Source organism: Dama dama, chromosome 18, assembly GCF_033118175.1.
Source record: "Dama dama isolate Ldn47 chromosome 18, ASM3311817v1, whole genome shotgun sequence".
NCBI classification, from domain to species: Eukaryota; Metazoa; Chordata; class Mammalia; order Artiodactyla; family Cervidae; genus Dama; species Dama dama.
In genome coordinates, this window is record NC_083698.1 from 58,974,026 (window position 1) to 59,046,114 (window position 72,089).

Below are 72,089 nucleotides of genomic sequence, written 5' to 3' on the forward strand. Positions count from 1 at the left end.
ATTAATAGTTCTGCAACCTGCCCAACACTTCCCCGCAGGCTTTAAATGGAACATTTACTTCCACCCTCCTCTCCATCCCCCCATCTCCTATCAAGCTCCCACAAGAAGCAGACAGTACTGACAGGCCTGGCTTATATGACCAAGTGCACAGATTGAATTAGGAAGCTGATTTTGGGTCATTAGCAAGTATAAAAGGAAGAAAACGAACAGTGCTTTTCCACTCATGTGACCACAGTGTCATGAATGCTGTTTGAACAGTGTCTGACACATCACACATCACAACACAGATTCCCCACTCAATTTAGGGGTGAGAGTGTTCTACTTTCATAGGTTCTCAGTCTCCACCCTTCAGGGCTCTCAGGTTGGCTGCTCCTAGTTGTCCTCACATTCTGAAAGCCCCAAATCCCAAGTCTGGTAAAGATTCTCCATTATCCCCCTTTTTTCTTAGCTCTAATATAAAAGCTGCATGTTTTTTGATTGTTAATGCTTGAGAAGTTTACTGAAGTTGGAAATAAATGAAGATGATGGCCACCAAGAAAAGGAAAGAATGGAGGGAAGAAAGAAGGAGAAAGTCAACAAAGAAAGGATTTAATGGGGTTTTACTGAAAATTTACCTTACTACTACATAAAGAACAGATAAAAACCCAAGCCTTACTCTTTAAACCTATCTGTACATTAATTGGGGCTTCCCAGGTGGTGCAGTGGTAAAGAATCTGCCTGCCAATTCAGGAGATGCAGAAGTGCATTCAATCCCTGGGTCAGTAAGGCCCCCCTGGAGAAGGAAATGGCAACCTGCTCCAGAATTCTTGCCTGGAAAATTCCATGGACAGAGAAGCCTGGCAGGCTACAGTCCACGGGGTCGCAAAGAGTTGGACACAACTGAGCATGCACATAAACATACGTTAGCAGATATGGCAGATCATAAATGTATAACTAAAATGGGGAAAATGTGGTGTATGTGCCAGTCAACCAGCAATCAGTATACCTAAATCACTGTCTCCACAGGAAATTAAGATAGTATAAGCAGCGTTCATTCCTTGGAGACTAACCAACAAATAAACAACCTGTGTGCTATAATAAATAAATTTTTAAAAATATAGTATTAATCCTTGGCTGAACAAATGTCACCAAAATCTCACCAGCTCTGAAGTGTCCTAATCCTGTCCTCGGTGAATTTGTTACTGAATTTTCATTAAAGCATTTAGATTAATCCTTCTCAAAAAGAACCACAGAGTTAAAATCTGTTTATGTAATATGCAGATCCCTAGCCTTCTGAAAAAATGATTTTAATTCAACAAGTGGGTGTGGAGTGAGAGAAGAGTTCCTCTCAGCTTTCTTTTATAGGAGGCCCCAAGAAGGATTGGAAAAATCCTCCAAATGTGGGCCATCTCAGAACTTGCTGAAATGCAGACTGACCCAAACTTGCAGAATCAGAATCTGTATTTTAACAAGACCCCCAAATGCTCTGTATGTAAATTAAAGTGTGAAAAGTATCATTCTAGAGTAAGCAGCAGTAAAGTTTTTTAATACAAGGCCAACTGGTAAATATTTTAAGCTTCCGAGGCAATGTGGTCTCTGTCATAGCTACTCAGCTCTGCTGTTGGCCTACAAAGGCAGCCAGTAAAATGGGCCTGCAAAGTATGGCCCATGGGCCAAATCTGACCAATCACCTGTTTTTATATAGCCCGCTAGCCAAGAATACCACTTTCCCAGGTGGTGCTAGTGGTAAAAAACCTGCCTGCTAATACTGGAGATGTTAAGAGATGCGGATTCAATCCCTGGGTCAGGAAGATCCCCTGGAAGAGGGCATGGTAGCCCATTCCAAAATTCTTGCCTGGAGAATCCCATGGACAGAGGAGCCTGGCAGGCTACAGTCCAGGGGTCACAAAAAGATGGACACAACTGAAACAACTTAGCACAGTGCAGCCAAGAATGATCTTTACATTTTAACGTGGTTGAAAATATCAATTTAAGAAAAATTTTCGTGACAAGTGACAATTATATGACTTTCAAATTTCAGTGTCCATAAAAATAATTTTTATCAGAACACAGCCACTTTGTTTGTTTACATATTGCCTATGACTGCAATTATTTTATAATGGCAGAGTTGAATAATTGTAGCAGAGACCATATGGCCTGCAAGCCAAAATATTTTCTAGATGACCCTTTACAGAAAATGTTTGCTAACCCCTGCAAACAGGGGTTATTTGTGGACATTGAAATTTGAGTTTTGTATAATTTTCATATGTTACAAAATACTATTATTCTTTTGATTTTTTAAATACCATTTGAAAATGACAAAATTTTTGTTGTTGTTAGAAAGATGTACAAATATAGGTAACATCTGAAGCAACCTGGGTTCTCATAAGCTTCCTTTGGGAAACCATTCCCAAGTCTCCTGAAAAGCAAAAAAAAAAGAAAACTTTCTTAAGCAAGGTTTCCCAAGCTCATGTTGGCCAATAGTAACCTCATTTCTCTTTAATGAAGTCACCCCTTTCCTGGTCTCAGTCACATGGTTTGGGAGGACTTCCACTACCCTGAAACTTTATGGGCTACAAACTCCCAAACAAGCCAATCAGTGAACCCCAATCCTTTGGATCATGGTTTGAAGGGTTCAAGGCACATTATCCTAAACCAGGGCCAATGAGATATAAATGACATTTTCTGGACTACTTTGATGACTATTTCCTAATATGTAGGTACAAGAAGGAAGAACATAGCTAGGAGACCAGCAGACAGCTATCTTGTGATCTCAAAAAAAAAAGCCTAAGAAAATTTACCACCAACACCAAGAAGCCAGAAATGAGAAAAAGATTTCCTTTGTGCCTTGAATCACACTTTACCTATTTAAATAGATAGGCTGACAAATTCCTTTTATTGTTAAACTAAGTTGAAAAAATTTGCCACTAGCAGTCCATGGGGACTGCAAAGAGTCAGATAAGACTGAGCGACTGAACTGAACTGAGCAACATAGAATCCTAACCAGTGTACACATTATCTCAACCCCTCTCCCTTCCTTAAAATTGTGTTTCATATACTTGCGTTTTATCTGGTCATATGTAAATCCCTCTCTTCTTCTCCCACCCTCCCACCACCCCCAGCAAAATGAGCAAATCAATCCTGTAGGCCTGGCAATCTTAAATCCAAAGATGACTGCTCTACAATACAATCCAGATGACGAGGAACTGCTCTAGAAGTCAAACCCGGATGCCAAGAGCAGGATTCTGAGTTTTCTTCTGTGCTCATGCCCAGATGAAGCCTTGCTGCAGAATTCAGATTGGGTTCTTTGGACTTCATGAGCATCACCAAAACCCAATATGTGTGAGCCTTGAATGAGAGAGTGTAGCTACATAAATTAGGAAACAATGACAGATAACAAGAAGGCTTTCTTGCCCCTAAGCAGAGTCCCTGTCAAAGAATCAACATTAATTTGAAATCAAGCAACCTGGTTCAAGGATATGACCAGCAGAATAAGTGACTTTGGGTGTGTCACTTTATGATCTAGGCTTCAATTTTCCATTTCCTCATCCACAAGATGGGACAGGCTGAATTTTGTTGACCCTGCTGGCCTTTTCAAACATTCCACAATGTCCTGATCCCTGCTGTATAGTAATCCAACCTAACGACCTCACAGCCCTCTAAGTAACGTGTTTGTGTGTGGTGGGGTGGGCTGGGATAGGGGGTAATTGCGGGTGGTTCTTTTTTTCTCAACTTGTGCAGAGTCAGCCATGCTTTTTCTAGTATTTACTCTTGACAGAAACAACAGACATATCAGAATAAGAAGCCACCCTTTCCTGTTAAAGGTGTGGTGGGAAATTATGAAAGTTGTAAGTTTCAGTGTGGGATATCTTGATTAATCACAGATGGCTTCTCAGAAGTGCTGGGAATTTCTTGTTTCTCACTGGCTCTGGTCAAATACAAAGCTAAATGTGGTCAATAGGAAGACTGTAGTGCCAGGAAAAAGACTAGGAATTCAGGAGTCTCTTGGGGTGCTCTGTTAGGCACCAGGGGACCTGAGTCTAGTCACTCTGAGTAGAAGAAAGAAATACACAAAATTCTTAGGTGCTTTGGATTCAGGTAGACTTTGAGCCTCACAGTGAAAGATCACTGTTCAAAAAAAGTATTTTTTTCAGAATTTTTAAAGAATAGCCATTTATAATAATGTCTTATTTTTTAATACTTCCTAATAATGTGATCTATACAAAAGCCCTGTGATGCACAAAATATTTCCTATCAAATAAAATCTATGAAACGTATTTTACAATGAAATGATGTATATAAAAGCACTTACCACAGACTTTGATATACATTAGGTCTAGGTAAATGTTATTTAGGGCTTTCCTGGTGGCTCAGATGGTAAAGAATCCGCCTTGCAATTTGGGATACCTGGGTTCAATCCCTGGGTAGGGAAGATCCCCTGGAGAAGGGAACAGTTACCCACTCCAGTATTCTGGCCTGGAGAATTTCATGGACAAAGGAGCCTGGCAGGCTACAGTCCATGGGGTCACAAAGAGTGGGACACAACTGAACGACTTTCACACACACACAAATGTTACTTATACACTATAACTAGCAGTTATATAAGAAGCATTCAATCATCTTCCAGAAGAATGTACTGTGGCACAAAGGATAAGTGACTGACAAGAAGTCATCCTGACTAGTAAAGGCCTTCAGAACCCTGCCACGAATGGTAGCTTCTATCCCTAGGTGCCTCCTTAGAAGCACAGAACTTTCTGAGGTATTTTGTTTGCTTGATTTCTTCCAGACACATTGGTTTAAAAGTGTTTTTGGAGTTGCGAAAGAGAAGGGGCTGTAAGTGCTGGGAGATGGGGGCACAAGAGAAAGGAAAATAAGAATTTAAACCTATACTCCACCAACTATTAGCTGTGTGATTTATAGTAAGTTAAATAACCTCTCTGTGCCTTTGTCCATGAAATTCTATAGTCTCCTCATCTGTAAAGTGGGGGAAATGAGATAATACAGGTAAAGTGCTTAGGATATTGCTAAGCACATATAAGCACTTGAAATAACCATTACATGGGCCATTTACTTCATGTCAGATGAAGAAAGTCAATTCAAAAGCACCTCTAGGATTTTGGGGAGACCGATGAGGTGAGACCAGTGCTGACTGAAGCTGAGCACAGTCCTTAAGGATTGGGCTCTGTGCCTGGCACATCCCACTTAAGAATATTCACAAACATTCACTACTTAGAAGGTCACTTTAATAATTAGTCTTGCTTTGTTAATTATATTTTGCTGATTAGAAACTACTGCCGAGAATACTGGGGTTGCCGAGAGTGCTAATTTTTTAGCAGCCATCTGAAAATAACAGTGACTGATTGTGCTGTTGAGACTTTTATCTTTAAATGGATGACGTCAATAGGGCATTGTGATGGGAATGCAAAGAGGAAACCTGAAAGGCTAGAAGACACAGTTGTATGATTCTCTTTCCTGGCATTTCCAGACCTGACATTCAGCCCTAAACCTGACACCCCAACCCCAACATGAATATTCCTTAACATCAGGAGACAGTTGCTTGCTTGTAGGAAGATTAAAAACAAACCTAAAGAATGTGGTTTGTAAAAACACTTTGCTAATAACTAGTAACCTGTGCTTAAGGAGACCCTACTCAGCATTCTACACGTGCATGTGTTAGTTGGTCGTGTCCAAATTTTTGCGAACCCATGGACTGTAGCCAGCCAGGCTCCTCTATCCATGGGATTCTCCAGGTGAGAATATGAGAGTGAGTAGCCATTTCCATTTCCAGAGGATCTTCCGCACCCAGGGATCAAACCTGGGTCTCCTGCATTGCAGGTGGATTCTTTACCATCTGTGCCATCGGGGAAGACCCATGCATCATCTTATTTAATGTGCCCAACAGTCTAATAACGCAGGCGGTGGTATTCCATCCATTTTACAGCTAAGGCAAAAAGGCACAAAGAGACATGAAGTCCCCAAAGTCACACGGAGAGCAAGTGGCAGAGGAGAAATTAGATCCCAGCAAGTCATGAACAAATCCAGCAAGTCTTTAAGTAGTCTTTGGACTTCTTTGGTCCCTCTACACTTTTTTTTTTTTTTTTTTTAATTAAACGGGCCAGGGTGGGGGTGGGGAATGCTTTAAAAAAAAAAAACAGATAAAATTCTAGTGTAATAATAGTATTAACACCATTTGTGGTCTGAACCTTCTTAGTTTATCTTAGATGCATCATCTGAGTTTATCTTCAAGAGGACCTTGAGCAAAGTATCTAAGCAGATCCATTTTACAGATGAGAAACTGAGTCTCAAAAAAGTTCAGTGATTTGCTCCAACGCCAAAGAGCTAGTAAAGGTCGAGTTTGGAGGTAGGAAATAAAAGTCTAATAAACTGTCAGCTTGAGAAGAAGTGGTTTGAGACAGCACTAGCCGCCACCAGACCCTGCGGCTCGGCCTTTCTCAAAGCGCCCCAGAAGCGCTGCAGCTGCGTTGGGACAGACGGCGGTCTGGGGACCCAGCCCCCACACTGCCCTACGCTAATGGGGGTAAAGCTCGGCCGGCGCCATCCTGCAAGCCCAGTCTGATAATAGCCCTGATTAAATGGCGGGGCAGCCAAGGGAAGGCCCCCGCCGCCGCCAGCGCCACCGTCACCGCGCCGACTAGGCAGGGACTGGCAGTGGCGGGAGCTCTAACTTTAATGTCTGCGTCCCGGCCGCACGGACCGCGGCGGTTGGAGCTGAGGGTACTGTCTTGGGCCTCCGGTCCTGGGTTGGAACCGCGTGTGCGGAAGGGTGGCCCGAGGACCGCTAACAGAAAAGTGGGTTAGGGTCTGCTTCTCCTCCGTTCGGTCGTTCGCAGGGACCCCTACGGCGTCGTTTTAGGAAGCATCTTTAGGAATCTGATTCCATCTCTAGCGTCACCAAGTGATGAAACTTGGTGGAGTCTGGCATACAGTGCTGTTGTCCCCTTCACTCTGGTCTGTCGTGGTCTCTCCAACGTGGAGGTCTGACCCTAGGACAGCCGCAAAGGAGAGGGTGGATTGGAGGGAGAGAACCAGCGGATCCGCGAGGCGACAGTGAGCCTTGCAAGCCCGAGGGCTCGGTGAGTCTGAGCCTCTCGGTTGCGGAGTGTCGGCTTCCTGCCATCGCATCTGCCTTACTGGGGCCGCGGCTCCCAGTGTGCTCAGCCGGCGCCGGGCACGGTGCGAGCCTCTCGCTTCGCGCTAGGGAAACTAAGGCTTAGAGCAGTCCAGATAACCCAGGGTCATTTGACTAGCAAAGGACAAAGCTGGCTTCTTATCTCCAACGCTTGCAAGTCTTCCTCCCATACTTGCAGGGTACGCAGAGGCCAGTCAAGCTGTGAACGATCTCCAAGGCCGCCCCGCCTCCATCCCCCTCGCCGCCTCCTCGAAACCTGTAGATTAATGGGTAATTAACCCCAGAAAAGAAGAAAATAGTGACAAAGCGCCTGGACTCGCGGTCTACGTGCGACAATGAAAGACCTTAACTTGGCCCTCCTTCTGCTTTGCGCGAGGGGAGAGTGGACCATGGGCAAGCAAGTTATATCTGCTCATATTTGAAGGATCAACGTTCTCGAGCAGGTGGACCAACAACAAAGGCAGATGTTTACGGGTTTCTGGGGCTGTTATTTACAAACGGACTGAGAAAATTTAGCCCTTTCCTCCGAACTGCCTCTGTTTCCAGAACTGGAAACTAACCAGGTTAACGACAGCATTCGATGTGGGTTAGAGGTTAAGATTGTGGAGCCGAAAGACTCGGCTCACACAGTCCAAGATCAACTGCTCTTCCCCATGAAACTATCTATTTCTGTGCCCAGATCAAGTGAGTTACTTCGCGTTCAGCGTTCGGAGCCTCATTTTCTGCAACTTTAAAATGCACATGATAATGCTACGCGACTGTTATTATTATCAACATTACTTATTTCTTGGAAAGCCTACTGCAGAGACTAGCACATATTAGTACGCAATAGCTCTTTGTAATGCGTTGAAAAACTAGCAGCCAGGCTTGAAATGTACATAGAACGCCTTCCAATCACGTGAGTTAATGGAAGGAAATGCAGTCCAGAGGCCAACTATGGACCTCTAAGCCTTTCCAAGGAGGGCATTCAGGACAGAGAGGCCAAGTGTCTTGAGCATCCCCAGGGACCTGGCCCCTTCCTAGTGGCAACCTATGGGTTTCTCTTACACCACAGAAATTGAATAAGACCCAGACACTTTCACAGACCCCAGAGAGAAAGCTTTTTCTTACATTCCTTACAATTCCAAGGTGGAAACTGGGGCTCTTGAACACAGTTCTCCATCAGATCTAATCTGTATCCATTACAAATGTGTAATATGTATCAAACTGAAAAGGGGCCTTGCCCAAGTTCCAGAGTTGGGTAATACTAATATCTGTGAAGTCCTTTACCCTCATGAAGACATTTATCTTCACAACACACTTGATGTAGTTTGTTTTTACAGATATGGAAATAGAGGCATTTTCTCCAAACTGGTGTTTCTAATGTTTCTAATGCCAGGCCCCATACCTTCTTCTGCAAGCTTTTTAAATTAAAGTTGTTTAGTCTGCCTTTATGCCCCTACATCCTAAGAGTTCTTTCAGTTCAATGTTGAGAGGACTGTGATGTATACTTTTCACATTGATGCTCTTTTATAATCTCCAGCTAGGTTTTGAATCCTTGATAGGCAGGAATCATATGCAAATTATCCAACACCATCCCTGCCCCCCCCCCCCCCCCCAAGGAAGGAATGCCTTGTCCGGAAGGAGGGAATGTCCATAACCATAGATAGGTTTAATCGGCAATGATCGCTGCTCCTTGTTTCCTCAAGTCTTTATCACAAGTTCTACTGTGTGTGTGTGTGTGTGTGTGTGTGTGTTGTGAGCAGTTTTATGTGCTTATTATTGTTGTCTCCCACCAGACTATGAGTTGCACAAGGCAGAAATATTAGGGTTCTGATCAGGGGTTTATTCATCCAACTAAGCACAGTACCCAGCCCAGGGTAAGTACCAGGTAATATCAGATAAATGAACAATACTCTGCACTCTATCTTTTGTGAGATACATACATCTTTGTTCCCTTACATTAACACATGCTTCAAGTCGTCTAGAACATGTTGACATTTGAGAACAGGCACCCAAGTCGTTACTGAGTGTATTTTGCCCTCCACAGGGAAGAGACTAAGATGAGCTTCAATCAAATTGCTTCTGGGTAGACTTGCAATGGGAGCAGGCTGCAGAGACCCTGCAGGACTACTTCCTGCCTGGGTCTTCCCTGCCTTGAGCTCCCAAAAATCTTGATAAGGACCTGGACAAGTTGTCACCAAATAGCAGGTTCCAGCTCCTGAAAAGCAAAGGCAGAACCTCCTCCAGCAATCACTTAGTTGCTGGAAAGCTGGATCACCTTCCAAAATGCAGTAAACGCTGTAAGTTTCATTAGGTGATATCTGATATCTGCAAAACTGACACTGCTTTGCGGGAGGAGTAGCGCTCACAAGAGAGCTGTGGTTGCTCTTTTATGGAAGTTGCCTCATTTACTTTTGAGTTTGTTTTTAAACACCTAAGAAACCACAGCTCAGGAAGCATGCTCAGTCGTGTCCTGTCTGGCTACTGCCTTCGCTATCCACGCAAGCCTCATGCTTGCACACTGCTGGACCAGGGCACCTGGGACCTGGCCAAGAAGACCTTCATCCTGAAGCAGGGCACCATCCTCTGCCCGCTTTCCTCCTCCTAGCGGGAGTTCCCATTGAGTCAGTCCCATGTGCGTGATAATAGTGATGGGGGAGGGGATGCTTTCAAAACTAGAGATTTGCCTGGGAACCTCCGCTCTACTGCTTATTATCAGTATAATTTCGATCAAATTCTTAACCTCCCTAAGTCGGCCGAGATTATGATGAAGCCTAAAATTTAAGGCTAACAAAAAATATTTTAATGCAGTAAGTTAAAGAATAAAAATTCATGCAAAAATTCATGGTGTACGAAATGTCTAAGTGTTAAACACATGATGTTCAGCAGCCAGGCCTTGAGAGACAGAAGGTGAGGATGTCCCAAAAGGATTGGGAAGGCGGGCGGGAGCACGTGTGGAGGAAGAGCAGGGACGGTGGAGAAGGGGTGAAAGAGAACAGATCTGGATTCCTAGCTCACAGGCTCAGAAGAGATCTTTCTTTGCTGTTCTTGGGATCACGCTTCGAGTTGTGCACCCAGTTCTAGCGCACAAGTTCTTCCCTGCTCAGGAGGAGACCTGCGGTGCTTAGGTCTTGCAGCCTCGAGCTCCTGGGGTATATACAAGCATGCGGGTGGTCAAGGGAAGGAGTTGGAGGGTCGCAGCCCTGAGGGAACAGTCTTTGAGGAGGCTCTGGGGCTCCGCACCTGATCTCCGCGTTTAGGCTTGGTGGCGCCACACCATGGGAAGCCGAGAAGGCCCCGGGAGTGCAAGTTCCAGTAGCTGGTGGTGGCGCGCACCCACAGTCGAAGGCCTCCTTGAGCCTGAGGAGTGTCCGGGGCTCTGGCCCCCGAAGAATTTTTCCCTTCACTATCTGAGGACGTAGGCCCTGGAGATGCGTGCGACCTGCCTTAGGCCCACACGGCATCTCTTTTCTCGGTTCCACAGCTCGGCGCCAGAGTGAAGTCCCGGCCGCGTGTAACCGCGCGTGCGAACACCCACCCACCTATCCACCCATCCCCACACAGGGACAGTCAGATGACACACTCTGGCCGCGCCTCTTGAAAAACTTAACTTTGCCTCGCCCTTAGAAACGGAATTGGGTGGGGTGCCTTGCTTCGCCCGTTCCTGGGGCCTCCGGGGTGGACCGGAGCTCCGGCGGACCGGCCCGTTCTTGCAGCCAAAGCTGGACGGGGAGCTTCTCGCAGACACTTGGATTCAAGAAAACTTAACTCCATCAGGATGTGCACTTGTAACTCCAGAGGAACTCCGCGGTTCCTCTGAGGAAAGGTTTGGACCAAACCATTCCTCGCACAATGAAATCCGAGGCCGCAATGCGCGCTCCCTACGCGGCACGACGATGCGCGCTACTCTCGGCGCGCCCCCGGGACGTGTAGCAGCTGCTTTCAAGGGATTGCGGCCGCGCTCCCCACACTACTTCGGGTGGGTTTCCCGTTCGGTAAACCGAATTGAGGAATCCAAAGGCACCGAAGCCCATTTCTTTTGCTTTTAAGGCGTTTACCAAAAAGAGCGGAGGACAGGATGGGGACGGGATCTCGAGAGTAAAGCTGCCCGGGTGTTGAGAAACCGGTCTCCTTTCTCGCCCTCGGGTACCCGGCGGAGCTCTCGGTCTGGCACCGGGTCCCGCGGCTCCGGCACACCTCTCGTCTCCTTGGCCGGTGGAGGGTTCCTACCGCTGTCAGCGGAGGGTTCTGCGTTAGCTTCAACATTCATTGAAGCGAGAAGCCATTGGCCGAAATCGTGAAACCGTTTCTTCCTGCACAGTTCTGAAGTCGACCAACTTTTGAGTTTCGGGGGTTACAGAGGAAAATCTGAAGCGACGCTGTGTGTAAGGAGACATCTTCTGGTCCTCCATATAATCAAACTCCGTATAACCAATTTCAGGCATATAACCTCAAATTTTAATTCCTGAGTTCCAAAGTTTAGCAAGTTGTAAATAATCGTCCATTATCAACATGAGACCCCAATCCATACACTCCAAAACTGTCTGCACAGCTACCTGCATGTGAGCATGCGAAAGAAACATTTCTGAGATCGCAAAATTGCAGTTCAAAAATTAAATACAATAAAATTCTGTATTTATAGTTCATTTATACTGGGGTAACTGTTCAGGCGCTTTATGAACTTTATCTAGTTTAACCTACAGCAATATTCCAGGTAGGAATAAATTAATTTAGATGATGAAACTAAGGCTTTAAGAAATTGAGGTAACTTATACCGAGTCTCAGGGGGGGCTAAAGCGGGTTAAAGTCAAGATTCAAAGTCTTCTCCAAGTGCAATGGACTATCCGGACCCCTCTCTCCCCAGTCTCACCCCTACCCCCACCCCCGCCTGACGTCAGCCTAAGAAGGACCTTCTGGAAAGTGTTAATGTGATTACTTAGTTTCAACCCCCTCGGTGGCTTTACCTATTAACCCGCGCTAACACGAAGGGACCTCAGAACCCGGCGATCTTCTCTTCGGGTGGGCTTTTAATCACTCTATGATGGCACCTTCCTGCCAAGTACCGGTTCCCGGCTTTTACAGCACAGTATTGATTTGCAAAGGCAATAAATCTAAGAGCAGGGACAGTGCGCCGCAGATAATTATGTTGCAGTATACATTTTATTGCTGCGGTTTCAACACCAACAAGATGCATTGCTTTTTAGGGATCCCCAAAAGGCTCACCTCTCGAGCCCCGAGTTTGTTTAAAGTGGACTTTTCAGTTTCTCTGATTTGGCGCCTGCCTCTGCGCACTAGCTTAGCTATTTTAGCTTCCTATTTTGTCTTTAGAAGGATGAACAGTCCAAGTTCGCTGCCCACCAAAGACCCAGAACCGGACTGAGTGCGTGGGCAATTGGAAAAGTGGAAACTGACTGGGGGCAAAGCATTTTCCCCCTTGCTCTGCCAAATTTTCTAAAAATGTCCCTGTCATGAAATTATTCAAATTCCAGCTTCAACCACTAAGATAATTAAGAAAAGATAGGATGCTTCCTCTGTGTAGAAATGCATTGTTTTTTTTAATCGAGGTATAATTTCACAATAAGTTTTTGAAAACTAAAACCAGCAAATAAGATTTTCGATGCTCAATTGAAGCGTGAAATTCTAGACTCACTATGCCATCTCTCATCCCAACAAACAACGCCCCCCCCCGCCCCGCAAAGACACCCGCTCTTGACAGCATTCTTCCTTCCTGGCCAAACCCTAAGCATTTGAGACAGGACAGGAACAAGCTTGTGTGCCTTACATTTAAACAAGGGAAATGTCACTGTTGCATTGATTGAGGTGGAGTGTGTTTGCCTGCTGGGGGGAATATTTGTTAATCCAAGGGTCTGGGTTGTCCAAAAGCAGCAAAGGACCGGAGACTCAAGAATAGAAACGAACCTTCAGGCACATGAAGTGGTGCTGCTTCTATCTTACTAAGGTTTAAGCTGAAAGCATTCTCAACCAGCGTTACTTTACTATGGATCTCCGGTGTGAAGAGACCAGGCACAGCGGCAGGGCTGGGGTGTGATCAAGATTTCTGCCTGGAGTGCAGGTCCTGTGCTTCTAGCCGGTTGGGGCGATTTAAGGGGAGATGCATCACCCTGCTAGCCAGACTCGGTTTCTCACTGTCAAAGCAAATGGACATGGGCTAGACAGTATAAATCGTTTCCAGCACAAAAATCTATAGTTTTACGAATTTCCCCCAAATGTACACATACGTTCTGTGTACACAGAGGTATTTCAAAATTATTCCTTAGTCACTGTTATGCAGAATGTTGTTAGAAACTATTGACATATTGACAAGACAGTCTTAACTCACAAGTCCCCCACCTGTCATCATGTTACTTACATGCCTGATTTCAACTTTTGAGTTTCAGCTTTTTCCCCTCATAAGTTTATTTCAAGGGGTGGAGAATGTCTGTGCATGGAGAGAGGAAAATGTGGGGGTGAGAAATGGGGGGCTGTTTTCCTTCTTCTTTTTAAAGACCTACCAAGAGGCTCCTAATCGCCAGACCGACTGGAAAGGGGAGCAAATATTTACATGTACAGCTTGAGTGTGTGTGTCAGCCTGAGTTTACACGGCTCCGAGTGAAGCGGATTACCCCGCGAATTTGGAGAATTTGAGTTATTCAAGCTGAGCAAGGCCAACAAGACGACCCCCACAAGGCCGTGGGAAGTCCGAGTTTGTGAAGACTGAAGGCTCGGCGTCCGCCAAGCGCGGGCGCGGCGGGGCTCGCACTCTCCCACTGCGCGTCGCATGGTCCCCGCAGGGTGCCGCGCCACCAGCACATCGATCTCCCCTCACCTTCCCTTCCGTCAAGGCCTGATTTTCCAGTCCCTTTTGGGAATAGGAACCCCGAACGAGAGGCGCACCAGTGTGCAGAAGCAGCCGTGGTTCTGAGAGCATCCTTGGCCAAATGCTTACAGCCCACCCTTAGCGCATCGTTCTCAAGGTTGCTTCTCTCCAGACCCATTGTCTAGCAGTCCGATTCTAAAGCCCATCGGGTTCTGGGATCCAGCCCTTCACGCTGCCGGGCAAATGGGATCTATCCGGTAGGCGCCGACTCTACGGCGCCAGTTTCTGTCCCACTTCTAGCACTTTCCAACTTTCTTTTGGAACTTTGATTACCAGTAAGAAAAAGAATGGGAGAATCAAGAACTCCCCGAGGCTTCCTCTGGTCTAGATTCCCGCAGTGGGCCACTCCTAGGATCCCACGTCTTAAGACGAGACAAAAATGCCCCCTCCCGACAGCGAGCACCTCCCTCCCACTCCGGAATTGCGAGACCTGACGGGCTGCATCTGCGGTCGCTGCACTAGCCTGGTGGTGGCACCCCATTCCCCGAACGGATGCCAGGTTCCACCGGGCTGTGCGTGAGGCCACACGGACAACGCGCCCTGGGCGCACCCTCCCTACCCGGCCCGCAGCCCCGCCCCCGGCGGCGGAATCAGGAAGCGGTGACGTGTGGCAGCGCTGACTGGCTGCAGGCCGCCGGGATCGCCGCTGCCAGCAAATTAAGGCGCAGGGCTTCGAGCGCCCGGGCGCAGTGTCCTCCGCGCCCCGCCGCGCTCGCACGGCCGCGCTCAGGCTCCCAGGCATCCGCCCCCTTTCAGCGACTCTGAGCCGCTCTGACTGTCCCCAGAGTGGGGAGGGAGGAAAGACGTGGAGCGGGTGCTGCAGGACCTCTGGGCTTAGCGCAGCTCATGCTAGTCTTCAGCTTCCGGCGGCGCAGCCTGTGCCCCTGCGGAGCGTCCCGGTACTTGCACACTCGGTTGAGCCCGCAATTGGTACTCTCTGGCTAGTTCGAAGTCTCAGCGGCTAAATTAGGCTCTTGCGGTGGGGGAAAGGAGACACCGGTGTGGAGCTCTTGGGAGGTTGGGGCTGACTCATCTAGAGTCTCTGGCTCCCCTCTGGCTGCACTTGGAAACTTTGCGCTGTGTTTCGGTCTTTGTCACTTTTGGGGAAGCTGGACAGCAGTTCGGCAGGCCCGGTCCCTGGCCAGGACCGCACACTGGGGGCCATGGAGTTCACGGCATCGCCCAAGCCCCAGCTTTCTTCCAGGGCCAACGCCTTCTCCATCGCCGCGCTGATGTCCAGCGGCGGCTCCAAAGAGAAGGAAGCAACGGAGAACACTATAAAACCACTGGGTAAGTCGGGCTGCTAGACTGTCCGGGATGGGCAGGCATGGGGTTGGGGGGGGGGGGGCGGGCGGCACATTTGTTTGTCCTTCTGTCCCCTAGCTGCACGACGTTCTTGAGGGTGGCCACCTTTTCCGGTTCGCGCGGCAGCTCTGACCATAGATTATGTTGCGGGTGGGAATTTTTTTTTTTTTTCCCCCTCTTAGGCCCAGATTCTTTGGGGACTTCACAGTGTTGCTATATGCAACCAGTTTCATACCTCATACATCGCTTTCCTTACCGATTTGTCTAGAATGCTTTTGTCAAGTCGAACATCCGGGGTGTGTGTGTGTAACATTTTTGGGATAAAAGATTTAGGGATGAATAATGATAAAAGCCCCTTTTTAAGACTCGACAGAATTTATGATGCATCTAACACCTGCTTGTGCATTTGCAACCAAGGAGACTGTCACTTCACAAGAAACTAGTTTAATTTTGTTTTTTCCTGACTTGAATAGATTACACAAAGTCAGCTCCTTAAGACCCCTGTCAGGTGCTGTAGAATAAGCCAGATCTACCGGAATGAACCATTTTCTTCAGAGAAGCTCCAGATATATCAGTAAGGCATCATTTCATAGCTGCTGTCACTTTCAGTGGAGGTTGGCAAAAACATTAGCCAGTAACCATTTCCTAAATTCCTCAACTTTTAGCTATACTGTTTATTTAACAAACTTTACCATTTATAGAAGACACTATGCTCAGAGCAAAGGGAGAAAAGTGACTATACTACCCTTAGCATGAGTGAATTGTGTGAGAAAGAAACTGCTGGAGATGTGTTTCAAGTCCCTTCACAACTGGAAGAAAGAAGTGTTCTCATCATCACCTTTTGGGTCCCTGGGTAATAATTAGTTCACATTCTGATCATCTGGTAGTCCTAAAATAGTGAAAAGCATCAAGTAAACTTAGGGTAATTTTTTAAAACTTCTTAACTTCAATTTTTTTCTTCTTCTCCCTGTCCTTTCTCAACATTTTAACATCTCACACCTTGAAACACAATAATAATATGGAAGATGAAATGTTAGAGAAGAAAAATAAGGGGCCTCAGCAGAGAGAAGAGAGAGCTAGAATCCCTGCAGAAACTTAGAACCAAGGCAAAGGAAACAGGAAGATCTGCAGAAAACATGTCAAAAAGTCTCTCCTCCGGGGTTTTCACTCTCTTTCTCTGGTTCTTCCTATCTAACCTCCCGTGTAAATCTAAACCTGCCAAAGAAATGGAAATAACCAATCAGATAAACTCCAACTGTTTAGGAAAAAATTCACCACCAATTTCAAAGTTAACTTTGTGGCCCTTCCCGACAGTATCCACTCCTGTTTAGGAGGCCTCCAAATTCTTTATAAATAAATGCCCCCACTACTGTTTGGCAGCTAGCAAGAAAAGAGAATTTCAGGTTAAAATTTCTGACAGGTGTACAGTAGACTGGGAAACATGCTAGCTTCAGCTCTACTGTCATTTCAATGTTGCTTCCTTCTCTACTTTCCTGAGGGGGGAAAAATACCTTCCTCTGAATTGTAAACTATAAAACCATTCACAGCTCAAAGTACCCCCACCTCATTCCAGTCTGTAAAATGAGCATCCTTCCTCCCCTGGGGCTTTTGAGACAGACTCTGAGAGAACCTGAAGGCATCTTAGTCCCTTTCTAGGGCCAGTTCAACAGAGCACTATTATTGACTATAAGCCGAGGACTCCAGCACGTGAAATACCTGTTAAGAGAGAACGAAACACTAGCGAGATGCTAAAGAAAGTATAGGGTGGGAGTCAGAGGTGTCTCATGATTGCTTATTTAAACACATTAGGTCTATTCAAAAGAACCACCTCAGACAACTAAGTCATTAAATTTTTTTAAATTGAGATACAACTGACATAAAACATTGTGTTAGAACATTTCTGTATCATTTTCTTCTTCCATTTCCCAACCCTCACACACTGGTTAGTTTGGAGCTTGGGGAATTTGCCTTTTTCAATTGTCAGAAAAATTTTAAGGCTACTTATTAATTCCCTATAAAGATGTTATGTGAATGTGTTTCTGAAAATATTAGTAGAAAATATAATTTTGTGATCGCATGGTTCTCTTTGAATTTGAAAACAAGGATATGATAATTAATTTGATTATTCTTATTTAAAAATTTTTTCATGAGTTGGATTATTATTGTAAGAGAAGGTTAAAATTCTCTACCTCCTGCTTGCCTGCCCCAAGTCAAAGAGAAATAAAACATTGTGTGTGTGTGTGTGTGTGTGTGTGTGTGTGTGTACTTAGAACTTATTTCAATTCCTTGAGGGCACTTAGAACAGAGTTGTTTTGGAGTTCAGTTTCACATTGTCGATTCAAGTAGTTTCTTTTTTAAGGGACGCAAGATAATTGGGCCAATTACAAAACTCCCCCTGTATTCCATCAAAGTGACTGGTGTAGTCCCAGGCCCTTATCAGCTGTGGAGGAGAATGTTTGGTTCATAGGCAGTGGTATTCTAGCCTGATGGTTGATGGAAAACTGTTCTTCCTACTTTAACACTCTGCTAGTCTGGGTTTGGGGTTCTTTTCCTCACAGAACATTTTTTGAGAGAGAGAAAATACACACATTGTCCCTCAAGTAATTGTTTCAAGCCAAGTCCAAAAAATTGGAGAGCATACTCCTGTGATTTAACAAGCAATATGTTAGTCTTTCATAAGATCTCAGACTGAGAGGGAAATTATAAAAATGTTCCAATCTAACATCTGAAAGTCTGGGAGACTGAGAACCGGGCAAAGAAGTGAAGTGACTTAATTTTTTTTTTTAAAAAACCACATCCCCAACACCACACCCCCTTTTCATTTTCTCTTATGGGGAGAGGGCTCCAGGAGGGAAGGGAGGTTCCTCTCAAAGTGAGGAAGGAGCTGATATTTTCGCTGCTTTGATCTCCGTGGAAAAAGTGTCTCCTCTTTGTCAGAGAGGAAGAACTGGTACCAGGGCCCACAAACTGAGAAGAATGTGGAGGGATAACAACAGGAATATTTGTTTTTAATTCTTTATGATCATTGTCGTCCCCAGTATCCACTCCTCACATTTTTTCTTCTCCAAAGTGGGTTTCAAGTAATGGTAACAAGCCATGGTTCTAGAACTCACTCATTTGGTTCAGTAAGCAAGCAAGCAGGAGCCATGCCCCTCCACAGGACTCTCAGGCTTGGTTTATGTAGTGAACGGTTTTCACTGCCCTCCTGGAGATCCTGAGCATAACTTTTCCAAAGTCAAATCTAGGTACCTATTTTAGTTGTGCTGCTGTCCTCCTTATATCTCTGATTGACAGAATGAGCTGTCATTCTCAATTCTTTTTGCCTGCAGAACAATTTGTTGAGAAGTCTTCCTGCGCTCAGCCCCTGGGAGAGCTGACCAGCCTAGATGCTCACGGGGAGTTTGGTGGCAGCGGTGCGGGCAGCAGCAGCCCCTCCTCCTCCTCTCTGTGCACTGAGCCACTGATCCCCACCACCCCCATCATCCCCAGCGAGGAAATGGCCAAAATTGCCTGCAGCCTGGAGACCAAGGAGCTCTGGGACAAATTCCATGAGCTAGGCACGGAGATGATCATCACCAAGTCTGGCAGGTAGCAGGAGGGCCTTGTCGGCTGAGCAGTGGGGAGGAGGGAACGGTGCCCTGAGTGGCATAGGGAGTCTCCAGGAACTGGGTGAAACTGCTAGTACTGAGCTTGAAGGGGATGCTTTGCCCAAGGAGGGTTTCCTTCCACTGACTTGCTTTTGGAAAGATCTACTGAGACAGATGTCCAGGCATTTGCTTTCTTGGGATCTGGCTATAGGAAGCCCTGCCCCCACCCTAAAGGCAAGAGACTGGGCTCTCTTGCTCCCTGCAGTCTGTTGTCTTTTGGGTGCTAAGTTTGCATATGGAGGGAAGCGGGAACTTGACTTGTGCCTGCTGCGGTTGAGGGCGGGCTGCTCCGTGTTGTGAGGGAGGCAGGTGGCTTCCTTTTTATCACCTTTTTATCTTCCTTTTATTTGCAGAAGCTCCCATTAAAAACTAAAATTAAAATCAGGGAGGTAGAATGAAATTTGAAATGACCACACTCCTGGTAGGAAGGAGCTCTGGTGCAGGGCCCCTAGACGCCGAAGTCCGGGCTGACTCAGGGAAGGCAGGAAGGCAGCTCCTGGGACTGGGGCTAAGGCTCTAGGGATCGGTGGCCCCTTGGCGCCCGAATGCTCCAGCTCTCAGGTCTCTGGGACGCACCTCTCAGAGTCTGCTGAAAAGAAAACCAACCTGAGAACTCCGCTCTGGCTTTCTACTAAGACAGGGGTGAGTTTTCTCCCTGCAACACAAGGAGGTTACAGGACTCTGTCTGCTCTGGAGACATCGGTTCAGAGCCTAATGGGCTTGATGATATAGCACAGGATTTCCCCTAATTGCAGACCTTTGGGTATTAATGAGGACTCCTGTAGAGATGACACTTAAGATTATCTAGGCTTGGGAGAAGGTCAGTCTCTGTATTCACATCTCTGTGGCTTTACAGGAAACAAAGAGTTTGGGGGCTGGGTAGAGAGGGAAAGGACCTCTCTTCCTCTCTAATTCTGGCGATTCTCTTTGTCTCACTGTGTCAGGAGGATGTTTCCTACCATCCGTGTGTCCTTTTCCGGTGTGGATTCTGAGGCCAAGTACATAGTCCTGATGGACATCGTCCCTGTGGACAACAAGAGGTACCGCTATGCCTACCATCGGTCCTCCTGGCTGGTGGCTGGCAAAGCGGACCCTCCACTGCCAGCCAGGTTTGTGTCTCCAGATTTTCAGCCAAGCAAAATGTCTCCTGCCCTGGCTCTTTGAATTTTCAGCAGGTCTGTTTCTAAAGCCATGAGTTCTGGTAAGAAAGCATTCCGAGCCCAGGCACTCCAGGATTAACTATACAAAATATGGATTAATCTCTGAGAAAGGCAGAGTTTGTACTCAGAACATTGCCTTTAATATTATCTTTCTTCATAATTCATTTCAAAGCTTTTCTTAAATTTCAATTGGAATATTTGTTAGAAATCTGGACCCATTTCATATGACACCCCTCATTTCTATTTGGCTAACACCCAACAGAATAAACCTACTGATGAAGTGACTGCCCTAAAATTCTTTTTAAAAGTGTGCATTTTAGTGTATTTGTAGCTTTTAGTAGATATTTATTATAGTGTGGTTATAACTTCACATAGTAAACATCATTTTGGTAAATGTGGGTTTTTTTTTTTTGACTAGTAAAAGGCTCAGAGATTTTTAAGTATGAACAACAAACTTCCCCCCCTCCATAATTAGTGGATAAATGTAATTCAACATCAGGTTAATATACTTTTACTGAAAAATTATTCAATTAATATGTTAGGTAATGACCCAAACAAAACATGTCCATTTTTGTGCTAGTCGTTGGTAATGTTTTTCCAGGAGAACCCTGTTTAATAAATCACATGCAAACCTTTATGGCTGCTGCTTTGCCCAAATGAGTATTCTGGAGGGAAGAAAACGGCATTTTTACTTTATGTTACTATGACTAGCTGAAGAACAGAAATCTAACAGGCACTGTTTAATACAAACAGTGAATCTTTACATTTTACACTTTACATTTACATAGCTGATTATACATTTAGGGCTCTAAAACCAAAACTTACAGCTTTAAAGTTGTTTTATGACTGTAATTTTTATAATTGATAGGCAGTTCATATTAAGGCTAAGGATTTATTTAAATGTACGGGTTAAGGAACTTTGATGTTATGGTTCAAAGTATGGTTTTTTAAGTATATAGTTTGGAGTCTTAAGTCAAGGCACAGAATCAACACAGATAATTTACACATACAGTTCAAATGGAATATTAAGCTTACTTAGTAGTCAATCACATTATTAAGCTTACAGTCTGTTAAGTACACTAGAGACAAGATTAAAAGTTTCCCATTCCCACAAGAGACTAGGAAGGATCCCAGCCTTTCCAAATCGATATATTAAATAACAATCAGGACTAAAAACAAATTTTAATGACACTCATTTTGAGTGACTGTAAATGACAAATTTACAATAGATATTTAAATATAATTAGTGTTCTCTACTATTTACTATTAACTAGCCAGTTCACATTAATCTAGAGCTTCTTTCCAATATTTACAATTTTTTTTTAAAGGGGAAAGAGAGAAAGAAGAGAGACAGAGAGTGGAGTATTTTAGCAGATTCCTAACCATTTTTACAAGCAGCCTCCCCCACCCCTTTTCTTTTTTCTCTAAGTCCTTCCTCTAAGAAGTTAATCACTCTTATTTAGCATACATTTTCCTCCTATCTAAAGGTATGGGGAACTGGTTTAGGCCAGTTGGAAATATGACATGCCTTGTTTATGTTACTAATCTGTTCTGGCTGGAAAAAGAAAGCATGTACCAATACACTATCTTAACTGAAGCATGTTTAAGCTATTGCTGGAATTTTAAGTCCCACGAGACTTGAGAGAAGCGGGGCTTCCTGTATGCTTTTTCATTCATCCTAGTTCAGTTTATTTATATTGATATTAGATTAAAATGTTACAGGATAGAAATATTCTAGATTATACAAGCAACTATTTTTTATTGCTATTAAAAGACACTGCTATAATTTCTAGCTACATATGGGAAAGGTAAAGAATTTGGGAGGTGATCATTTTTGCACTTACGGTAGAAATTCCTTGCAATTCTAGCTCTTTGAAAGACTTTATTTTAGACTAAAATTCATCAGTCACTTGTTTCTAATCAGAAGAAATGATGCTTGACAGTATCATTTGATCATAGTAATGGGCAAGACATTATACATAACCTAAATAATGTTTTTTTCATATAGGACATTTCCTTTTTTAAAAAAAGTTGATATTTAAATTAATATTTATTAATCTTATTATATGTGGTAAATTGATACATAAAGAGGGACTGTCTCATCAACTTTTAGGACTAAATATTTTTAGTCCTCTTTGGAGGAGTGGGTAGGATGTGGTTGTTGTTGCTCAGGCCCTCAGTCCTGTCTGGCTCTTTGTGACCCTATGGACTGCAGCATGCCAGGCTTCCCTGTCCTTCATCATCTTCCAGAGCTTGCTCAAACTCATGTCTATTCAGTCAGCGATGCCATCCAACCATCTCGTCGTCCTCTGTCGTCTCCTTCTCTTCCTACCTTCAATTTTTCCCAGCATCAGTGTCTTTTCTAATCAGGATGTGGTGCTTATTAGTAAAACAACTGTGTCTATAGAGTAACAGCCTTGGAAGGGTGATACTTGAAAAGCGATTTAATATTATGGTGTGTCATTGAAGAATACTTCAACTGAAAGGCAATTCTGAGCACTCCTTTAAAAAATTATTCAGGCAGACAAATACCTAAAACCTTTAAAGTTCTTGTATGGGTTTGGTAAGACTCTTTAGTACTGTTAGCCTGTTTTTTGCTTAGATTCTGGTGGGCTTTGTGAGTTGCAGCCTATGATTCCAATTCTTCTATTGTTAGTCCTCTGTGTGACAAACCAGGGCATAGACTTATTCTTTACATGAATATTGTTAGGAAAGGCTTTTTTTTTTTTTTTAACTTTTTTCCTTTCCTTTATTCCCTCCATAATATGTATGTTTAATGGTAGTTACAAAGATCCTCTACAAAATATAAATAACCTGTGGCATGGATAAAGGAATTTATCCCGTTAAATTAAGGACATTTCCTTCTCCTGTTATTAGTTCTATGATCTCCCATGACTTCAGAAAAGCTTCTGTTGAGTGGATATTAGGATTGTGATTTACAAAGGGTTGTACTTAGTTTAAAGCTTTGCAGGTAAAGCAAATGACTTGCATTTAACTGTCAGTAGGTAAAAGCTAGCCAAAAACATAGCAGCTGATCAATAAATGACAAACACCTGATAAGTACATTTCCCCTCCCCATCAAAGCTTTTTTTGGGAGGGGGGAGTGCTTAGTCTACTTACAGATAAATACACTAAATAATTTGAAGCTTACCCAGCTTGTTTTCACTCTCATTAGTGAGCACTTAACGAGGTAATGATGAAAGAAATAATATTAAGGTACCAGGAGAAGCAAATAGACTATGTGAGCTATTAAAAGTTCCCTGGGTCACTGTATTAAAATTACTCTGTCATGCTTATAAAGAAAACAAACTTTAAACTGAGCCACCTTTGAGTTTAAATGGATAGATTCTCTAGAATTGTTTCCTCTTAAATTATTTGTCTTCACTGCTTTTTAGCAATGTTTATACTAGGAGCTCATTATGCAATTAGTATAACCTAGACCTTCTTTTGAAAATACCGACAATTGAATTTTATATTTGACAGAAGCAGACCAGTAGTTGATTAATTAGATGGAAAAAAAAAAAAAACCACCTTTAAAAAAACAACTTGCTCAGCAAATAATAGAAAATGTATTAAGTATTACCCGTTTAAAATCATTGGTACACAAAGAAACACATCTGTATGTTTTAGCATTATTTTGGCATTGCTGTATTATTAAATTTGAGATTAAATGAGGCAAATAAAAATTCACCATTTATATGAGATTTTTGTGTTCCTTTAGAATCAGGATATTTTAAAACCCACAGAGAGATTTTTTTTAAATGTCTCAATAAAATTCTGTCATAATTTTCTTAGGTTGTATGTACATCCAGACTCCCCTTTTACTGGCGAGCAGCTACTCAAACAGATGGTGTCTTTTGAAAAGGTGAAACTCACCAACAATGAACTGGATCAGCATGGCCATGTAAGTACAGTGCTTGGACTACATGGATTCCCTGGGGTAGAATGGAGAAGCCACATGAAACTCTCTCTCTTGAAGTCTCTTCCTTTTCTCCCTTTTCCCTTCCAACCTTCCGGCTCTGAGCCATTCTGTGAGAACATTCTTGTGTTCTTTGGGGAACCCTTACACATACAGAGATGCTGCATGCCATTTCTATGTAAGAGGGTCAGGGACCTTTGGCGCCTTGGAATCCCACTTCTGCAAATGCTTTACCACCTGTGCCAACTAAACACAGGGCGTGTGCATTTTGGAGGTTACTATGGCCCATTCTGGGATTAAATATTTAATTTCTATCAGTGATAGATAACACAGCATAAAGGGAATGGGGCTGAGACCTCCTATGGAGGTTTCCCAAAGTGTGTTCTGCAGAATACATTCTTGTGAGATACAATGGGACCAAAGGGTTTTATGTACAAATAAATTTGGAAAAGTGCTGTTCGCTTATTACATGTCTCCTCTGTAGTGAATCTTATGAATATTTAGAACACAGAGAAGTCTTGCAGTTAAAAACAAAATGATTTGATTTTATATATCAATAAGGAATTCATCAAAATGTGGAGAAAAGAGAAACTGGAATTCTGAGCTCCTATCAACATTTAATAGAACAGCCATTGACACAGGCTTTTACACATGCTAAGACTGCTTTTTAAGGAACTATCTGTGATGTTATTTCATGCCCTTAAGTAAAGATTTACATTTTAAAAAGTGTTTTAGATTTTATGCTAAGGAAACTTCAGACAGACATGCATGCTTCTTTGTGATGAGGAGAATACTGTTTCTTTTTTTTTTGTTTTCCCTTTGCCCTGTATGCCATAAAGCATGTTGGTATTTTCATAATTTCTCTCCTTGGCTTAGATATTCTGATATGATTATTCTCTCTCTTATCCCTTTTATTAAGGCTCTTGTTACTTAAGATTTTAACTTTTATTGGATCTATGCAATTTAGAAGAAGAGTTTCAAAACTTTTCAAAAAAAAAATGGTTACATATACATAGATAATAAATTAGAGAGCTCTAGACATGGTTTCTAAAAATTGGATTGAACCTAAAACCAAGTAAATCACTTCAGGCACTGCCACCATTCACATGCCCACAGGAGACTTTGTTTTTCCTGACCAAGTCAGAGTAACCAGGTTAACCTACAACTCGGTTGCCCAGAATTGGTGTGTTTTCCTTTCAGCATCAGTTTCATGAAGAGGAACAGCACTAAGCCATACTTCAGGAGCTCTGGGTTCTAGTCTGATTATGCCAAGATCAGATCGTGACAAATTGTTTGCCTAAATCTTAGATGATTGCTAATATCCACTTTGGCTTTAAAATTTTATTATTTAATATAATGCTTTTTCACTAGAAACAGTATGTTCTGAAAACTACAAGGAAATTTTTTAGATCTTGTGTTGCTTAGACAAGTTCTCTGAATCAGCCCTGAAGAAGCCCCTCTTTACAGATACATTTTTGGTTTTATAATAGGAAAATTTCTTATTTCCAGGAATTTATTTCTCCAATGAATTAAAGTCTACATTTCTATCAGTATTTCTTAGATCCATGAAAGCCTGAGCAGAGGTTCAAGAAGCCCTGGGGTCTGAGACTCAGTCTCAGGTCTGAGTCTGTCCGATACCCTTTCCTAAAGGAAATTAACCTAGGGCTGGTATATATAAGGAATAGGGGGCCTTATTTAAAGCTTAGGGCTTTTTCCAGTGTGTATGTATGTGTGTGCATGTGTGATTTGAAAACTCTTTATCTTCTTAGTAGAACATATAGTGAATGCTCAGGTTTTTCTTATACCAGTTTCAGGAGGCAAATGTTTGGCTGTGTCACTTCAAGTTTATTCCAGTTTTAGGACTGAGCACAGATTCTTGAATTCCTTGGAATAAATGCATTATACAAAGAGATAACTTTTTAAAGTTTATTTTGATTCATTTGAAGCTCTCATTTGCTTCAGTAATTCCTATTCAGATTTGGGATCATAAAAAGATGGCATGTTCAAAATTCAATGCCAGTTAATGCCCTGTAACTTTGTTGGTGTATATCTCAGTACAGAAATAGATTGATTCTATACCAGTTATCTCACAGTGACTAGTATTTAACTCTCCTAAAGTCAACCAGCATTAACATTCACCCACACCCAAGTTAGCCAAGGAAACAAGAGAGCGACAATACTGCATGCTGTTGACCCTGGTCCTGCCACAACATGTATCAAACACCTCCTCTGAGAACCATGCTCTCTGCTAGGCTCCTGAGGTGAAGGGCATACAATGTGAGCCCTGTTATCCCAAGAAAAACATACTCAATTTTGTATACTTAGGTAGCTGTCTTGGTGTGGCATTGGGGGAGATGTAGAAAATCTTTAATATCTGAAAGTAAATTTTGTTGTTCAAATTTCATAATGGCAATTGTATTTTATTTAAATGATACATGAAAAATAGTGCCTTTGTAAACAAGGGTATGTTTCTAAGTACTGGGCAACTTTTATTAGCTATAGAATGGAAGACAGCTTTCATTATCATTCCTATTTAGTTTGTAACTGGAAGTTGAATTCAATGAAGCTATCAGACATGATGATGATGATGATAATACAGTTATGTTTACTGAGCACTTCGTATTAGCTATGTGATTTACAAGAGTCACATCATCTGATTCTCAGCACAACTCCTCTAAGTTTAAAACTTAAATGCTTTTGCATTTAAGAAAATGGGGTGAGAAAGGTAGGATCACTTGACCCAAGATTAAAAGAGTGAGAAAGTATCGGATTCAGTATTCCAACCAAAGTCTATGTCACACCTCACTGCCTTTTAAGTTTTATTTCCCTGCCATCCGCCACCCACCCCAACCCCCAAACCCCCACTGTCCCAAGTAACAATCTGCTTCCTCAAATATGTAATTTTTACTTTAGAAAATTTAGAGACATACTGCCTTTGGTCTAACCAGACTAAAAAACAAAAACTTTTTTTTTTTTTTTTTTTTTCAAAATAAACCTATCCTCCAGATGACTTTTTCCTCTACTATAATTTTAGAAAGAACACTTGAAACAACCTGTGTTATTTGCAGTTGTTTTGGTAAAATGTGATTCACAATGATGACTCTGCAGTATTATGTACAAATTACTTGCCTGAAGAATGGAAAGGGTCGGTTTTAATCTTAAAACTGCATTTGAAACTGTAGATTTTATGATTCTTTGCCTCATTGTAATTGGTCCTGTTTAGCAATATAAAAACCTAAATTTCAGTACTGTGCTTGCCATTCTTTGTTGTAGATAATTTTGAACTCAATGCATAAGTACCAGCCACGGGTGCACATCATTAAGAAGAAAGACCACACAGCCTCATTACTCAATCTGAAGTCTGAAGAATTCAGAACATTCATCTTTCCAGAAACAGTTTTTACAGCAGTCACTGCCTACCAGAATCAACTGGTGAGTGTACCCTTCACAATTTTTTTGTCAAAAAAGATGAGGTTTTAGGAGATGCTTTTATCTTCTTGGAGAGAAGGGCTATCCCAGTACTCAAAATGGAAGTTTACTTTGAAGAAAGCTATGGAGACTCAGCCCCGGGACCTCCAAGTATGTTGAGTGACTGCAGCTCAGTGTTATAAAGGTCTGTGTTTCTCAGAACCGTTACTTTCCCAGTCAAGCTGTTTACGGCCCATTCTCCTGCCAAAACCTATCCCAAACTGACTTCTTACCAGCTTCCTTTACCTCCTCTTGGTAGGGCCTCATGATGTACATAACCATATACTCATGAATTCATAAAATTTTAAAGTTCAGTTTTTCTACTAAATTAGCACACACAGTCTAGCCAACTATCCAAACTATTGATTTGTTAGATATTTTGTGAAACTTATTCAGCTGAAATTCAGGCTAATTATAGTAGAATGATTTTAAATACCTCTTTAGATAATAAACTGTATTATGTAAACATCAAGATATCTAATTTATAATATTGAGTTTTATATTTTCTACTCTTAGTAAATCATATTTAAAATTTATGCATTTCTAAGGCTTAGACTAAGTTGGTAAATAATTATCAAAGTGTTGCTAAGGACTGGGTGCTATTAAGATTCTTCCCCATTTATTCTTCTTTCATGGTCAGCATAAACGTGAAGGCTTTCTATATGACTTTGAGTAGACTTGAGTTCATCACTGTGGCTGCCATTTTCTTTGCCTGTAAACTGGGACTAAGAACTGGCCCATCTTAGGGAATTCCTGTAAGGCTCAAATGAGATGCTGTGCATAAACATGCCTTTGGAAACTCTAAGGCACTCTATCAAAAAGGCATGTTGTGACTATTAGACTGTCTCTGGAATGTCCAAAGAGGATTTGTCACCATATGGATTTTTCAAAATTAGTGGCATTTTAAAAAATGAAATAATGCATAAATAATGAAGTCAATGTACAAATGTTATCATACTATTTATCTTTAAGTGAAAGCAAAATACTATAACTTTTTTGTTATCCCTAAAATAACATAAGAGTGGCAACTTTCAGAGAATGCCCAAGTTAAAAATTTGGATATAGACTGAAGCCCACAGAGGCCTAAAACACTAATCTTACTTTTCTTAGAATCTAGAACACTGACATCAACAATCCCATTTTCAATTTATTTGAGGACACATGTATATATATGTCACAGGTTCAGAAAAGATTCCTGAAACATTCATTCAACTTATATTAACTGAATTAGTAGCTTTTATACTGTAAACATTGAAAAAAGAAAGTATTAGTCACTCAGTTGTGTCCGACACTTTGCGACCCCATGGACTGCAACCTGCCAGGCTCCTCTCTATACATAGGATTTTCCAGGCAAGGATACTGGAGTGGTTTGTCATTTCCTTCTTCAGGGGATCTTCCCAACCCAGGGATCGAACCCACATCTCCTGCACTGCAGGCACATTCTTTACCTACTGAGCTACCAGGGAAAGTCTCATGTAACATTGTGTGTGTGTGTGTGTGTGTGTGTGTGTAGGCATGATGGAGACTGGGCATTACCAGGTGTGTGTGTGTGTGTGTGTGTGTGTGTGTGTGTGTGTGTGTGTTTTAGTTGCTCAGTTGTGTTCAACTCTTTGCAACTGCATGGACTGTAGCCTGCCAGGCTCCTCTGTTCATGGAATTGTCCAGGCAAGAATATTGGAGTGGGTTGCCATTTCCTTCTCCAAGGGATTTTCCCAACCCAAGGATCGAACCCAGAATTCTTGCATTGCTGGTGGATGCTTTACCATCTGAGCTATTAGGGAAATACAAGAGACCCTGTTGATGTTTGAGAATGAAACAAAAATTTGTCATGTGAAAACTTCATTGCTTTTATGAAAATCATCTGTGAAAATTATGGACAGAACAAAATTAAGGGAATTTTAAGTATAACATCTGAGATTTGCTCTAATTGGCAAAAGCGCAATCCTGAATAAATATTGGCAGGATCTCTTATATCACATAAAATGGAACAGGAGGCTATTATCTACATGATTATAATAATAGCTAATATTTGGGTACTTACCATGTGCAAAGCACCATTTAAAGTACATTGTCTTATTTAATCCTCACAATAATATTTTGAGGTAGGAACAACAGTATTTTTATGTTGCATTTCATAGCCAAAAGAATTGAGGCATGGAGTTAAATAACTTATCCAATGAGACCTTGCTGCTTCTATCAGAGATTTAAATCCAGGTGGTTAGGTGTTAAATGTCAGTGTTCTTAACCTCTAAGCTTTAGGTACTTGGTGTCCCCAAGAAAGCAAAACTCACCTCCTCTTAGCTTGTGACCCTGATGGATTCAAGACATCCTATTTTAAAGGGTTTTAGTTCTTTACGTTAATTTCTTTTCTTCTCAGCATGTGCTCACTGCTTACCTGCTCTGTGCAGGGAGCTCCTCACACTGACAGCAGTCAGTGTAACAAGATGGTCATCATTCTAAACTGACAGAATATCTGCTGGCATTAGCTGTTTCTAATAGGAGCTGTATGCTTTAGTGACATTATCTCATTGAATTCTTTTGTTCCCACTCAACATTTATTTGGAAGATTTTCAAAATCCAAAAGTTAAACAAATAGTAAAATGAAGCACATGTATGCTCTACCCAGATTCAACAATTAACATTTTTCCAGTTTTTTACCTTTCCTGCTCCATTTCTCAACCTCTCTTTAGGTACATACTTTCCCCCTTCTCTCAATCATTTGAAACTACGTTGTATGCATCATGATACTTTACTTGTAAGTACTTCTACAAGCCCAGACTGACAATAAGATTATTTTGTAACCACAATATCTTTAACACATTTAAAACTGAGTTTGTATTTAAAATTTCAGGATGGACCAACAAATGTCTTTATAACCCCTACCCCCTTCCCCTAAACTAGTATTCACCAAAGGTTCATGGTTTGGATGTTACTTTTAACTTAGAAAAAAAAAAAAATCTCTATATATTTTTAATCAGTATCTCACTTAATTCTGATACTAATCCCCTGAATAAGGCCCTATGAGCTCCATTTTGTGGATGAAGAAACTGAGGTTCAGAATGGTTAATACACTACCCCAAGGTCACAAATCTGGGAAGTGGGACAATTCCTTTTGGGTGTTAATTCCTACTTTTTGAAAGCATCATGCTAGATTGCAGGATTAAGGTGACCACTGACAGTGTCAAGGCTGGGAAACTGGATTTGAAAATGCTTAGTTAAAACAGGTTAAGATTCTAATAACCACATATCCCAATACCAGTTACCCCTCTTGAGAAGTGTTTATTTCTAGCTAAGATTATAAGTGGGCTCAAAAATCCACCGACCAGTGCCTATCTAGCTTTCACTGCATCATTAAGTGTAGTGATTAATATGATTAGTATATCATTTCATTGCTAAATAATCCACAATAAAAATGACTAAATTCAGAACTGATTTTCTCAATAGATCCTGCCAGGTCTGAGTTTATTTCTGTGCTTCTACCTTTAAAGCCATAATCCCTAGCACAATGCCGTGTGCGTGCACACACACACGTGTGTGTGTGTGTGTGTGTGTGTGTGTGTGTGTGTGTGTGTGTGTACATCCCACCCTCCCTACACTGGCATTGTGCTACGGGTTATGGCTTTAAAGGTAGAAGCATAGAAATAAACACTGCTATATCATGCTTGTCTACTGATTTGCCTATAATAAACATAAAATAAATATATAGGAATTAAACAAATTAAATATGTACTAAGTATAATATAAAGTAAGTTTTTCATGGCTAAATAACAGAAAATAAAGAAAAGATTTAAAATTTCACACTTAAGATCATATTTATATCTCTTAAACTTTGGGTAGACATTACTTTCATATATATTAACAGCAAAATCAAAGTTTCCAATAGAATTTGTGAAAAAGCTTCTCATTTATTGTATCTGGTAGTTTTATTTGTGAGAAATGATAAAGGCACTTTTTTTCCTATTTTTTTCCTCTGGTTTTTGTGAGGAAATGATTGTATTTCTTTACATTATTAGTTTAAAGCTAAATACATTACACTCTCAACAAACTATTTTATAATTTAAGATTTAAAGGTCATACATTGTTTTTGAGCAGGCAGGCCATTGCTGTAGAGTTGAAGTGTAGGTCAGGTTTCATTTTTAAATGCCTTTGGACAGATCTTTTCCTGATAATTGGAGAAATGGTCTCTGAGGGCCAATTTCACTGTGTGGTTGGGAACCTCAGCTCTACTGAGAGCCTAGTGATATCACATGGAATAACAACTATTGGAAAAAGTCCCTTTCTGTTTGGTGCAGCTGGCAGTGTAAAATTCTGCCCTCTATTTATGCATACATTTATCTATAGATAAAGGAGATGTCGAAAAAGTGAATTTTGTGGTTAGGAAATGCATTATGATCCATATTTTCAAGATGATACATGAAAAAAAAAAGGGGGGGGGGTATATTTTTTCTGGATTGGGCTTCCCTGGTGGCCCAAATGGTAAAGTATCTATCTGCAATGCAGGAGGCCCAGGTTCGATCCCTGGGTCGGGAAGATACCCGGAGAAGGGAACGGCAACCCACTCCAGTATTCTTTTTTTGTTTGTTTGTTTTACACTCCAGTATTCTTGCCTGGAGAACTCTATGGACGGAGGAGCCTGGCGAGTTACAGTCCATGGGGTCACAAAAAGTCAGATACACTGAGTGACTGACACTTTCACTTTTCACGTTCAGTCTGTGATTTGCATGTGTGTAGATACACTTGAAACTGCAGGATTTCTTAAGCACATACTACTGTCCTTACTTGCTAATTGTTTTTCCTCACAAAATGAAAAACACTGCGTTTTAAAATTTGTTGTTGACTCATAAAGACATTTCAGTAGTTTCACATGGGGTTCTACACATATTATGTTTAGTAATTGACTATTTTGGGATCCTTCTTTTAGTTTTACCTTTGACATGGGTGACATTGTTCAATGGTGTTAAAAGCTGCAGGCATTTTATATTACAAAAATGATGTCCAACTGAAATCACTGTATATAACTCAGATCCTTTCTTTCATCAGTTCTCAAATGTATCACTTTTTCAGTTCTCCCAAATTTCATAAAGGGATGTAAAACTATATCTGCAAAAATGAATTTCTGTTAGCTACTGGTTTTTATTTAAATATCTATGGGATAAAATCTGTGCCTAAACTTTTAAAAATGTATGATTAACTAGAATGTTAAAACTTTGCTATTTAAAAATTTCTTTTTCTGAAAATAGAAAACAAAATGAAATGCTTTTTATATAAACTTAAAAAGAATTTCGCTTAGTCTATAACTGGTAAACATGAAATCATATTTCTGACTGCTTGTTTTTGAAGCAAAGTTCAACAAACATTTCTCAGGAACTTATTGTTGGCACCCTGATAGACTGAGTCTAGTGATACCACAGTGAGCTCATTAAGAAGTTTAACCCACAGTTCCTGTGTTGCTAATCAGCACTTCATAAAGCCTGTTCAAGTCTGTAGTGGTTAGTTCAGGGCCCCCAAACAACTGTAGTAAGAGATCTATTCAGCTTTTATCCTCTAACTTTCAAAAGTAATTATTAGATAACAGGAATTAGGTAACACGGCCCATAGAGAAAGTAAATACTGGGTTAATGTCCTGAGCTCCTTTTCTAACTAGCACACTAAAGTTAAATCACTGCTGAACCAATTGGTAAATCTAGCTGTATATACTATTCTTGAAGTTACAGTTTGAAATTATATCAAACTATAAAGTAGAAAAGTTACCACTGGTACTCTTGGGGATGATGAAAGAAAGACTATAAAGATACTAGAAAGAGAAAGATTCTAATAAATTAAAGAAAGTTCCAAAGAAATCTGAAAACCTGTGTTGACTTTTATTTACTTCCTCATTCAAAGTTATGGTGGTAATACTAGATACTGTGACACATTAGCTGACAACACACACTGAAAGTATTTACTCTCTACAGAAACTCCACAATCATCACATTCTAAGCTAATAGTCTTTATCTTTTGGAAATACAAATAACAACAAATACAATTCTCAAAATCCTTTTCAGGGACAAAGTGGGTAGACAGTCTTTAGTTATTATATGGATAATATTTTATATTCTTTTAGTTTATGAAGACTCAAAGAAAGCTTGATGTGGTTCACATTTTTAAAAATTGTATTTCATTTTTTTATTGCTGCACTGCACGGCTTGCAGGATCTTAGTTCCCTGACCGTGGACTGAACCCAGGGCCTGGCAGTGAAAGCACTGAATCCTACCCACTGGACTGCCAGGGAATTCCTGAGATGGTTGCAAAAGGACTCTGTTCAAAATTGTTTCTCCATCAGATATTATTTGCTTCTGTCTTCAGAAGATTTTATCCACTGGCAAATCCATTCACTTTTTAATTTTATAAATGAGCTTGTAGGAACTAAACTTGAAAGGAGCCTTAAGTTTATTCATCTACCTCACAGTTTCAGTTTGAAAATTTCTGGGTTAATGTCAGTAACACTGCAGTGGATGTGGTGCCATCCTTTTTAGTAACACTTAAATGACTTCCAGTTCTGGTCAGCTGTGTATCCCTCTGCCTGCTCCGTGGAATTTTAGGGACTGCATGTTCTCAGTTTTGTTGATGAATTATTGTGAAAGTGTTTTCATGAACTATAAAGCAATTTGGAAATCTGAAATATTTCATTTATAATTATTCAGTAGAAAGAGACGAAAAAAAGCCTGTCTTTGAGGATTCAAAAATCTTGTTGATAATTTATAATCCTAGAATATATTGATTGTTTGGACTTTATAAGATGTTTATAATTTATTTCAAACAAAATATTTTGCCTTTGCCCTGAAAATTGACCTTCAGTACTAAATCCTAGTCTGAAAAGAATGGTTAAAATAGACTTCACCCTTTAGAAATCCATGCCCTTAACTAAAGAGGTGGCTGAGTGTGAGAGAGGTTCTCTACAAACTATTGATGGCCATACATTAGGGACAACCTCAGCAGTTCCTGTATATTTCTTTCTATGCACACTTAAAGTCCTGTTGCTGTCCATTAAGAACAGGTTTCTTACTTATCTAGGTTATTTTCTTCACTGTTTACCATTTTCCATTAACTAAGCTAAAAAGGAAATTAGCAATTTTATTTTTGGCTGCTCTAGAGTAAATATCATAGGCTAAAAATAAGAATTTCTGAGGTACTGCCAAGTGTCCTTAAAAATAAATTTAAATAAATAAATAAAATATGCTAGAAAATAAGATAAATAAATAACTTTTATAAGAAAAAAAAACTAATATCAAAGAATCAGTCTTACAACTTGCCAACATTAATGATAGAGAAGTAGCATCTCTCTGGCCAGGACAGTGTGGGAAGTTCTATTCTGAGTGAGCTTTTTGTACTTTGCACATTGGTTAGCACAGACTGAGAAAACTTGAGAAAGAAAAACAATGATTTTCTTTTGTAATGAATAAAGCAATTCTTTAGGTGTTAATGGTTTAAAGTGAACAGTAGATACATTCTGATCAAAGGAAAAGTATTGGCAAAACAATATATCAAACTGTTAATTGTTATTCTGTTTTTGTGTTTACTATTTACTTTGAAATAAGAAGGCATGCCTCCCTCAACCTCTAACTTTTTTTCAGTTAAGACTATTGCTGTGTGTGTTTCTCCCTCTCTCCAAAGATGAATGTGGGCTCTCTTTTGGACACAAATGAGCTATGACTCTCTTTAAAGGTGTCTGTGGTTCTAACTCAGATACTAACTAGTTGTGTCCTACATTCTCCTCCATGCCTTTTAGCTCTGATACTCAGGAATTTTGCAAGTCAAATATCTTTTAATTAGTGTTTCCTTTATTTACTTATTTTTTTGTACCTAATATATTTTTCCTGAAACATGAAGTGCATATGTTTTAATGAATCTTTCTATGTTAATATTGTGTACTGTGGGAATTATGGCTAGCATAGCATAGACACTTAATACTTCAGACTATGATTCTTATTAGGAAATAAGACTATTTTTTCAAATACTTTTTTTCCAAATAAGCGTAGAGTCTGTAACATTCTATGGGAGGGTAACAGGAGACCCATTAATTTGATTCTAATTTAGTCAGATGGAAAGGGAATGGGGTAAATTTATATGCTGAAAACTTTATATCATGTATTTATATCATGTTTTTCAGTACAGTGTTGAACATGAAGCTATTATTGGGGTATATTATGGTATATATTGGTGCCCATGGTATTAACAAATGAGGCTGTCAAGTCGGCATGAGGCAACATTCTTGTTTTCATTCCCCGTTACCCACCCATGCTGGCGGGTATTGTCCAATTCTGGACAGTTTCCTCATTCCCTAGTCCACCCTAACCTTTCACTACTCTTAAATACTTCTCACATCAGGCACACTGTTCATAAAAGGCCCCCATTTCTAACTGCCTCTATTTATTGACTTCCAGCCTGTTTTAGGAACAGATACTCTATCCTCAAATACTTCCTTTTCCTTGTTGCCTTCTCTGACCAATTCACCCAAATTTGTGAATTTCTTTAGCGATTTCAACCTTTATCACAATACTGAGTGATATTAAGATATTCTTAGACATTCTTGGGGTGCTATGATGGAAAATGAACAAACTTTTTATTTCTGATTTTGTTTCCTTGACCACAGACATGACACTGTTTTGTTACTCATCTTCCCCTTCCAGATAACCAAGCTGAAAATAGATAGTAACCCTTTTGCCAAAGGATTCCGGGACTCCTCCAGGCTCACGGACATTGAGAGGTAATGAGAATTTTCTGTTTACTTTTTTGCCCAGATAAGATAAAGAAAAGCACTAGTTTGTAAGAGCACACTCCTTGCAACACCAGAGAGACATAATTTCACTGTGTATAGTCTCCAATACTCCGTATAGTCTCGGTTCTCTGCCTGACCTTCATTTCCGGTTATAAACCCTACAGATATGCAACTGCTGAAGTTCTGACAGCCACTGCAGCTGGATCTATTCTATGCTCCATTTCTGAGTGAAGTGGTTTCTTTGAACAGGACATTAATTCAACTGCAAAAAATAGGGCTTGTTTGTTATCAAAGACTCAGTCCTCTTGATGATGTTAAGCTTCATGTCTTAAGTGGCAATCCACAGAGAAAATAGAATCTTAATAGCCTTTGCTTTCTGAAGTGGATATATTTGCTAACATAAAGAGTATAAAGGTAGTTTGGAATTTTGAAGCAAAAAGAGGCAGTTTAAATCAAGGTGCATATTTTATCTACAGTGTAGAATGCTTGTGTTTAATAGGAAAGCTTACTGGATAACAGGACCTTTAAGGCAAGTGACAATCATGTGCCTGTAGTTGACCCTAATTTTTAATTAAAATGGTTCACACAGTGTGAGACTGTGATGAGTAATGTGATGTGATGTGTGATGAGTAATGACTATATTGAGAAGCATAGTTAACCAACATGAATGTCAAAAATGTTTTTTTCAAAGAAAAGATTTTTTTTCAACCTAACTGATTATTTGTACTCCTAAGCGTACTATGCAACTTTCTGTACTTACTGTTTTATTTTTGGTGAACACACTTAAATTCTACTGTCTTTGCAAATTTAAATTATAAAACAGCCGCCATTTTATACATTAAATCATCAGATTTTATTCATCCTCTGTATTTAATCTCTTATATGTCCTGGTATCTTTATAGACAGGTGGAGTACCCTTAACTACCAGCCCTCTGGTTTATTTTATCTCCAGATCTTTATGTGATTTCCCCACCAACTGCTACATGGTTCTGACACACTTCATTATCTACCACATGGTCACATGTCCTAACCTCAGCACTTCTCTTTCCTGTCCTGGCAACTCAAATAAATTTTAGCAACATCTGATCCTTCCACCATCCTTCCCAATGCCAGAGCGTAAAGGTGTGGTTTTGATTTTGCTGGGAAAGATATAGAAGCTCAGTGGGGAAACAAAGAATCCAGCAGGAGAGACTGAAAGTTGGGCGGGCATTTGAGTAGAAAAGATTAATTAGTTGAAGAGCCTGACAAGTGATTGGGGGTACTGAGATCAGGGAAAGGAACTTGAGCTTGTGGTTGAAAATCCCTTGCAAAATGGATGGCAAGAAGGTAACTCTTCGATTAGGTAGAATACAGGCATGCAAATAGGCCATAACATCCAAATCAGTGAGAAAGTGGTATCAGCAGCGTGGGTGACAAAGGAGTCCACGTTTACAAAGACATTTTGTGACCCCATGAGCTGTAGCCTACCAGGCTCCTCCATCCATGGGATTTTCCAGACAAGAGTACTGGAGTGGGTTGCCATTTCCGTCTCCAAGGGAATCTTCCCAACCCAGGGATCAAACCTGGGTCTCCCACCTTGTCAGCAGATACTTTACCATCTGAGCCACCAGGAGGTGTTTTAAAAAGGCTACTTCCATTTAGGTGTGATCTTTCTCATCTCCTGTTTCTAGAGTGTCAAAGGCACTGATTCACACTAGATTTATGCAAGTGGGATTATAATAAGTGAATTTTTTCTCTTTTCTAATCAGGTATCAGGCAAAAATGAAGACAGTGGTTCAGTGGGGCAGTAGAGATGTGTTTTTATAGTGTGCCTCATATCTTCTGTTTCAGGTCAGGGGTTGAGCATGGTATATGAAGACAAAGCCATGGGTTAGAGTCCCTGCTCTGCCTTTTCCTGGCTGAGTGATCCTAGAGAAGTAGATCACTTAAATAAGATCTTAAGTAAGTAAGTTAAGTAAGATCACTTCTAAGTGATGCTCAGAAGTTACCCTGAGTCTGTTTCCTCATGTAGAAAATGGAGAACATAACGCTGCTCACTTTATTATGAGGACCATGTAAGATGACATTTATGAAAGCACTTTCAAAATCTGAAAATGTAAAATAATTATATTTTACTAGATGAGCATCTGGCAGAGGCGTGGGTCGGCAGTGGCCTGCTGCAGGGTTGGGGGCATTGCCTGTAGCAGTGCCTGCATGGGAACTTTTGAAGGAGATCACCATTATCTTCACTCAGTTCAGTTCAGTTGCTCAGTCGTGTCCAACTCTTTGCAACCCCATGAATCGCAGCACTCCAGGCCTCCCTATCTATCACCAACTCCCGGAGCTTACTCAAACTCATGTCCATTGAGTCGGTGATGCCATCCAGCCATCTCATCCTCTGTCGTCCCCTTCTCCTCCTGCCCCCAATCCTTCCCTGCATCAGGGTCTTTTCCAATGAGTCAACTCTTTGCATGAGGTGGCCAAAGTATTGGAGTTTCAGCTTCAGCATCAGTCCTTCCAATGAACACCCAGGACTGATCTCCTTTAGGATGGACTGGTTGGATCTCCTTGCAGTCCAAGGGACTCTCAAGAGTCTTCTCCAACACTGCAGTTCAAAAGCATTAATTTTTCAGCGCTCAGCTTTCTTCACAGTCCAGCTCTCACATCCATACATGACCACTGGAAAAACCATAGCCTTGACTAGACGACCTTTGCTGGCAAAGTATCATCTTCATTACCTCCACCACAGTTTGGCCTCAGGTCAGATAACAAGGAAGGGAACACAGCCCAGCCCATCAACAGAAGATCGGATTAAAGGTTTAGAGGATGAGATAGCTAGATGGCATCACCCACTCGATGGATGTGAGTTTGAATAAACTCCAGGAATTGGTGATGGACAGGGAGGCCTGGCATGCTGCGATTCATGGGGTCAGAAAGAGTCGGACATGACTGAGCGACTGAACTGAACTGAACTGAGCATGGCCCCGCCCATCAGAATGAGACCCAGTTTCCCCCACAGTATCTCCCATCAGGAAGCTTCCATAAGCCTCTTATCCTTATACATCAGAGGGCAGACAGACTGAAAGCTACAATCATAGAAAACTAACCAATCTGATCACATGGACTACGGCCTTGTCTAACTCAGTGAAACTATGAGCCATGACATGTAGGGCCTTCCAAGATGGATGGGTCATGGTGGACAGTCTTGATAAAACGTGGTCCACTGGAGAAGGGAATGGCAAACCACTTTAGTATTCTTGCCTTGAGAACAGTATGAAAAGGCAAAAAGATAGGACACTGAAAGATGAACTCTCCAGGTCAGTAGGTGCCCAATACGCTACTGGAGATCAGTGGAGAAATAACTCCAGAAAGAATGAAGAGATGGAGCCAGAGCAAAAACAACATTCAGTTGTGGATGTGACTGGTGATGGAAGTAAAGTCCGATGCTATTGTTCTTATGAGCAATATTGCATAGGAACCTGGAATGTTAGGTCCATGAATCAAGGCAAATTGGAAGTGGTCAAACAGGAGATGGCAAGAGTGAACATTGACATTTTAGGAGTCAGCAGACTAAAATGGACTGGAACGGGTGAATTTAACTCAGATGACCATTATATCTACTACTGTGGGCAAGAATCCCTTAGAAGAAATGGAGTAGCCATCATAGTCAACAAAAGAGTCCAAAATGCAATACTTGGATGCAATCTCAAAAACAACAGGATGGTCTCTGTTCATTTCCAAGGCAAATCATTCAATATCACAGGAATCCAAGTCTATAACCCGACTAGTAATGCTGAAGAAGTTGAATGGTTCTATGAAGACCTACAAGACCTTCAAGAACTAACACCCCCAAAAATGTGTCCTTTTCATTATAAGGGACTGGAATGCAAAAGTAGGGAGTCAAGAAATACCTGGAATAACAGGCAAATTTGGCCTTGAAGTACAAAATGAAGCAGGGCAAAGGCTAATAGACTTTTGCCAAGAGAACGCACTGGTCATAGCAAAACCCTCTCCAACAACACAAGGGAAGACTCTACACATGGAAATGACCAGATGGTCAATACCAAAATCAGACTGATTATATTTTTTGCAGGCAAAGATGGAAAAACTCTATACAGTCAGCAAAAACAAAACTGAGAGCTGACTTTGACTCAGATCATGAACACCTTATTGCCAAATTCAGACTTAAATTGAAGAAAGTAGGGAAAACCACTAGGCCATTCAGGTATGACCTAAATCAAATCCCTTACAATTATACAGTGGAAGTGAGAAATAGATTCAAGGGACTGACTCTGAAAGAGTGCCTGAAGAATTATGGATGGAGGTTTGTGACACTGTACAGGAGGCAGTGATCAAGACCATCCCCGAGAAAAAGAAATGCAGAAAGACAAAATGGTTGTCTGAGGAGGTCTTACAAATAGCTGTGAAAAGAAGAGAAGCAAAAGGCAAAGAAGAAAAGGAAAGATATCCCCATTTGAATGCAGAGTTCCAAAGAATATCAACTAGAGATAAGAAAGCCTTCCTCAGTCATCAGTGCAAAGAAATAGAGGAAAACAATAGAATGGGAAAGACTAGAGATCTCTTCAAGAAAATTAGAGACACCAATGGAATATTTCATGCCAAAATGGGCACAATAAAGGACAGAAATGGTTTGAACCCAACAGAAGCAGAAGATATTAAGAAGAGGTGGTAAGAATACACAGAAGACTATACAAAAAAGATCTTCATGACCCAGATAATCACAATGGTGTGATCACTCACCTAGAGGCCGACATCCTGGAATGCAAAGTCAAGTGGGCCTTAGGAAGCATCACTATGAACAAAGCTAGTGGAGGTGATGGAATTCCAGTTGAGCTATTTCAAATCCTAAAAGATGATGCTGTCAAAGTGCTGCACTGGGTATGCCAGCAAATTTGGAAAACTCAACAGTGGCCACAGGACTGGAAAATGTCAGTTTTCATTCCAATCCCAAAGAAAGGCAATGCCAAAGAATGTTCAAACTACCACACAATTGCACTCATCTCACACGCTAGGAAAGTAATGCTTAAAATTCTCCAAGCCAGGCTTCAACAGTATGTGAACCATGAAATTCCAGATGTTCAAGCTAGATTTAGAGAGGGCAGAGGAACCAGAGATTAAATGGCCAACATCCGTTGGATCATTGAAAAAGCAAGAGAGTTCCAGAAAAATATCTACTTCTGCTTTATTGACTATACCAAAGCCTTTGACTGTGTGGATCACAATAAACTGTGGAAAATTCTGAAAGAGATGGGAATACCAGACCAGCTGACCTGCTTCCTGAGAAATCTGCATGCAGGTCAAGAAGCAACAGTTAGAACTGGACATGGAACAACAGACTGATTCCAAATTGGGAAAGAAGTACGTCAAGGCTGTATATTGTCACCCTGCTTATTTAACTTATATGCAGAGGACATCACGAGAAATACTGGACTGGGTGAAGCACAAACTGGAATCAAGATTGCCCAGAGAAATGTCAATAACCTCAGATGTGCAGATGATACCACCCTTATGCCAGAAAGCAAAGAAGAACTAAAGAGCCTCTTGATGAAAGTGAAAAGAGAGTGAAAAAATTGGGTTAAAGCTCAACATTCAGAAAACTAAGATCATGGCATCTCGTCCCATCACTTCATGGCAAATAGATGGGAAACAATGGAAACAGTGACAAGACTTTATATTTTTTGGGCTCCAAAATCACTGCAGATGGTGTTTGCAGCCATGAAATTAAAAGACACTTGCTTCTTGGAAGAAAAGTTATGACCAACCTAGACAACATATTAAAAAGCAGAAACATTACTTTGCCAACCAAGGTCTGTCTAGTCAAAGGTTTGGTTTTTCCAGTGGTCATGTATGGATGTGAGAGTTGGACGGTGAAGAAAGCTGAGCACCGAAAAATTGATGCTTTTGAACTGTGGTGTTGGAGAAGACTCTTGAGAGTCCCTTGGACTGCAAGGAGATCCAACCAGTCCATCCTAAAGTAAATCAGTCTTGAATACTCATTGGAAGGACTGATGCTGAAGCTGAAACTCCAAAACTTTGGCCACCTGATGTGAAAAATTGACTCATTTGAAAAGATCCTGATGCCTGGAATGATGAATGTGGGAGGAGAAGGGGATGACAGAGGATGAGATGGTTGGATGGCATCACCAACTCAATGGACATGAGTTTGAGTAAATTCTGGGAGTTGGTGATAGACAGGTAAGCCTGGCATACTGCAGTCCATGGTGTTGCAAAGAGTCAGACATGACTGAGCGACTGAACTGAACTGAACTGAGATGAGCATAGTTTTACCCCATCCAAGTTACTTTCAATAATCTTAATAAAATACTTCTAGAATAAAAATAGCCCCTTTTGTTTTACTTAACGTTTATGAGAGACAAGGACCCAGACTGACTGCCATTTAGAGTGACGGACTTGATAATGCATGCAGCCACATTTTCCACTTAACTGAGTAAACATCCTGATGTCGGGAACACTCACATGTACATGAAACTTAGAAGCTTTCAGTCATCTGAGGGCTAAAAGAGCATCTTATGAGACTAGCTGCAAGTTTGCAAGATGACCTAAGTAGTGTGAAATTGGCCAAGGTTTTGGATTTCATTTCCAGGTATTTAAGTCTGAATTTTTCCTAAACAGCCTTTGGGGATGGAACAAATCAGATCAATTGATCTTTGGAGACCTAAAGAAATTAAATTAGTCTGGAGTCAGTTACTGCACTAAACCATCTAGTAATTGAATTGCCCCTTGTAACTGATGGAAAACAGCCCTATTTGTAACAATATAGAGAGCGTTTGTAAAATAAGAGATCTGAGAGAAAAACACATCTTTTTATGACATGATGACAGAAATTGCACTTTTCTAACCTAATTGAATATGGTGTTATAAATACGTGACCTTAATGATTTCAAGTTTCCTGTCCCAGATTTACAGCTCCTGTATGGGATACCCAAACAAAAATGCCTTTAGGATTGAATCTGTATGCTTTATACCTCTAAACTCACAGTATTATTCCTTCTACATCTGCACAAGCTTTGTAGATACTCTAAAAGCCATTCTGATTTTCTCACTCTCATTTTATGAGGTTCTATTCAGATACCTAATGTCTCACATTCTTCACGTGTAGCCTTACTCCCAAGGACATCACCCTCATTTGTAAAGGAAAACTAGTGCCATTAACAAAAGTAGAAGGTATTTTCATTAGATGCTTTGTACATATGCCTACAAATGGACAGCTAAGAAGCAAATCAAAAGTCCAAAAGTGTTTCTCAATATCTGATTTATAGCTATTTAGTTCAGGGAGAGAATTATCTGCTAGTGCCATATAGTAAATATAACTTACAGATAGTCTGTCAGTTGTTTTCTTTTTGGGGGAGTGAAGGGACACTTTCTAAGTGAAAGAAAGATAGTAAGTGAAGGCATGGTATTACTTCTGAAAAAGGAGAAATGACTATGAAGATATTTAAATGTTCAAAATTAAGTTTCTTCTGTTAGGTTTTTTGTTTTTGTTTTGTACAAATAGAGTAAGTGGGAAAGGAATATGTTAGAAAATATATAGTACTGAATACTGACAGAGAAAGTAGAATAAACATTACCAGGCAACAGGAAAAAAGAGGAGTCAGGTATCTGATATGACAAACTCCAGATCTTTTTACTTGTCATTTTCAAGTTTTCTTGATACTGTTTGACATTTATACTTCCAGTGTTTGGAATCATTTTGTCCAGTTTTCTAAAAGAAAAAGTCATTGGAATTTTGACTGGGCTTGTGTTGAACTTGTATAATAATTTGGGAGAGAAAAATGATGTCTTTACAGTACTGAGACTTTTAGGAATACATCATATGTTTATCTTTTTACTGAAACTTCTTATGTTCTTTAGAAGTTAGGGTATTTTCAAGTCTGTAAGTCCTACACATTTTTTTCAGGCACATAGCTAGGTTTATTAGAATTACATTGTCCAGTTTAATAGCCAATGGCCATAGATGGTTAGTGAAGAAATGTGGCTATTCCATATTGAGAAGTACTATAAGTACCCAAAAAACAAAAACACAAAACAGACACTGATTTTCAGGATTTAGTGTGAAACAAGGCTGAAAATATCTCAACAAGTTTCAGGATATTGGTAACATGCTGAAATAATATTTTGCAGATATATTGGGTTAAATAATTACTAAAATTAATCTCATCTGCTTTTTAAAATTTTGACAGACTATTTAAAATTACATATATGGCTCATGATAGCTTTCTTTTTTTGTCTTGTGTGTACTAGAAGGTTATTTTAGGGGTGGCTTACTTTTTTTTTTCTCATTTATTTTTATTAGTTGGAGGCTAATTACTTTACAATATTGTAGTGGTTTTTTGCCATACATTGACATGAATCAGCCATGGGGGTGGCTTACTTTTGAAAATAGAATTTTTAATTAGAAATCTGTCTAGTCTATAAAAAGTTATTGATTCCTATATGTCATTGGCATCCTGCCATTTTACTGAACTTAAAAAACATTAGTTTTAATAATTTTTCTTTTTAGTCTCTTGAGTTTTCCACTTAGCTCTCCATATCAACTGCAAAAATGACAATTTTATCTTTTTCTTTTTAATAGTCATGCTTTTTACAATGTCTTCTTCTTGTTATATTACATTGACTAAAATTTCCAGAACACTATTAAAATATAATTGTGATAGTTAGCATTTTTCTCTTGTTCTTGACTTATTTAGTAACGCCTCTAGTATTTTATCATTATATATGGTTTTCATTGGCTTTTGGTTTTGGATTGGTATTCTTTATCATACTGAGGTAATACCTTTCCATGCCTAAATTAAGAACTTTTTGCTATTCTGAATGTTACTGACTTTAAACACTCTTTTAACATGCATGGAGACAGTTTTAATTATTTTTCTACTTGTAAATAACAACAGGATTAATTCTAGTCATATTGTCTATGGTGAGCCATCCTTCCATCCTTGTATTTCTGGAATATATCCTATCTGGATTCTGTTTTTCTTGTAATACATTGCTGAATTTAATTTACCCATATTTTATTAACACTTAAGACTTTTTGTATCAGTCTTCATAATAGAGATACATTTTGTTTCTTCTTCCTTGTCAGTTTTTAGTATCAGGTTTCTGCTAGTCTGAATGAATTGAAATATCTTCCTGCTTTTTATTGCTTGATCAGTTTAAATCCAAAGAAGTGACCCTTTACAATCTTGTGCATAAATTCATCTGGGGAATTCTTTGGGTGAATACCTTTAACTACTTTTTTGGTTTGTTCCATAGTTTATCAGTCAGATGTGCGTTTACTTCTATCCCATTCAATGCCTGTCTTGAGTTCTGCTTTGTCTAACCTTATATTGCTATACCTTAACATTTGTTGGTTTTATTTGCCTTTTAATTTTTAAAAATCTTTGTTCTAACAGCAAGAGACCCCTCTTCTCTTGCATCATTAAGCAAATATCTTGCCATTTCTTTCATCAAGTAAAAAACAGCCTCCTCTTGATGCCATGTGTCTTTTGAGTTACTGATTCGCCCAGTTTTCTACTCCTTTTTATAGTGAGGCTCCTTAAGTAGAGTTACCGGGGTTTGGCATTGTCATTTATTCTCTCCCTTTTTCCTCTTTGCCATTTATTCTTCCGTTTTTCCTCTTTGCTTCCAAGACCTCTCACAATCTCTGGTTTTTATTCTACTCCAGTGGCCATTCTTTCTCCATCTACTTCTTGGTTCTCCCCCTTGTCCTCTATCTGTAAAATAGTAATATGGTCCAGGCCTTAGTCCTTGGATTTCTTCTCTTCTCAGTCCACATCCCCTTCCTGAGTGATCTGAGCAGTTAGCTTCATGCCTTTAAATGCCATTATATGCTGACTTCTATCAAATTTACATCTCTGGTTTTGGTTTCTCTAGAGTCAAAGCTCTGGCTGTCTCTTTTCTTTTTCCCTCTCCCTTAAGGGTGCCTTAAATTTCACACATCTATGACAGGATGCCCAATCACACTCTTCTACATCTGTGCTTCTCTTACAGTTCCGTTCTCAGCTGCATCCTTCCCATTGCTCAGCCAAAAGACTGGGAGTCACCCTTCCTGGCTTGCCTTTATCTCTCACTTTCCCTTGTGGCTCAGCCAGTAAAGAATCTGCCTGCAATGTGGGAGACCTGGGTTTGATCCCTGGGTTGGGAAGATCCCCTGGAGAAAGGAAAGGTTACCCACTCCAGTATTCTGGTCTGGAGAATTCCATGGACTGTATAATCCATGGGGTTGCAAAGAGTCAGATACAACCGAGCGACTTTCACTTCTGCATACAGTTGACTAATTTTTCAAATCATACCCAGAGAAGTCCAACTACTTACCATTCCTGCTGCTACCACCCTTATCTAGGACACTATCATCTGTTTCCTAGATTGTTACTTTTCTGTTGATTTTTCTGTGTCCATTCTTACTGCTCTTAAGTCAGCTTTCAGTTCACCAATCAGAATGATCTTTTAAGAAAAAAAGTCAGTCAAATCACATCAGTCTTGCTTAGAACTTTCCAGTGACTCATCTTCCCATTCACTGTGAAACCCAAAGTCCAGACAAGGCCTGGAAGGTGCCATAGTCTGATCCCAACCCTCCCAGTTATCTTTCTGAACTCATCTACCTTTGTCTTGCTTTTTTTTTTTTTTTTTTTTACATAGCCAGGTCCATCTCAGCCTCAATTAGGGCCTTTATACTCACCCTCTGCTTAGAATATGCAGCCCCTAATATCTGATTGGTCCAGTGCTTTGCCTTTTGTTTCCTACTATATCCCCAGAACCTCGAATAGTGCCTGGTACATAGTAAACACTCAAACATTTATTGAGTAAATAATGATATGTATTTTTGTAAAATGTCATACAGACTACCTGTATTTTTAATAATTTGTCTGAAGGTCTTTGTGTTTTAATAGAAAAATTTTGTCTATCTCCCAAGTGTTACAACTGCTGATATGTTTGGTTTTGTTTCTTTTTAACTGTTTCTGCTCTTTGTTAAGTTCAGCTATTCATTTTACCTTTTATTTTCTCTTCCTGTCTTTTGTAAATTTATCAAGTCTTCCCCCTCTTTATTATGGTTAACATTCCATAGTCACCATGTGTTACAGGCAGTGGGCTATAATAGTTGACACATTTTATTTCAGTTATACTTCAAAATAATTCTATAATAAAGAATGATTATTATTCCTATTCAGCTGAAGCTTAAAGAGATTAATACTTTATGATTCACATAGTGTAATTTGTGACAGCTGAGCCTCACACCCAGGTTGGTTTGTCTGAAATCAAAATCCTTTCTCTTATTCATTGTATTTCTTTTAAATATAATTATGCTTTTAAATTCTGAAAGACATAATTGTAAAATTGATATTTCTATGTTATTGTTAGGAATGAAACTATACATTTTCTTTTCTTGTAAAATAGGAGATATTTGAAAGTGAAGTGAAAGTGAAAGTCATGTCTGACTCTTTGTGACCCCATGGACTGTACAATCCATGGAATTCCCCAGGCCAGAGTATTGGAGATATTTATTATGTGATTATTTCCTTGTAGTGCCCCTCCCTCAACCTCTAGTTTTGGTTTAAATAATCTGGGACTTAAAATCCAGCTTCTTATTCATGTATCTTCTTCATCTTCTCTTTAAATTCTTTTTCTTAATGTAAGGATCAGAAATCTATCAACTGAAATGATTTAAATTTAATTCTAGTCCTATTCATTTCATTGTTTAATGTTCACTTCTATTGTACTCATTACTGAAATTGTGTTCAGACTCTTCTCAGCTGTTGATAAATGTTGAATAATTGGTTGAGGAAGGATATATGGGTTATTCTCTTTATTAGTTCCTATATATCTGAGAGGATCTGTTGCCATTATTATAAACCTGACTAGGGTCACAGTTTTTCTCCTCAGAACTCTTTCAACCTTTCCTTGTTGTCTAGTTTTTCTAATACTATAGATAGGGTAAAAGCTGATGCTAAACCACTGTCTTTCCATTGTGGGACAGTTGCCTTTTTTTTCTGTCTGATAAAATATGCTTTTAGAAAGTTTTCTTTGAAATTCGGAAATTTTACCAGTATTTGTTTAACTGTAAATTTTTTTTCATTTGTATTTACAATACAATTGAGCCCTTCAATTTGAAAAATCAAGTTGTTGCTCATCTCAAGAAAATTTTTTTTCTCCTCTTCTGGCTTCTAATCTGTCTGCTCTATTCCGACATACTAAAATTCCCATTATATATATGTTACATCAATTCCCTACTTCTTATCTATTGTTTAATAATTTTTATCTTTTTAACTGTTTACTCTAATACTGGAAGGATTTCTTATATGAATCTTCTAATTTGTTGAGTCTGTTTTCCACGGCATCAGGTATTCTGTTTGCTCTCCTTATTAAGTTCTTTTAAAATGTGGTAATTACTATATTGTCATTTTTCAAGTATACTTTTACATTTCCAAACTGTTTCCTTTTCATGTCTGCAAGTTCCTGCTTTATCAATACAGGGTGTTCTTAAATCTCACTAAAAACTTGAACGTACAGTTAGAGACTTAAAATACTTCTCCCTGTTTCTTGGAACAAGGCAGTTTCAAAAGAGATTGCTTGTTACGTTTTTTAAAATTAGTTTTCTTCTTTTGGATTGCAGAGTATTTTTGTAATGTCCACTTATCTTTCTCTAGCTCATATATAGAATGGAGTGTCTGTTTAGTGTTAGGAGCTGAGATTAATTGTGAATTAAACCATGTGGATCTATAAAATCTTTCAGGTGCAGACTGAAAAAGGGGTAATAATTTAAATTTATTGTGACTGTGTCCATGTGGAAATATAATTATTCTGTTCGGGTTAGGAAGTTGTTGCAGGTAGGAGGAGATAGCCTTGGAAAAGGGAGTTTTAACTTTACATTAACTTTGATCAAGTTACCCTGTCTGCCTCAGCAGCTAGAAATCAGCAGCTCCCACTCCATGCCCAACAAAGCCACCTCATGGCCCTTTTCCAGAGCCCATGGTGGTCACTGGCCCCGCACCTTTCAGTGTACCAAAGCCACGGTGTGCAGCTGAGAGCGTGCTGCTGTGGGATTCCTTCCTCAAAGCCTCCAGCAGTGTGAGAATCTGCTTCTCATCAGCTGCTCAAAGACCTGCCTCTTATCATTGATCTCTGATGCTCCAAGGTGGGGTTTAGGTTAAGCTCTGACAGAGGGCTTTTCATTTCTTCCCCACTGCACCCTCACTCCCTCCAGGTACCCTTCCTCCGTATCAAGCAGTGAACCCAAGCTGTTTGATGCTTCCTCTACTTCCTTCCCTGTGACTAAAATGTCAATTTGCAGCTGGCACTCTTAATTTCCTGAACCCCACCTTGTTTTCTCAGTCATGTCAGTGGGGCAGAGAATGAAATACATAGGCTTATCTCACCTTAGTGGTTCAGGATTCACACTGAGAGTCTCTGTAAAATATGTTCAAAACTCCCTGGCATTGAACAAAACTTTCAAACACATGAAATTTGGACATAAGCCCAATGGGAATCAGGTCCTTTTGCTCAGAGCTTAAATACTCTCTATTAGTTTAGCCAAAGAAGAAAACTTTTGGAAACAGGGTTGCAAATTTGATATTCTGAAAGTTTGTAGTTTTATCTGTGTCAGGCAATGGAGCATCAATTATTTTTTGGCAGATCTGCTAAAGAGGTTCACAGAAAATAAGGACTTCTGGTGCCAAAAAGAAAGTAGAGTTGGTTCTAACATAGCTCTGAGCTGGCTTGTGGTTTCTGAGGCAGTCAAGTTTTCATAAAGAGCTGTGTGGGCTAAGTGGGGCCCATCTCTAATATGTTAAATAGCTTAGAGCAGGGGTTGGAAAACTCTTGTTGTCTACCACCTGTTTGGTATAGCACTCAAGATAAGAATGGTCTTTACATTTTAAATGGTTGAAAAAGTTATAAAAATAACATTTTGTGACATGTAATAATATAAAATTAAAATTCATTGTCTATAAATTTTTATTAAAGGACAATCACGTTTTTCAATTTATGTATATGTGGTTGCTTTCGGGCTACAATGACAGAGCTGAGTATATCTGGCAGAGATCCTAAGGCCTACAAAGCTTAAAATATTTCCCATCTGGCCTTTACAGAGAAAATTTGCTGATCCCAGGCTTAGAGCTTTAAGGGCCTGTGGAAATGATGGCAGCAAGGAAAACTCCTACCCAGAAATTTTACCTTCTTAGGATGATATTTAAAATGAAGAAACTCATAATTTCATCATGAGGCCCATGTGGTGATGCTAATTGACAAAGCTGGTGAGATCTGATCTCTGCCAATACTTTATCCTTCCTGTCTTTACAGTGGTAGTTTTTGAGACATGTTCTTAGGATCATTTTAGCACCTGTAGTTCAAGCCAGAAGAAAGACAGCAAAGCAGGATGACAAAGTAACAACCTGGAGATGCATACTTTAAAAAATTATCTATAAATTTTAATTATCTATGGTACTTTTATATATCTTCTGTCTTGTGCCTCAGAAATTATGAATAATTGAAAAATAGGTTGTAATTTTTTTTTTCTCTTTCAGAGTACTAGAAACTTGTAGGGCCTTTAGAAAACAGTATAAAAGGCATTTGGGAAAGTAAGTGTTAGAAAAGCTTCTAAAACATAATCCAGTTTATTATTAAGGAAGTAGAAAATACTTTTCCCAATGTTTCCCAAACTTGCATTATAAAATGGAAAAATAATGATATTTTAAATGTGTAAAAATCCAGTGCTCAAACTTTAAATAAGTCAAATGTGAGTCTCCACCTCTCAGAATCCTCCTCTCCCCAGACAGACTCTGTTCTTATTTGAAGGGTACGTGTGTATGTGTACCTACATGTACCTTAAAGGTAAAATCCTACTTGAGTTCATACTAATCCTTCCCACTTCCACTCAGAATGATAAGGTTTTTACTGAACCCCTCTGACCTTACACCTATATCTCTTCTCATTCATGCTGAGCCTCTAGCTCTGTGACACCAGGAATTATGAGAGAATATTCTGTCACTGCTCCTGTGCTTTATCCCACAGCATGTAGAAGTATAGCAATCTTAGAACATGTATGTCAAGTTATCTCCAACAATGTGACAACTAGAAATAGTTAAAAATCTTTTTATGGCTATTTTTGTCCTTAGTGTAGATTCTACTAGAGTGTATTTGTTTTTTTGTTTTTGTTTTTTTTTTTTGCCTTTGAATACACCATGTGCTCTAAATTTGTCTTGAAATCATGTAAATCATTTATTAAATAACCATATAAGAAAATTATGCTTTTTTAAATTCCAAAAAATAAAAAATAATAAAACATTAACTTAAATGTGTATCATTAGGTTGGTGGTATGACTACCAAAACAAAAACATACAAAACAAAAACACTCTAGTAGAATCTACACTAAAGACAAAAAGAACCACAGAAAGATTTTTAACTATTTTTAGTTTCCCTATCATTATACCAATGAGGCAAGTGGGACCTAGAGTGATCTGCCAGATCACACAATTCGTCAGTAGAAGATTTGGGGTTAGAACTCAGGGTTCTTTGCAACTAGTCCTGGACTTTCTCAAAATGACTCTTTAAAAAATTTACTTCTATTTATATATTTGTAGGTTCATAAATTGTTAGAGCCATAATAGATCTTAGAGATCATCTATCCAGCCCACCATTTCCCTGCTATACCTTCATTAAATGGGAGAAAGCAGAGACCAGACTCAGATAAGGAATCTGACTACACAGCTTCTTATTAAAGAAACTTCTTTTTCATCATCTCCAATGAAGACAGAGTTAGTGTAAGAGACTGTATGTATAAAATGAAAGTTATTTTGTTTGGTAGCCAGGTTAAGGCCTGCTTTTAAATAATATCTATTAGTGTAATAAATTGAAATAGTCTGATGACAATAACCACAAAAAAGAAGAGATGACATTTAACAGAATGACAAGTAGTTACAACAAAACTTTTTTAACTAGCAATCTATGTTCCTGCATTTAAAATGTTGCTCATTTATTCACAGCTTCTAAGAGGAAACATTTATATTACAAAACAATGTCAAACAAACCAGTGAATTTGATAGAGTACCAAAGTTATTCACAGTTGATCCATGGTCGTAATTTATTCTTTTTTTCTTGCTTGTGTCTTTCTATCTGTAAGAAGGATATTTGTTCCCTACCTCACAATTAACTAAAGTTTAATTTTAGAGGCTACATAATCTGTACTTTGGTTGGGACCTTTGTTCTAGTCACAAAGGTTAGACTTAGGGAACTATTTTTTTCCCCCACAGTGGTACAGTTTACTTAAGTTGCTAATAATGATATAAAACCAAAAATGCAGATTACTATTGAAAAGAAAAATTAGTAAGATTAAGTCAAATAAAGAAAAGTAAACTAAAATCTGAAAGAGCTTTTAAAAAGATTAGAGTTACTTTGTTTTTCCAAAATACATTGTGTGTATTTCTATTCTCAAATTAAAATTAATGATTTATAATACATCTCCAATTATATTATCTAAAGTTTTCATTTATTAAGTAGTTTGTGGAAGCAACAAATATTGATATATTATCTAATGGTAATTTATAACATTATCTGCATAAATCTTTAGAAAAATATTGTGACAAGAAGTTATTCATAAAGGCTCAGTAAGACATGATATAAACATGAGAAAACTGATGAGCAAGGATAACTTTAAATATTCTGTTTCCTATAAATTAGATTTGATTTTAATGAATCTGACATTTTATCCCTGAATGCAGCTTTTTTCCAGGTCTGTATTTAGAAAGAGAGAAAGTTAGAATGTAGATTGAAATAACATTTAATTTTTACTTAATTTTCTCTGTGACATATATATTATGCTGCTGCTGCTAAGTCGCTTCAGTGTGTCTGACTCGTGCGACCCCACATATATTATAGGATGGTTTAAATGAAGAATAGCATGTTATAGCAACTAGAAGTCTCAATTTAATTTAAAATGATTATGATTATGTAGCCAGCTTTAGGAATATGATTTTGATACTTAATAGTAACTTAATTTTGTTACCTATAAACATTACTGAGCACTTATTAATGCCAAATGCCAATATAAACTCTGTGTGTTTAACTCATTCAGTATTTTTTTTTAAGTTATATTATTTTGTTTATTCTTTGAGTTCAGTCTAGTATTGATTTAATTAAATATACCAAATCCTCCACATCTCTGTTACAACCAACACAACAATTACAACCAACACAACAATTACAAAAGATAATTGGTGAGAAGTTTCCAGTGAATAGAAAATTAATTACTTGCACTACTTAACAAAAGTGAAATGAGTAACAAGGATGACTAATGTCTAAAGCCTGTATCACGTAATCCTAGTGAGATTTTAAAAAAATTTTTTAATTGAAGGATAATTGCTTTACAGAATTTTGTGGTTTTCTGTCATACATCAATAAGAATCAGCCATAGGCACACCATGTCCCCTCCCTCGCATACCTCCCTCCCATTAGAATTAATAATAATTCTAAGACCTAATTAATATCCTCATGTTGCAGATAACAAAACTGAGGCACAGAGAAGTGAAGTGATTTGCCCAAAGGCACACAAAACAAGTGGCAGGACTAGGATTTGAGCTAAGCAGGTTCCAGTAACTACTACACTAGGGTGGTGGTTCTCCAAGTGTGACCTCCGTATCAGCAGCATCAGTGTTACCTGAAAACACACTGGAAATCATACTTTGGACTTACTAAATCAAAAACTCGAGGGTGGGGTCCAAAAATCTGTGTTTTGGCCAGCCCTCTGGGTAATTTTGATGAACACTGTCTTAGTCTGGTTGGGCTACTATAACAAAAATGCCATAGACTGAGTGATTTAAACAACAGACATTTATTTCTCACAGTTGGGGAGTCTAAGATCAATGAGCTGGCAGATTTCAGTTTTTCATGAGGACCTGCTTTCTGGTTCATAGACAGCTATCTTCTCACTGTGTCCTCACATGGCTGAGGAAAAGAAAGCTAAAGCAAACTCTCTTCTTACAAGGGTACTAATCCCATCATGAGGGCTTCACCCTTAAGACCTAATTGTCTACTAAAGAATGCACATCCTAAAATCATCACAATGGGAATTAAGATTTCAACAAGAATTTAGGGGACATAAACAGTTCATAAAACACTAAAGTTTGAGAACCACTGCCTAGATAAAGCATTGTTCTCTCCCTCAATCAGAGGCCAACAGTGTAGTGGTAGAGATGATCATGCAAACACATAATTGCCATCCATCTAGTAAATGCATTTAAAGAGGAATATATTAGGTACAGCAGTGGTGCAAAGAAGAGTGTGAAGGAAAAGGGAAGATTTTGCATTTTGAGCATTAAGAAATTTGTACTGAAGTTTCAGAGATAGAGGAAGGGCAGTCAACTCACAATACTAATGAGAGTATGTTGGTTTTGCTTATCTGGAGTTTGAACAAATAGTTGAGATGACTTCTAGTATTTCTGGAGCATTTTTGCAGAATCAACATAATAACTGTAGTTATCCTATTATCTCGCCCACCTTCTGGCTATGATTGTGTCCTTCACATGTATATTATTCTTGGAATTGATGCTTACGTATTAGTCAGAAGAGATCTCTTAAAGATACCTAAGATAATGATGTATTCTTTTTGCCTGGAAAAATAAGTTGGTGTTAGATATTGAAAAGTCAACCTTCAATAATGTTACCCAGTTTATTTATCTATTAAAATCCAAAGTAACTACTGTCTCTTGCTTTGGGATATAACAGAACTGAGCATTACAAGGCACTGTCCTAGCTTGTAATACCTAAATCACTTAACTCATTAAATGAGTCATCCCTTATTTTCCAGAGCACAGTAGTCTAGAAATCCTCACAATAGTCTTCCAGGCTAAACAAATTCTTTGCACTTTTCATCCTACTGGAAACAGGGATTGGACATAAAGTAAACAACATGGGCTGTCTATTCTTTGTAACATCTTTGAAGAGATGGCCCTGATTTGCACCACTGTTTTCAATCACTTAAAAGGCAATAATTTAATTATGCCATCCTTTATATAAGAACTGCCATTGCTTTCAGTTCACTTCCAGGCCTGACACAAATAAATCACTTCAATAAAATCCTTTTTTTTCTCCCTCTTAGAGATGAGAATAAGTAATGATACCAGTGATTTTCCAAGGAAAATCTGAATATAATATACTTCTTATAGAGAAGCAAAATATTTCACAAAGCCATGATTTATTATATTATTTAAACAATTTTTCTTGGGTGTATGTGAAAAAGGTTTAAATAATTTTATATTAGGGCATTTTTAGAGAGGCAGATACTACACTCTGCTTTTGAACTTAAATGCTGAGAGAGAACAGTCTAAATGCCTACGATGGGCAGTGGAATACACTTTAGAAATACATCACCCATGATTTCAGCCCACTGATGGTCAAGCCTTTATAACTTTACAAAGAGAAGATGTCTTCCAGGGTATCTGAAGCAAAGTTCTTTTCTCATGTGAAAATAACTAATTCTTTCCTAAATTCATTTTAAATAGTAACAGTATGACACATGGCTTAGATTAAAAGCTTGAATTAGATTAATCAGATTAACCAGCTTGAATATTATAGCTGTCATTTTATTAAAGTTTATGCATCTCAATTGACTTTTTTCTTAATGACCCAAGTTACCCAGAAAGACAGTCATGCTCTAATATTATAGTGAATTGAGACCTTGAGTAAGTGACTCAGCAATTATCGTATACTCGATGCACTTACTGGTTTTATTAGTAAACACAGAGTCTTTGTATGACTAATGATATTTTGAACTATGGGCCAGTATTTCATCAGATGTTCAATTAATGCCGTTCATATCAGGTGAGTGTTTGTGTTCATTAGCTGATAAAGTCACAGGGCTGCAGCTCCTTGTGGTAAATTCATTGTTATTTTTTTTTTAAACATCATTAAACTCTATATTCCTATGGTTATGTTTTATAGCTCCTTGTTCACATTTGCCCCTAATTTTGTAGAATTTCGGGGGACTGTCCATATCCTATTTGTTTCTTTGTATTTATAAGAAATAAATTCAAAGTTTCTCATATTTGTATGCTTGAGGTCATGTTTCTGAGGCGTTTACAATGAAATGTGCATGTTTTGAATGTAGTCTGCCTCTGAAGTGGTGGTTTTTTGAGAAAATGGTTTCCAGTTCAGTTCAGTTGCTCAGTTGTGTCCAACTCTTTGTGACCCCATGAACCGCAGCACGCCAGGCCTCCCTGTCCATCACCAACTCCCAGAGTTTACTCAAACTCATGTCCATCGAATCAGTGATGCCATCCAGCCATCTCATCTTCTGTCGTCCCCTTCTCCTCCTGCCCCCAATCCCTCCCAGCATCACGGTCTTTTCCAATGAGTCAACTCTTTGCATGAAAATGGTTTTACTGACTAGTAAATCATTTTTAAGACTCCTCTCCTCTGATTACTTAACTTTTTGGTTTACTCACCATGTGTCATTCTCTAACCTAGGGAAAGTGTGGAGAGCCTAATTCAAAAGCATTCCTATGCCCGCTCACCCATCCGTACCTATGGAGGAGAAGAGGATGTGCTGGGGGATGAGGTTCAGACAACACAAAATCGAGGTAAGACTGCTTCCAGGCTATGCAACTGCCAGGAGCAAGAGTGCCCAATGGAGAACAAAGACAGGGAGGTGATGAGACTTCTAGTCCTCAGAAGAGAGATGGCCCCAAAGTATTTCAGGAACCTCTACAGGAAGGGATAGCCTGAGGCTGATCATTATTTTGCCTTTACCTCTTAAGTGATTATGCTGCCTGAAGCTTTCCTGTGGCTTGTTTTCCAGTAAAAGGACACTGAGCCTCTGAGTCAGGGCTTAGGAGTTATTTCTCTGTTGCTGCTGCTGCTAAGTCGCTTTAGTCATGTTCGACTCCAGGCGCCCACTAGGCTCCTCTGTCCCTGGGATTCTCCAGGCAAGAATACTGGAGTGGGTTGCCATTTCCTTTTCCAATGCATGAAAGTGAAAAGTGAAAGTGAAGTCGCTCAGTTGTATCCGACTCTTCATGAACCTATGGACTGCAGCCTACCAGGCTCCTCTGTCCATGGGATTTTCCAGGCAATAGTACTGGAGTGGGATGCCATTGCTTTCTCCGATTTCTCTGTTACCTACTACCAAAGAACTAGTGGATTTGAGGGGTAGTTTCTTAGTCTTTCTGAATCTGTTTTACAATCTGAAAATCAGGGAATATATCTGTTTTACTTCTATCAGGAATATCTTATTAGGATCAATAATTAGAATGGAAAATATTTGAAAAATGAAGGTTCTCCTAGTGGAGCGTATTGTGTGGAGGTGGTGGCCTGGGTGGTGAGAGTCCAGGAGTATTAAAAAGTTCCTCTGTTGCAGATGTTAAGGGAGGAGCCCTTTGCATCTGGGAGTTCAGACAAAAGAGACTAGAGGGTGCCTAGGCACAGGGATGTTTGTATAGGGAGAGTCTTAAATGGACATATTTTTATGTCCATTATAAGTAATAGCATAAACAGACAGAACATATGACATCTCTTGTAAATAAATCCAAATGAGCTACTAGTAATTATGCAGTTGGAAAATTCACTGTCAACCTTTGTTTAAACTTCTGGATAGATACTGTGATATAAGAAAAACTTACTCTTGCAACTTGTTAATTAGCTAATAAAAAATTATGGAAACTAAGCTGTCATTCCTCATAGTCTGTAATGATGTGCATGTGTGCTCAGGCTTTGAATGTCTGTTAGTCCCTCAGTCATGTCCGACTCTTTGTGACCCTATGGATTACATACAGCCCATCAGGCTCCTCTGTCCATGGGATTTTCCAGGCAAGAATACTGGAGTGAGTTGCCATTTCCTACTCCAGGGCATCTTCCCAACACAGGGATCAAACCCACATTTCTTGTATCTCCTACATTGGCAGGCAGATTCTTTATCACTGCATCACCTGGAAGTCCCCCTACTATATACTAAGTATATGATAATACAATATGCACATATATATTATATTGTGACAATTTGTTATTTTCTATTGATGTGGCTTCTAATCTTGCTCAGTACTATGCTATTTTCATAAACACAGTATTTTGTTTTTAAAACATAACGTGTTTTTATATCTGGTAGGGAAAATTAAAATTACAATTAAAAATATCTTAATATTCTAAACATTATTTGTCCTGATAATTTTGCAAATTGAATTGAACGTGGAAAAACATTTGGCATTTCATTGGCTTTGAAAGTTAAGGTGTTAGTCACACAGTTGTGTTTGACTCTTTGTGATCCTATGGACTGTAACCCACCAGGCTCCTCTGTCCATGGAATTCTCCAGGCAAGAATACTGGAGTGGGTTGCCATTTCCTTCTCCAGGGGATCTTCCCAACCCAGGGATTGAACTCAGGTCACCTGCATTGCTGACAGATTCTTTACCATCTGAGCCACCAGGGATGCCATTCATTGGCTTTATACTAAACCAATAAATTAATTTGGGAATAAATGAATTTTAAGAAGACATTTTATTTTTCATCCCAGAATATGGCATGTGTCTCCAATTATTAAAACCTTTCCTTCCATCTTTCAGTAGAGTTGTGTGAAAAACTTCAAGTAAGTATCATGCATTTTTTAGAGTCATTTCTAAGTATTTATTGTTTATTTTTGGTAGTGTTTATTATTCCCACATTTCAACTTCTGGTATAGCTGGCACATTAAAATATGTTTGATTTTTGTGTATCTGTCTTAAATATAATCAACATAGTAAATATTCTCATTATTTCAAAAAGAAAAGGGTTATAGAAGCTAAAAAAAAAAAATTAAAGAAGAAAAGAAAAACACTCTTGTGGGTTTTCACAATGGCTTTGGCAACCAGGTAGCTTTGTTGAGGCTTATCTGTCCAGCCTTACTTATGGGGATGCTGGAGGTTATGACAGTGATCAGCTATTTGGAACTTCTTTAAAGGGAATCAGGTCATTATCTTAAGGCAGGGTGCTAGTGCTGTAGCCACTCTCAGAGAGTATGCAGGCAATCTAATGAGTAGGTCTTTTTCTATTTATCAAATTCTCTCTTCCATATATGGTATAAATGATATCCTCTTGTGTGGAAAGGTAGAGATGCCTCCTGATTGAATTGTTTCTCTTTAAAACTGTAGATCTATATCTGTATATATATGTATTTTTTTAAATTGACGCTTACAGATAATGTAATTGTTGATTAGCATGTTGAAGTAGAGTTTCTCGTCTAATGAGATTTTTTTTTTTTTCCTTTCAGGATCAGCCTTTACAACATCTGATAATTTGTCTCTTAGCTCCTGGGTATCGTCTTCATCCAGTTTTCCTGCATTTCAGCACCCACAGTCCCTGACTGCTCTCGGCACCAGCACGGCATCCATAGCAACACCCATTCCTCACCCTATACAGGGCTCTCTGCCACCATATAGCCGACTTGGGATGCCTCTGACCCCATCAGCCATTGCCAGCTCCATGCAGGGGAGTGGCCCAACATTCCCCTCATTCCACATGCCCCGGTATCATCACTACTTTCAGCAGGGGCCATATGCTGCTATCCAAGGACTGCGCCATTCTTCTGCTGTGATGACGCCATTTGTATGACTCTTCTAAGTATAGGAGAGTCCAGATCCAGAATGTGCAGATGGGTATGGAAATATAGGACAGGGTTGGGTGGGTGGGATGTGGGATGTTGGAGCAGGGGCTCTCCAGGAGACATGGGACCTATGAAAGAGGAGAGCTGGACTCAACAATAAAACCTACCACTGAGGGAAAGCACCATGGACCAGGCTTCATCTGTAGCTGGGGGACAGCTTTTGAGTTTGAGAGAGAATCAGTGTAAAGTTCTTAGCCAGCCTAAGTCCTGGAACTAAAAGGATTATCAATTTACCCAGAAAGTTTAATAATACAAGGCAGATGAATCTTAAGGTGCATTATTCCTAGTGGTTAAAAATGCTGTGTCAATGCAGTAATGTATAAAGTCAACATGTATAGGTTTTCTTTCCAGTTTCCACAGGTTAAAAGAATCTTCAAAGAGGCAATACTGTATAACATACTGACCATAATGCATAATGACTAACAAGTCCATTCTGTCTGTGGAAATGAGAGCCAGTAGAGAAATATTTATAGTGCTGTAGCTCAAGCATGTTTAGTTTTCCTTTGTGTTAGTTTGCTGGAGAAGGAGCTGAGATAATAATGCTAATGCACCCTATTTTGTGGATGAATAGGTGGTAATGACTTCACAAAGTTCTTTCTATAATATTGAAGGGCCAGTACCTGACAAGTTCTTTTTCACAGTCTTGTCTTCTTTCTTCCTAATTCTGTTTCTTGCAATTATTTGCCATTTATGTAGGAAAATTTTTCCATATACAATTGTGAAATAAGAGGCTCTATATGTTACATTGTAAAACTGAGGTTTTCTTTTTCTAGATTGCATTGTAAATACACCGCTTACTTATTCACTGAGGGACACTCTAAAGTCTCTACACCTTGACATGTGAGACCTTCTTTCACTTAACAGCTATAATAAAAAGATGGTTGCCCTATTCTGAAAGGAATTTTTCTGCCATGAGTACCAAAGTCCCCTTCATTTTTACTTCAGCTTTGAGAGACCTTTGTTTGTTGTTGTTTAGTCACTAAGTTGTATCTGACTCTTTTGTGACCCCATAGGCTGTACCCTGCCAGGCTCCTCTGTCCATGGGATTTCCCAGGCAAGAATACTGGAGTGGGTTGTCATTTCCTTCTCCAGGGCATCTTCCCAACCCAGGGATCAAACCCGCATCTCCTGCATTGCAGGCAGATTCTTTTCCACTGAGCCATGAGGGAAGCCCCTTGGAAGACCTTATGGATGTTAAAATGCACCAGATCAAATTCTCATTTTCAGTAAATCTGCTTTGTGGTTTGATCAGCCACTGCCACTGACTGACAAGGTTTATGAATGACCATCCTCAATGCCCAAGTAGCCACTACTTAATCACTTAACCCGTGGTCGTGAATAGTTATATGTTCATATATCTGATTGGTTCTTTTTTCTCACTGTGTTACATTCAGTGACTCAATCATTCTTCTAGGTCCATAATACGAAACTGCATGTTAATACAATGATACCCTGACTGAAATGTTAAAAGTGCTTATAAGTAAATCTAAAGAATTTATTCACTTTATTTTCAACTCTTGCTATCTTAAGCCTTATTTTGATATTTATAATAGTTTAACTATATCATAGTTATGTTTGTATTATTTTTGAGCCATATATATGTAGGCATTTACAATCAGGGTAGTATATTTGGCATTTTGCAACAGTTCATTTCCCTAATAACAGAGGTTTAGTGAAGTTTGTAGTCCTTCAGCTGTAGATATAATGCACTCTAGATACAGGATTTAACCTGTCTTCTTCACAAAGCTCCCCAATACTCTTTTTTTAATGTAATATCCATTCTACTTTGTTCTAACTATGAAAGTACTGAATCTGTTCAAAGAGATGGGAAATCTTGCTGCTGAGAGTAGAGGTGTATTTGGAAGTAAAATGTAATATATTTATCATATCAAACTCAAGTGGGGTTTTATTTGGTTGTTTTAATGTTAGGCTTTTCCATATCAAATGCCTTTCCTGGGCATTTCCAGCCTATGAAACAAGGTATAATTGGCACAGCCTGTCTAACTGATGCTATTGTTGGACCTTGCAATTGCCTTTCTCCACTGTATCCCAAGGTTTATTTATGAAGCTGCATTAACTAAACATCTCAAAGTCCTATGGCCGACACTGTAAGCTTGTTTCTAACTTCTTGCATGTTATGCTCTAGTATCCACAGGTAGTTTGCTTTCAAACATAGCTCAGATGTGCATTTCTTTAAAAAGTTAGTTATGCATAATGTTTAAAGTAAATATCCACAGAGCTTAGGATAAGGATTTACTATTTAATAGTTGGCCTGTTTGTCAGTGCTTTTAATATAGAGTACTACTACTTAAAGCAGGAATAACAAAAGTAAATACTATTTTATATGATGCTACTTAATACTCTAATAAATGACTGGTCTACTAAAGTGAACCCATATCTGAATTTTCTTTTCAAGGAGAATGAAAGGATCATTTTAATACTATTTTGACATTTTTTCCCAATTGGTGTGTCTCAAAGTAGGTTTGTATATTTTTGTTAAATATTGTTTTATGATAGTAAGTCCTGAATTCATACTTTATTTTGTAATTAATCAATATAAGACTAAAAATAAGTAGCATACTTAGAAAAAAGCAGAGACAAAGACACCAAAGCATGCTCTTGGAAAATCACACCTGAAATTCTAAATCAGATACTTTTTAAAAAAGTACTTAGCATTATTTGAACAAGAAAGTAAAAGCACAAGTGAAATGGAGCTTAACCTGATCAGTCACTAGTCATGGGAACTAGAGATAGATGTTTGCCCCACAAGGGTCCTTCTGAGCTATTCTATTTGTTTATTATTTAACTCTTTGGGTATTTAACATTTAAAACTCTATAAAGTCTGTTTTATCAAAAGCAATTGCAAGAACTAGATAATTAGTGAGAAAGGCAATTGAATGATAAAGAGCATGATTTATGGTGTATTTGGAATAAATTCAGGGTTCCCCCAGCTATATTACAGTATCAAAAAGCTTGGGTAATGTGTAGCGCTGCTAAAGAGCAGCTCTGCCTGCATGGCTTTATCTAACCCAAAAGAATTAATTCATAACTTAGTAGATTCTACATATGTAATATGTTTTTAAAACATTTATCAATAATTCTGAGTAAGCTCTTTATTTCTTTTACTTAGTAAATCTACCCCCCACCCCTTGCCCACCCTTGGCAGTATAAAGGTAAGCCTATCCAGCTTGTATCTAACATATCACAAATTATTAGGTAACAAGGTCTACATTAATGAATTTGTATTACACTGCGGATTTACAGGGATGGTATATTGTCTGAGAGGCCAACCGTCATTTCTAGTAGGCGGGCACAGAGTAGGAGATATTAAGCTTCCTGATGATGACGTATCATCTAGTAAATACCCTGTGCAGGAGTCACACTGACTTGTGAGATATTCCAAAACCGTCTCCCTCCACTATTATCCGTATCTTTGTCATTGCACTTCTCAAGTCACAGTGCCCATCCCGGGGGGGTAAAATGGAAACCTCAAAAGCCCAAGAATAAGTATCCTTAGCAGCAAAGCATCTGCCTATTCATACAGACTAAAAATTTTTCACAGAGATATTAGGATATTTATCCCAGTTCTGAATTTCACATTAGCTTTTCAGGCTGTCTGCTTATATTTAAGCTGAATAATATTGAGAAAAATGAACTTCAAATAAAATAAACATTGACTTGACCACCCCATTGAAAACATGGTCAAACTCAAACCGTGACTGAGTAACTAAAGTTCAAAATGTCCGTTGTGTAATGCGCAGAATCAAATATGACAAGAAAAGCAACGTTTTCACTCAATTTTGCATTGACTAAGGAAAACTTTTCATTATTAAATGTGTATGGAATTGATAATTACTACAAACAAAACAATATCATACTCTACATCTAGACTGGACAGAAATAAAGCACTGGACAGAAAAGAGTTTCCGCTACCTCCCTTAGAGAGCTGGGCTTGGGTGGAGGATGCATTTTTATAAATTTTTATATTATTTTGGAATAAGGATTTTTATGTAAACAAGCAAAGGGAAGGTTAAAACATTTAAAATTTTAGGAAATCATAAGATCCTTTTGTCACTACTATCCCATGTCAGTTATAAAATATTCCAGTACTTAGCTTTCTTCATCATGCTTAAATATGCAAAGGTTCATTTATTAATATTTGATAGACCATTAAGTATTTTTTGGTCTTTATTTCTCTGTCTCTCCCTTAGATAATTCTAATCCCCCACTCCCCATAATAAGAAAATAAAAACATTTTGGTGAATAGTACATCTGGACAAAAAATACAACTTGTATTTTACTTCTGGTACTTTAAAATACTATATTTAGTTGTTGCTTTTCTTAGTTTCAGAAACCTAAAGGAAAATCTTTCATTTCCTAAAGGATAAAATTTGATCTAGCCTCTTTAGTAGACTCTATCATAGTTCTATTGTTTGCTGTGTTTATTTGCTTAATGAATTGTGTGAGAACAGTCACTGTAATGAAGTGTGTGTGTTGGGGGTGGGGGGAAGGGCATGGGAAATGTTTTATGAAAAAAGAAGTTATAAGCCTAATACTATGAAGTAACATCTAATGAAGTTCTTTTTAAGTGCAATATATTTATTTCTGCTAGAAATGTATTATCAACATTATGTAATATTTGAAGCATTACATGCTATTTGTAAACAGCTTAAAATTATATATTACTCAAAATTGTACAGAAGTACAAATGTGTGAATATTAATTTCTTTCATTAAATGTGTGTTTTTGATATATATGCACACACTTACACCTTTCATTATCTCACACACTTTGCTCTGTGACTTTTGGTACCCTTTCCTCACCTGGAATAAAAAGAGGAAGATTAGGTAAGATTAGGGGTCCCCACTAGTCACTCCCAGAACAGACACAAGGGTTTTTTTGGTTTTGTCTTTTTGTACTTGAAAGTCTTTAGAGAAGACACTGCTTTCAAGTTGCCACCAGTTCCCATTTTTCTACACCCAGTTCTTTTCATTCATTCATTCACTCTACCCGATGAGCCAGTCTTTGCACTTCTCTGCACTGAATGATACTGAAGACTCCATAAAACTCAAAGAACTCCTACCTCTCATTCCAGTCATGAGCTCTTGGATGTGCTATAATGATATTACACAAAGCATACTGACACAAAATGAGATTAGCCAAATTCAGAGTCTTAATACTTCTTCCATGTAACAGTCCCACAAAATGCCTGACGTTATCAAACCCTGTGCTTTCAGAAGTCTGTTCTATTAACCTTAATATTCTGTGCCTGTCAAACACCAGCCTTTAAAAACAAAATCTTCTATTTGGAATAATTCCAAACCTGCATAAAAGTTACAAGCATAGTACAAAGAAACTCTGTATCCTCTCTACCCAGATTCACCAGTTGTTAGCTTTTTGCTCCATTTATCATTTGCATTCATACTGAGTAGTCAGTGCATATACACATACATACAAGTTGGTTTTCTGGACATCTGACGGTAAGCTTCATGTATCATGCCCCATTATCCCTATAGTAAGCTCATATATCATGCCCCATTATCTCCTAAGTAACCCAAAGTATACTTCCTAAAACTGAGATGATTCCATTAAATATCAATAGCAGAATTAGCAACTTCAGGAGTTTTGACCATGGTATGATACTGTGATCTACCATATTATTCCCGTTTTGTCAAATGACACCAGTGATGTCCTCTGTAGCATATTTTTTCTTTCAGTAAGGATCAGCTGGTTCAGAATCACATTTTGCATTTAGCTATTATCTTTCTTTAGTCTCCTTTAATCTGGTACCGATAGTTTCTCAGTCTTTCTTTAACAGAAAAATAATTCCTATTTTTCAGTGGCTTATAGTTTATTACTACCCTTAGTTATTTTGATGCTCAAAACATCCCAGATTTGGTCATTGGGAGCCCCTTAAATTGGCTCCTGTGTCCTCTTGACCTGTCCTAATCTGCTTTTTTTTAAAGTACTTCTTCAGTTTCTGGCATAACACATTGTTCCAGGTTCATCTTGTATCTTTCCTGCCTTAGGCTTGGAATTAACAATTCCTACTGGAGCCTAGATTCCTTTGTTAGTTGGGGAACTGTATTAGGAACCAATTATCTGGGTGCCAGATGTACTCACTCTGGTATACTTCTAGGCCTTTTCAGCTGACAAAGTTAGGAATACACAAGTGTATGTAAGCATACACATTCAAATATATGTATGTGTGTGAATGTGTGTATTAGAAATGTATTAGAAGTCATGAGTTTATGCTGTTATCGCCAACTCCAATGTACTGCCATAGGGTATTTTTTTCCAGGCTTTGCCCCATTTCATATCTATATCTGCCTTCTTCCACAGTGAGAATCCTGGCTCTCAACAACACTGTCATATTTATTCACTCAATTCTACTATACACTCCAAATAATTTCATATTACTTATTTCTTACAACTACAATAAATCTTCTAAAAAGTTTAGGATTTGTTTGTAGACATTCCCTCCTCACTCAACTAAGGGTATTCATTCAGTCAAATGACATGTTTAGTAGTTAATTAGATTAGTTTTTCTTCCTATATGGTTATGCTATTTATTTGCAATACAACTGGGTTCATTTTTTCAGTTTGCTTACAGTTTTAAGAATGTTTTTCTCTCATTCTTACTCAATATATATATAATATTAACATGCTACCAACAAAAAACTTAAAGAACAAAGAATAAGCAATTATAACAAGGTCACAGGATGCAAAGTCAATAAAAATAATCAAATACTTTCTAATCTACCAGCAATGAACAACTGTAATTTGAAATTAAAAATACAACACCGTTTATATCAGCAGCAAAATGTAAGAGAAGAAATACTTAGGTATAAATATAATAAAATATGTACAAGATCTATATGAAGAAAATGATGAAACTCTGATGAAAGAAATCAAAGAAAATCTAAATAAATGGAGATATATTCTATGTGTGCATACAGATACTCAAAAGTGAAAACCAGTTGGATTTATAGACTCAACACAATTCCAGTCAAAATTCCAGCAAGTTTTGTGCCCATCACCAGACTGATTCTAAAGTTTATATGCAAAAGACCCAGAACAGCCAACCAAAATATTGAAAAAGAACAAAGCTGGAGGACTGACAGTACTCAACTTAAAAATTTACTATAAAGCTACATGAATAAAGACAGTATGGTATTGGTAAAAGAAAGGACAAGTAGATCCACAAAACACAATGGAGAGCCCAGAAAATAAACCCATATGAATACAGTCAACTGATCCCTGACAATGAAGCAAAGGCAGTTCAGTGGAGAAACTATAACTTTAAAAAAAAATTATGCCAGAACAACTGAATATCCACATGTAAAATAATGAACCTAGACAAAGACTTTTCACCCTTAACAAAAATTAACCCCAGATGGATCACAGATCTCAATGTAAAATGCAAAATTATAAAACTCCTAGAACATAACAGGAGAGAATCTAGGTGATTTTGGATTTTTGGATACAACATCAAAAGCATGATCCATTGAAGACAAAGTTAATATAGTGGACTATATTAAAATTAAAAAAAACATTTGTTCTGTGAAAGACATTACTAGGAGAATGAAAAGATTGGCCACAACTGGGAGAATATATTTGCAAAACACGTATCTGATAATGGGCTTGTATTAATATACAAAGACCTATTCAAACTCACCAATCAGAAAACAATCCATATTTTTAATAGGCAAGAGATCTATCTGAATAGACGACATACCAAGAAAATATATAAGGGTGGCAAATAAACATTAAAATATGCTCAACATCACATGTCACTTGGGAAATACAAATTCAAACAACAATGAGATACCATTACACACCTGTTAGAATGGCTAAAATCCGAAACACCAACAATGCCAAATGCTGACAAGGACAAATAACAGTTATTGCTGGTGAGAATGCAAAATGGTACAGCCACTGTGTATGACATTCTGGAAAACGCAAAACTATGGGGATAGTGGACTGCCCTAGTGGCTCAGATGGTAAAGAAACCGCCTGCAATGTGGGAGACCTGGGTTTGATCCCTGGGTTGGGAAGATCCCCTGGAGAAGGGCATGGCAACCCCCTCCAGTATTCTTGTCTGGAGAATTCCCCATGGACAAAGGAGCCTGGCAGACTACAGTCCATGGGGTCTCAAACAGTCAGACATGACTGAGCAACTAAGCACATGGAGATAGTAAAAAGATCAGTGACTTGCAGAGGTTTGAGAAGAGAGAGGGATGAAAAGGTGAAACATACAGACTTCTTAGGGTGACGAAACAATTCTAGTGATATAATGGTGGATACATGACACGATGCATTTGTTAAAGCCCAAAGAACCATACAGCTCAAAGAATGAGCCATAATGCAAACTATAATTACAAAAGTTAATAAAAATGTATCATTATTAGTTTATCAATTGTAACAAATGTACCAAACTACTGCAAAATGTAATAACAGGAAAAACTGTGTGCAACAGGAAAAACTGTGTGAAGGGCATATGGGGATATATAGGAATTCTGTACTTTCTGCTCAGTTTTTATGTAATTCTAAAACTATTTTAAGAAATAAAGTATATTAATTAAAAAAAATTAGCCCTTTACCACTGAGCTGGTAGCTCAGTGGTAAAGAACCCAGCTGCCAATGCAAGAGATGCAGGTTCAATCCCTGGGTCAGAAAGATCGCCTGGAGAAGGAAACGGCAACCCAAGTTTTCTTGCTGGAAAATCCCATGGACAGGAGGAGCCTGGTAGGCTACAGTTCACAGGGTTGCAAAAGAGTGGAACAGGACTTAATGACTAAACAACAACAATTTAAAAAAGCCAATGAGCTACCACTTCACACCCACTATGATGGCTATAATCAAAAGATTGAGAGTAACCAGTGTTGGCAAGGATGCAAACCAACTGGATCCTTTGTACATTGGTGTTGAGAATATAAAACGATACGGCCACTTTGGAAAACAGTCTGGTGGTTCATTAAAATGTTAAAGGTAAAATTACCACATGACCTAGGAATTCTATGCCTGGTATGTATCTAGGAGAAATGAAAACATATGTTCACATAAAAACTTGTACATGTATATTCATAGTAGTAGTATTCATACTATCCATAAAAGTAGAAACAACCCAAATGTCCATCAACCGCTAAACAGATAAATTAAATTTGTTATATTTATGTAACTAAATATTATTTAGCTATAAGAAGAAATGAAGTACTGATAATGTGCTACAACATGGAGGAAACTTGAAAACATTATACTAGGTGAATGAAGCCAGACACAAAAGACAACATACCGTGTGATTCCATTTATATGAATGCCCAGTAGAAAGATATTCAGAGAGACAGAAAGCAGACTGCTAGGGGATAGAAGGAAGGAGAAATGGGAATGACAGCTAACTAGTATGATATATTTTGGGGGTGGGGGGTAGTAAAAATGTGGAATTAGCAGTGATTGTTCCACAACACTGGGAATATACTAAAGTCACTGAATCCTACACATTAAAAGAATATATTTCATGGTATGTGAATTATATATCACTAAAGCTGTTACTTTAAAACATAAAAAAAGCTATCCAGAAAATATTTCATTTCCATTTTTAGGGCCCAACTTGTCAACTTTGAGGACTTCCAGGGGAGTAAATCATGTGTACTTGTGAGTTAGGAGTGAGCAGTCTAAAATCTTCTCCCTGACTCAAAATTCCTTTTTATCTGTAAAAAGAAGATAATTCTGCCTATTAGATAGCATTGTATGGTTTTAGGCTCTCAATTTAAATTGGGTTATTTTTATCTCCTCTTTTTTTTTTTCTTAGGAATAACTGTAGCTGTTTCTTTGGACTCCCTGGAAAAGAAAAAGATGATATAAATAATTCCATTTTCCATCTTAAGCCTTGATATGGTAATAATTATTTCCTTTTATAAAACATTTACTATATCTATATACTTTATATACATTATCTTACTTAATCTTTGCAACAACTCTTTGAGGTATGAGCTATTATTACTCCCCATTTGAGGTATGAGAAAATTGAGGCTTAGAGAAATTAAATGCTCAGAGACCTACAAAGTAAGTGAGATAGCCAGGTTTCAAACCCTGTCTATATTCATAACTAAGACTCTATGCTAAACCCTATAACAAATATTTCTAGATTTTAGAAAGAAAAATTAAGGCCTACATTGCCTTTACTTTCTGTTTCTCTGAATATCCTTCTGCTGGGCATTTCATATACATGGAATTATACAATACATTGTCTTCTGTGTCTCCAGGTACCTAATCTTAATTAGGAAACATAAACACATAACTCAGCAATTTTTCTCTTACCGAATTTTACATTGTTACTGATGAGTCTCAAGAAGAGTTGTCAGATTGTAGCAATGACAAGAAGGAAATTTTAAACTTCCACATTTACCTTTTAAGGACAGGTCAATATTTATGTGAAAGCAGGATATGTCCAAACAAGAGCTTGGTAGTCTTCATAAAAATACCTATTATTTAGGGACATTTCCTCTTCCCTTTATACACTAGTTGCCATTTAGGCTTCTAAAGGATGGACGTAATTAGAGAATAGGAACAATGAAGTCAACTGTATTTAAGAGACGGGACAGCATATAGAATCAGGAAAGAACCAGAACAGAGATTAGGGATGCAGTGGAGGCCAGGTTGGGGCTGGGCTGAATAGGTAGAGTGAGATAGGCTTAGTTCTTCTGAGTTGGCAGTGAGAGGTGTAGCAACTGAAGGACAGGATAGGGAACAAATTGTGGGGAAGATTGCAGAGAGTAAGACCATCAAGGTAGAATCTGAACACATAGCTAGAGGCAGGTAAGGAGAGAAGAGAAGGGAGTTTGGTACTACGTAACTCACTACAGGGCACTATATAACTCACCGTGTATATTTTTCCAGCTACCTAAACATATGGTCAAATACTAACTGGAATCAAGCTTAAAAGACTTAAATAAGGCTGTGTGTGCATGCTAAGTGGCTTCAGTCATGTCTGACTCTTTGCAACCCCATGAACTCTAGCCTGCCAGGCTTCTTTGTCCATGGGATTCTCCAGGCAAGAATACTGGAGTGGGTTGCCATGTCCTCTTCCAGGGGATCTTCTCAATCCAGGGATTGAACCTGTGTCTCTTAATGTCTCCCGCATTGGCAGGTGGGTTCTTTACCACTCAGGCCACCTAGGAAGTCCTTTAATAAGGCTATGTAGTCCAAAGTCTTTATGTCATAGTTGAAGAAATCAGAGCTGGTGAAGTAAATTGCCAAGACATCCTGGCTAATATCCTACTGTGATATTTCTTTACCACTATGTCATAATCAAAGTTAAATCTTCAGTTCAGGTCAGTCGCTCAGTCGTGTCTGACTCTTTGCGACCCCATGAATCGCAGCACGCGAGGCCTCCCTGTCCATCACCAAATCCCGGAGTCTCCCCAAACCCATGTCTACTGAGTCGGTGATGCCGTCCAGCCATCTCATCCTCTGTCGTCCCCTTCTCCTCCTGCCCCCAATCGTTCCCAGCATCAGGGTCTTTTCCAATGAGTCAACTCTTCCCATCAGGTGGCCAAAGTATTGGAGTTTCAGCTTCAACATCAGTCCTTCCAATGAACACCCAGGACTGATCTCCTTTAGGATGGACTGGTTGGATCTCCTTGCAGTCCAAGGGACTCTCAAGAGTCTTCTCCAATACTACAGTTCAAAAGCATCAATTCTTTGGCGCTCAGCTTTCTTCACAGTCCAACTCTCACATCCATACATGACCACTGGAAAAACCATAGCCTTGACTAGATGGACCTTTGTTGGCAAAGTAATGTCTCTGCTTTTTAATATGTTGTCTAGGTTGGTCATAACTTTCCTTCCAAGGAGTAAGCGTCTTTTAATTTCATGGCTGCAGTCACCATCTGCAGTGATTTTGGAGTTCAAAAAATAAAGTCTGGCGCTGTTTCCACTGTTTCCCCATCTATTTCCCATGAAGTGATGGGACCAGATGCCATAATCTTAGTTTTCTAAATATTGAGCTTTAAGCCAACTTTTTCACTCTCCTCTTTCACTTTCATCAAGAGGCTTTTTAGTTCCCCTTCACTTTCTCCCATAAGGGTGGTGTCACCTGCATATCTGAGATTATTGATATTTCTCCCAGCAATCTTGATTCCAGCTTGTGCTTCATCTAGCTCAGTGTTTCTCATTATGTACTCTGCATATAAGTTAAACAAGCAGG

General features: G+C 39.1%; 1 protein-coding gene across 1 annotated transcript; it reads left to right on the forward strand.

Moving 5' to 3' along the window:
* Window positions 1–15,151: 15,151 nt before the first annotated feature.
* On the forward strand, window positions 15,152–59,829 carry TBX20 (T-box transcription factor 20). Its single transcript, XM_061166351.1, has 8 exons — window positions 15,152–15,278; window positions 18,623–18,881; window positions 19,885–20,049; window positions 23,896–24,004; window positions 27,293–27,451; window positions 36,157–36,233; window positions 56,719–56,831; window positions 59,489–59,829. Exons 1-8 carry the CDS (start codon window positions 15,152–15,154, stop codon window positions 59,827–59,829), a joined length of 1,350 nt encoding a protein of 449 aa, XP_061022334.1.
* Window positions 59,830–72,089: the final 12,260 nt, after the last annotated feature.

What these genes read in the sequence shown, in the direction of transcription:
- TBX20 (XM_061166351.1), top strand. Translation starts at nt 15,152, where the DNA reads ATGGAGTTCACGGCATCGCCCAAGCCCCAGCTTTCTTCCAGGGCCAAC. An exon ending in ATCATCACCAAGTCTGGCAG is followed by an intron (nt 18,882 to 19,884) that starts GTAGCAGGAGGG and finishes TCACTGTGTCAG; the next exon opens with GAGGATGTTTCCTACCATCC. An exon ending in CTGCCTACCAGAATCAACTG is followed by an intron (nt 27,452 to 36,156) that starts GTGAGTGTACCC and finishes TTCCCCTTCCAG; the next exon opens with ATAACCAAGCTGAAAATAGA.